The sequence below is a fragment of the Coregonus lavaretus genome (genome assembly GCF_964263955.1).
Source record: "Coregonus lavaretus genome assembly, chromosome: 13".
NCBI lineage: Eukaryota > Metazoa > Chordata > Actinopteri > Salmoniformes > Salmonidae > Coregonus > Coregonus lavaretus.
The window spans coordinates 1604696-1676784 of record NC_140000.1 but is presented as its reverse complement, the minus strand read 5'-3'; the positions used below and the strand labels follow the sequence as shown (position 1 = coordinate 1676784).

General features: G+C 43.6%; 4 protein-coding genes and 1 long non-coding RNA gene across 5 annotated transcripts in view; 4 read left to right on the top strand and 1 right to left on the bottom strand.

Annotated features, from left to right (window-relative positions):
- The first annotated feature begins 3427 nt into the window (after window positions 1-3427).
- LOC311139830 lies at window positions 3428-7516 on the top strand. Its single transcript, XR_014614107.1, has 4 exons — window positions 3428-3506; window positions 4534-4615; window positions 5076-5196; window positions 7074-7516. It is a non-coding gene; the product is annotated as an uncharacterized lncRNA (long non-coding RNA).
- A 9106-nt stretch (window positions 7517-16622) lies between these two features.
- On the top strand, window positions 16623-27205 carry LOC311139461 (beta-microseminoprotein-like). Its single transcript, XM_084174340.1, has 4 exons — window positions 16623-16701; window positions 17720-17801; window positions 24899-25019; window positions 26071-27205. The coding sequence occupies exons 1-4, from the start codon at window positions 16687-16689 to the stop codon at window positions 26198-26200; spliced, it is 348 nt and encodes a 115-aa protein (XP_084030466.1). The 5' UTR covers window positions 16623-16686; the 3' UTR covers window positions 26201-27205.
- Window positions 27206-31469: 4264 nt separating this feature from the next.
- LOC311139422 (ataxin-1-like) lies at window positions 31470-48170 on the top strand. The gene is made up of 6 exons (XM_084174298.1): window positions 31470-31683; window positions 43695-44137; window positions 44240-44632; window positions 45422-45733; window positions 45883-47001; window positions 47247-48170. The coding sequence occupies exons 2-6, from the start codon at window positions 44012-44014 to the stop codon at window positions 48162-48164; spliced, it is 2868 nt and encodes a 955-aa protein (XP_084030424.1). The 5' UTR covers window positions 31470-31683; window positions 43695-44011; the 3' UTR covers window positions 48165-48170.
- A 15617-nt stretch (window positions 48171-63787) lies between these two features.
- LOC311139278 (uncharacterized protein) lies at window positions 63788-69544 on the top strand (the record flags this gene model as incomplete). The annotated part of the gene is made up of 3 exons (XM_084174165.1): window positions 63788-63795; window positions 68032-68120; window positions 68171-69544. The coding sequence occupies 3 exons, from the start codon at window positions 63788-63790 to the stop codon at window positions 68989-68991; spliced, it is 918 nt and encodes a 305-aa protein (XP_084030291.1). The 3' UTR covers window positions 68992-69544.
- Window positions 69545-70916: 1372 nt separating this feature from the next.
- LOC311139682 (E3 ubiquitin-protein ligase MYLIP-A-like) overlaps window positions 70917-72089 on the bottom strand; it is a 33005-nt gene continuing 31832 nt past the window's right edge. The window contains exons 6-7 of the mRNA XM_084174601.1: window positions 71984-72089; window positions 70917-71321 (exon numbers count right to left, since the gene is read on the bottom strand). The exon at window positions 71984-72089 is cut by the window's right edge and continues 300 nt beyond it. Of these exons, the coding sequence (XP_084030727.1) occupies window positions 71145-71321; window positions 71984-72089 (283 nt within the window). The 3' untranslated portion in view covers window positions 70917-71144. The remainder of the gene's footprint in view (window positions 71322-71983) is intronic.

Here is a 72089-nt window from a genome sequence, read left to right as displayed (position 1 = left end):
TGATTGCATGAAGGAGTTTGACCAAAAGGCATGTAAATACAACGTGTTCAAGAAGAATGATAGCTCCATTTCTTGCCCTATCTACAGGAGTAAAGGGAAGTGATGTGTTTTCTTCACCTTGCTCTCAATAAACGGGAAATGAAAGAGGAGAGAGTAAAGTAATTGTTTTATAGATTGAATTGACAAAATTGTTAGCATAGCTCTGCTACACTGTCTGGTAACTTTCTGTAGCTATAATGATTGAAAAGCTGTACTGTAATGTGTCTATCACTGAAGCTCTGTTATCATCTGTGCTTACTGAATCGTGAGAATAACCTGGGTTAAATACTATCTGAAACTGGGAGCATTTGATTTGTCCTTCCTGGAGTGCCTGATGGGTGGGGTTTGCTGTTTTGGGACAATTCTATTGGTCCATTAAGCCAGTGTTCCCCAACCCTGGTCCTCCAGTACCCCCAACAGTACAAATGTTTATTGTAACCCTGGACAAGCACACCTGATTCAACTGGTCAACTAATCATCAAGCCCTCAATGAGTTGAATGAGGTGTGTTTGTCCAGGGTTACAATATAAATGTGTACTGTTGGGGGTACTGGAGGACCAGGGTTGGGAAACACTGCATTAAAAAGCCTTGCAAGCTCAATCAATCAAGATGAAGTATTTGCAATGATTTCAAATACTATTTGAACCCAGGTCTGGTGCAGACACACAAGCTGCATAATGTACACGAAGTGCTCATATATAACAGGGTTGCCCAACCCTGTTCCTGGAGAGCTACCCTCCTGTAGGTTTTCACTCCAACCCCAGGTGTTACTAACCTGATTCAGCTTATCAACCAGCTAATTATTAGAATCAGGTGTGCTAGATTAGGGTTGGAGCAAAAACTTACAGGACGGTAGCTCTCCAGGAACAGGGTTGGGCAGTCCTGATATATAACCATCAATAATAATCATAATAATAATGTCTGTTGTTAACGCTCTCTTTTCTTATTAGTCCATAGCCATAAAGGTGGACATTGATATGCTGTTTCTTCTATGGGTCCTAACCCACAATTCAGTTGCTTTGGATGCATTCTGTCATTTAATGTCAATAAATCTATACGATCAAGGTTGTCTTGTCCTTGGGGGTTATGTCCAGATGCTCTAAAACCCTGGTCACATGACATAGGAGCTGACTTCCTCTTCCTCTGTGGTGTTATATGGAGTAGTTCACTCTAAGCACATGATACATGGTGTTCCCCAATTACCACCTCTCATCTATCTGCTGTCACACCTTTCTGTAGGTAACGTGATACATGGTGTTCCCCAATTACCAGCTCTCATCTATCTGCTGTCACACCTTTCTGTAGGTAACGTGATACATGGTGTTCCCCAATTACCAGCTCTCATCTATCTGCTGTCACACCTTTCTGTAGGTAACGTGATACATGGTGTTCCCCAATTACCACCTCTCATCTATCTGCTGTCACACCTTTCTGTAGGTATCGTGATGTTGTTTCAGAACACTTCTGGATTGGATAAAAAGTCTTATTTCTTATTTTTATATATTGTGTGTTTTTGATCTACCTTGATATTTTTAGTACAACATTGATATTGATTACTGCATTGTTGGGATTAGAGCTTGCAAGAAAGGCATTTCACTGTACTTGTGCACGTGACATTGCAACTTGAAACTGACACAGTGGTCCTATGGGGCAAAGTGTCTGTTAAAATTAAGTGACCGTGCACAAGCAAAACAATACCTTGAACAGTTTTGCAATGCTGTCCCCTTCCTGGTATTATGATAATGTATTACATTTACATTTACGTCATTTAGCAGACGCTCTTATCCAGAGCGACTTACAAATTGGTTTATTCACCTTATAGCCAGTGGGATAACCACTTTACAATGTGTTTATTTTAAAAAAAAAATTGGGGGGGGGGGGGTTGGGGTAAGGGAGGGGTAGAAGGATTACTTTATCCTATCCCAGTTATTCCTTAAAGAGGTGGGGTTTCAAATGTCTCCGGAAGGTGGTGAGTGACTCCGCTGTCCTGGCGTCGTGAGGGAGCTTGTTCCCCCATTGGGGTGCCAGAGCAGCGAACAGTTTTGACTGGGCTGAGCGGGAACTATGCTTCCGCAGACGAAGGGGAGCCAGCAGGCCAGAGGTGGATGAACGCAATGCCCTCGTTTGGGTGTAGGGACTGATCAGAGCCTGAAGGTACGGAGGTGCCGTTCCACTCACAGCTCCATAGGCAAGCACCATGGTCTTGTAACAGATGCGAGCTTCAACTGGAAGCCAGTGGAGTGTGCGGAGGAGGGGGGTGACGTGAGAGAACTTGGGAAGGTTGAACACCAGACGGGCTGCGGCATTCTGGATGAGTTGTAGGGGTTTAATGGCACAGGCAGGGAGCCCAGCCAACAGCGAGTTGCAGTAATCCAGACGGGAGATGACAAGTGCCTGGATTAGAACCTGTGCCGCTTCCTGTGTAAGGCAGGGTCGTACTCTGCGAATGTTGTAGAGCATGAACCTACAGGATCGGGTCACCGCCTTGATGTTAGCGGAGAACGACAGGGTGTTGTCCAGGGTCACGCCAAGGCTCTTCGCACTCTGGGAGGAGGACACAACGGAGTTGTCAACCGTGATGGCGAGATCATGGAACAGGCAGTCCTTCCCCGGGAGGAAGAGCAGCTCTGTCTTGCCAAGGTTCAGCTTGAGGTGGTGATCCGTCATCCATACTGATATGTCTGCCAGACATGCAGAGATGCGATTCGCCACCTGGTTATCAGAAGGGGGAAAGGAGAAGATTAGTTGTGTGTCATCAGCGTAGCAATGATAGGAGAGGCCATGTGAGGATATGACAGAGCCAAGTGACTTGGTGTATAGCGAGAATAGGAGAGGGCCTAGAACTGAGCCCTGGGGGACACCAGTGGTGAGAGCACGTGGTGCGGAGACAGCTTCTCGCCACGCCACTTGGTAGGAGCGACCGGTCAGGTAGGACGCAATCCAAGAGTGAGCCGCGCCGGAGATGCCCAGCTCGGAGAGGGTGGAGAGGAGGATCTGATGGTTCACAGTATCAAAGGCAGCAGACAGGTCTAGAAGGACAAGAGAAGAGGATGTATGATGACATTGTACAAATGTCATTGAATTGCTGCCATTTTACAATGATTTGTTAAAAAATAATCATACAAAATCGTTATCGTCATTATACCAGGGAAGGAACAGCATTGCAAAACTGTTTATCAAAAGTGTGTTTCCTTTTGATAACAGCATGTTACACCACATCACACTTTACTATTGTCTATGTCCCCCTCTTCTTATTGGACGTAGCCATAGTGATCACAGATTTCACCATAATTACTAGAGCCATGCCCCTAGGTTGAGCAAACACATGGACTTGTGTTAAATCTAGTATAAAATGGTGAGTTGTTGGAGAGAAGACACAGACTTGACTCCTGATCACACAAACCAACTCCAGCATCTTGTCTTGACTACTGATCACACAGACCAACTCCAGCATGTTGTCACTGAAGGTAAGAGACTGATGGGGTTGCTTTCTGTTGTTGTGCTTATTGTCTGATGTTATGGGGGAGGATTCCTGAACGACACCTCGCTCTACAGCTCAACAGAACCTACAGAATATAACTGTGAATCCAGTCTACATTCCTGTGTCAATCATGGTAAATTCCTTCTAATTTTGCATGTTATGTATGAGTTATTTGGATCTGTCTAATTTACTGTAATTTACAGTAATGTCTCCAAATGGCACATAGGTAATGCGGTTTTCATTTCCATGTGTTACACATGTTGTTTACCATAACGTGGACATTATAAATACAGCAAAAATCACTATTTTTGAACTCCCCACATATTCGTTTTGAGCAAGAATGGATGGTGGCTTGAGCTACATAACAGAGAAAAGTCATTGGAAGAAATTACTTTACGTTATTTTATTACCTAGAGATCTAGTGTAGGGTTAATGACCTATCAGCTCAAAATGTTGAAATGTGTCAGTTCACTTTGCAAGTTCTTCATCTTTAATGTGTAGACGTTTCGATGGTAGGCCTATGTTTAATTCCCCTCTGTCTACATCTACAGTGGCTTGCAAAAGTATTCATCCCCCATGGCGTTTTTTCCTATTTTGTTGCATTACAACCTGTAATTAAAATTGATTTTTATTTGGATTTCATGTAATGGACATACACAAAATAGTCCAAATTGGTGAAGTGAATAAAAAAATATATATAACGTAAAAGTGGTGCGTGCATATGTATTCACCCCCTTTGGTATGAAGCCCATTAATAAGATCTGGTGCATCTTCAAGTGGTAGGTATGTTGTGTAAATCAAATTATACAAAACCCCCAAAAAATCAATTTTAATTCCAGGTTGGAAGGCAACAAAATGGGAAAAATGCCAAGGGGGGGTGAATACTTTCGCAAGCCATTGTATGCATTATGTCCATATATTCTGTTTGTTGTGGTCAGCAAGTAAATATAGCCTACTTGGAGAATAAAGGTGATTCTGATAACATATGTTTTTCCTTCTTTCTCCCTGGGAAGAGGTCCTTGGCTCTGGCTGTAATCCTGTGTTCACTGCTGCCACTGTGCCATGCTAGCTGCTGGTCTAAACGAGCTGAACCAGGTAAAGAGCAAAGATAACCAGCTGCTAACTAACTAAGTGCACTATACAGAGAATAGGGTGTCATTTGGGACGCATTCCAGAGCCAGCTCAGATCCATTGGAAAGGTGTCACTGATCCCACCCTACAACCTCTCCATCTGAGTTTCAAGCAGCTGAAACTAAAATTAATGTTGGTGTTGTACAGCACACACACACACACACACACACACACACACACACACACACACACACACACACACACACAACCCTGTACATTTATTAACCTAATAAAATAACCTCTTGTACCAAATCATTATGTGATTTTAGGGTTATTTCAGTGGTCCTCGACATGACCTGTAAAGAGCATCTCATTTCATATTGATATGCAACGATGTTTCTAATAGACTCGAATCATGAATCTCATTGAAAAAGACAAACATACACATTGATATGTTATATTGTTTATTGCATGTATTGTACAGGAATGAGGCAGTGTCTTTACGACAATGATGGGACGTGGCATGATATCGGGTCCAGCTGGAGGACCAGTGATTGTATGAGCTGCTATTGTCAAGCAAATGGGGTCATGTCATGCTGCCAGGCGTGAGTACCATACACAGCTTTATTCTAGCACCCACAAAATGTCTGGTCCTTTTAAGCCTTCCAAGCCTGTACCTACCACACTGGTCCATATAACCCTCAGTAGTCCCAGCCTGTACATACTACACTGGTCCATATAACCCTCAGCCGTCCCAGCCTGTACCTACCACACTGGTCCATATAACCCTCAGCCGTCCCAGCCTGTACCTTCCACACTGGTCCATATAACCCTCAGCCGTCCCAGCATGTACCTTCCACATTGGTCCATATAACCCTCAGCCGTCCCAGCCTGTACCTTCCACATTGGTCCATATAACCCTCAGCCGTCCCAGCCTGTACCTTCCACATTGGTTCATATAACCTTCAGTCTTCACATTCTGTACCTTCCACACTGGTCCATATAATCCTCAGACATCCCAGCCTGTACCTACCACACTGGTCCATATTTTTTTATTTTTTTTGTGTCATTTAGCAGACGCTCTTATCCAGAGCGACTTACAGGAGCAATTAGGGTTAAGTGCCTTGCTCAAGGGCACATCGACAGATTTTTCACCTAGTCGGCTCGGGGATATGAACCAGCGACCTTTCGGTTACTGGCACAACGCTCTTAACCACTAAGCTACCTGCCGCCCAACCTGTACCTACCACACTGGTCCATATAACCCTCAGCCGTCCCAACCTGTACCTACCACACTGGTCCATATAACCCTCAGCCGTCCCAACCTGTACCTACCACACTGGTCCATATAACCTTCAGCAGTCCCTGCATGTACCTACCACACTGGTCCATATAACCCTCAGCAGTCCCAGCCTGTACCTACCACACTGGTCCATATAACCCTCAGTAGTCCCAGCCTGTACCTACCACACTGGTCCATATAACCCTCAGCCGTCCCAACCTGTACCTACCACACTGGTCCATATAACCCTCAGTAGTCCCAGCCTGTACCTACCACACTGGTCCATATAACCCTCAGTAGTCCCAGCCTGTACCTACCACACTGGTCCATATAACCCTCAGTAGTCCCAGCCTGTACCTACCACACTGGTCCATATAACCCTCAGTAGTCCCAGCCTGTACCTACCACACTGGTCCATATAACCCTCAGTAGTCCCAGCCTGTACCTACCACACTGGTCCATATAACCCTCAGTAGTCCCAGCCTGTACCTACCACACTGGTCCATATAACCTTCAGCCTTCCCAGCCTGTACCTACCACACAGGTCCATATAACCCTCAGCCGTCCCAGCCTGTACCTTCCACACTGGTCCATATAACCTTCAGTCTTCACATTCTGTACCGTCCATATAACCCTCAGTCTCCACATTCTGTACCTTCCACCCAAGTCACAGACTGCTCTCTCTGCTACCGCACGGCAAGCGGTACCGGAGCGCCACGTCTAGGTCCAAAAGGCTCCTTAACAGCTTCTACCCCCAAGCCATATGACTGCTGAACAATCAATCAAATGGCTACCTGAACTATTAGCATTTTTTTTTTACACTGCTGCTACTCGCTGTTTATTATCTACGCATAGTCACTTTACCCCTACCTACATGTACATATTACCTCCATTACCTCGACTAACCTGTAACCCCACACATTGACTCGGTATCGGTACGCCCTGTATATAGCCTTGTTATTGTTATTTCATTGTGTTACTTTTTTAAACTTTAGTTTATTTAATAAATATTTTCTTAACCAACAATGCTGTTTTAAGAAAATAAGAGTTAAGGGCTTGTAAGTAATCATTTCCCTGTAAGGTCTACACCTGTTGTATTCGGCGCATGTGACAAATAACATTTGATTTGAGAATGAGTGAGTGTGAAAGTCCATACATTTTTTATCAAAGTAGTTGCTGATGTTGATTGTTTGATTGCAGGTATTTTGAGCCCACACGTTTTCCTGATGATTGCATGATGGAGTTTGACCAAAAGGCATGTAAATACAACGTGTTCAAGAAGAATGATCGCTCCATTCCTTGCCCTATCTACGGTGGTATATGGAAGTGATGTGTCTTCTTCACCTTGCTCTCAATAAACGGGAAATGAAAGAGGAGAGAGTAAAGTAATTGTTTTATAGATTGAATTGACAAAATTGTTAGCATAGCTCTGCTACACTGTCTGGTAACTTTCTGTAGCTATAATGATTGAAAAGCTGTACTGTAATGTGTCTATCACTGAAGCTCTGTTATCATCTGTGCTTACTGAATCGTGAGAATAACCTGGGTTAAATACTATCTGAAACTGGGAGCATTTGATTTGTCCTTCCTGGAGTGCCAGATGGATGGGGTTTGCTGTTTTGGGACAATTATATTGGTCCATTAAGCCAGTGTTCCCCAACCCTGGTCCTCCAGTACCCCCAACAGTACAAATGTTTATTGTAACCCTGGACAAGCACCCCTGATTCAACTTGTCAACTAATCATCAAGCCCTCAATGAGTTGAATGAGGTGTGTTTGTCCAGGGTTACAATATAAATGTGTACTGTTGGGGGTACTGGAGGACCAGGGTTGGGAAACACTGCATTAAAAAGCCTTGCAAGCTCAATCAATCAAGATGAAGTATTTGCAATGATTTCAAATACTATTTGAACCCAGGTCTGGTGCAGACACACAAGCTGCATAATGTACACGAAGTGCTCATATATAACAGGGTTGCCCAACCCTGTTCCTGGAGAGCTACCCTCCTGTAGGTTTTCACTCCAACCCCAGGTGTTACTAACCTGATTGATCTTATCAACCTGCTAATTATTAGAATCAGGTGTGCTAGATTAGGGTTGGAGCAAAAACCTACAGGACGGTAGCTCTCCAGGAACAGGGTTGGGCAGTCCTGATATATAACCATCAATAATAATAATAATAATCATAATAATCATAATAATAATGTCTGTTGTTAACGCTCTCTTTTCTTATTAGTCCATAGCCATAAAGGTGGACATTGATATGCTGTTTCTTCTATGGGTCCTAACCCACAATTCAGTTGCTTTGGATGCATTCTGTCATTTAATGTCAATAAATCTATATGATCAAGGTTGTCTTGTCCTTGGGGGTTATGTCCAGATGCTCTAAAACCCTGGTCACATGACATAGGAGCTGACTTCCTCTTCCTCTGTGGTGTTATATGGAGTAGTTCACTCTAAGCACATGATACATGGTGTTCCCCAATTACCACCTCTCATCTATCTGCTGTCACACCTTTCTGTAGGTAACGTGATGTTGTTTCAGAACACTTCTGGATTGGATAAAAAGTCTTATTTCTTATTTTTATATATTGTGTGTTTTTGATCTACCTTGATATTTTTAGTACAACATTGATATTGATTACTGCATTGTTGGGATTAGAGCTTGCAAGAAAGGCATTTCACTGTACTTGTGCACGTGACATTACAACTTGAAACTGACACAGTGGTCCTATGGGGCAAAGTGTCTGTTAAAATTAAGTGACCGTGCACAAGCAAAACAATACCTTGAACAGTTTTGCAATGCTGTCCCCTCCCTGGTATTATGATAATGTATTACATTTACATTTACATTTACGTCATTTAGCAGACGCTCTTATCCAGAGCGACTTACAAATTGGTGCATTCATCTTATAGCCAGTGGGATCACCACTTTACAATGTGTATTTTTATTTTTATTTTTTATTTTTTTTTGGGGGGGGGGGGTTGGGGTAAGGGAGGGGTAGAAGGATTACTTTATCCTATCCCAGGTATTCCTTAAAGAGGTGGGGTTTCAAATGTCTCCGGAAGGTGTTGAGTGACTCCGCTGTCCTGGCGTCGTGAGGGAGCTTGTTCCCTCATTGGGGTGCCAGAGCAGCGAACAGTTTTGACTGGGCTGAGCGGGAACTATGCTTCCGCAGAGGAAGGGGAGCCAGCAGGCCAGAGGTGGATGAACGCAATGCCCTCGTTTGGGTGTAGGGACTGATCAGAGCCTGAAGGTACGGAGGTGCCGTTCCCCTCACAGCTCCATAGGCAAGCACCATGGTCTTGTAACAGATGCGAGCTTCAACTGGAAGCCAGTGGAGTGTGCGGAGGAGGGGGGTGACGTGAGAGATCTTGGGAAGGTTGAACACCAGACGGGCTGCGGCATTCTGGATGAGTTGTAGGGTTTTAATGGCACAGGCAGGGAGCCCAGCCAACAGCGAGTTGCAGTAATCCAGACGGGAGATGACAAGTGCCTGGATTAGGACCTGTGCCGCTTCCTGTGTAAGGCAGGGTCGTACTCTCCGAATGTTGTAGAGCATGAACCTCAGGATCGGGTCACCGCCTTGATGTTAGCGGAGAACGACAGGGTGTTGTCCAGGGTCACGCCAAGGCTCTTCGCACTCTGGGAGGAGGACACAACGGAGTTGTCAACCGTGATGGCGAGATCATGGAACAGGCAGTCCTTCCCCGGGAGGAAGAGCAGCTCTGTCTTGCCAAGGTTCAGCTTGAGGTGGTGATCCGTCATCCATACTGATATGTCTGCCAGACATGCAGAGATGCGATTCGCCACCTGGTTATCAGAAGGGGGAAAGGAGAAGATTAGTTGTGTGTCATCAGCGTAGCAATGATAGGAGAGGCCATGTGAGGATATGACAGAGCCAAGTGACTTGGTGTATAGCGAGAATAGGAGAGGGCCTAGAACTGAGCCCTGGGGGACACCAGTGGTGAGAGCACGTGGTGCGGAGACAGCTTCTCGCCACGCCACTTGGTAGGAGCGACCGGTCAGGTAGGACGCAATCCAAGAGTGAGCCGCGCCGGAGATGCCCAGCTCGGAGAGGGTGGAGAGGAGGATCTGATGGTTCACAGTATCAAAGGCAGCAGACAGGTCTAGAAGGACAAGAGCAGAGGATGTATGATGACATTGTACAAATGTCATTGAATTGCTGCCATTTTACAATGATTTGTTAAAAAATAGTCATACAAAATCGTTGTCGTCATTATACCAGGGAAGGAACAGCATTGCAAAACTGTTTATCAAAAGTGTGTTTCCTTTTGATAACAGCATGTTACACCACATCACACTTAACTATTGTCTGTGTCCCCCTCTTCTTATTGGACGTAGCCATAGTGATCACAGATTTCACCATAATTACTAGAGCCATGCCCCTAGGTTGAGCAAACACATGGACTTGTGTTAAATCTAGTATAAAATGGTGAGTTGTTGGAGAGAAGACACAGACTTGACTCCTGATCACACAAACCAACTCCAGCATCTTGTCTTGACTACTGATCACACAGACCAACTCCAGCATGTTGTCACTGAAGGTAAGAGACCGATGGGGTTGCTTTCTGTTGTTGTGCTTATTGTCTGATGTTATGGGGGAGGATTCCTGAACGACACCTCGCTCTACAGCTCAACAGAACCTACATAATATAACTGTGAATCCAGTCTACATTCCTGTCAATCATGGTAAATTCCTTCTAATTTTGCATGTTATGTATGAGTTATTTGGATCTGTCTAATTTACTGTAATTTACAGTAATGTCTCCAAATGGCACATAGGTAATGCGGTTTTCATTTCCATGTGTTACACATGTTGTTTACCATAACGTGGACATTATAAATACAGCAAAAATCACTATTTTTGAACTCCCCACATATTCGTTTTGAGCAAGAATGGATGGTGGCTTGAGCTACATAACACAGAAAAGACATTGGAAGAAATTACTTTACGTTATTTTATTACCTAGAGATCTAGTGTAGGGTTAATGACCTATCAGCTCAAAATGTTGAAATGTGTCAGTTCACTTTGCAAGTTCTTCATCTTTAATGTTTAGACGTTTCGATGGTAGGCCTATGTTTAATTCCCCTCTGTCTACATCTACAGTGGCTTGCAAAAGTATTCATCCCCCATGGCGTTTTTCCTATTTTGTTGCATTACAACCTGTAATTAAAATGGATTTTTATTTGGATTTCATGTAATGGACATACACAAAATAGTCCAAATTGGTGAAGTGAATAAAAAAAAAAAAATAACGTAAAAGTGGTGTGTGCATATGTATTCACCCCCTTTGGTATGAAGCCCCTTAATAAGATCTGGTGCATCTTCAAGTGGTAGGTATGTTGTGTAAATCAAATGATACAAAACCCCCCCAAAAAATCCATTTTAATTCCAGGTTGGAAGGCAACAAAATGGGAATACTTTCGCAAGCCACTGTATGCATTATGTCCATATATTCTGTTTGTTGTGGTCAGCAAGTAAATGTAGCCTACTTGGAGAATAAAGGTGATTCTGATAAGATATGTTTTTCCTTCTTTCTCCCTGGGAAGAGGTCCTTGGCTCTGGCTGTAATCCTGTGTTCACTGCTGCCACTGTGCCATGCTGGCTGCTGGTTTAAACCAGCTGAACCAGGTAAAGAGCAAAGATAACCAGCTGCTAACTAACTAAGTGCACTATACAGAGAATAGGGTGTCATTTGGGACGCACTCCAGAGCCAGCTCAGATCCATTGGAAAGGTGTCACTGATCCCACCCTACAACCTCTCCATCTGAGTTTCAAGCAGCTGAAACTAAAATTAATGTTGGTGTTGTGCAGCGCACACACACACACACACACACACACACACACACACACACACAACCCTGTACATTTATTAACCTAATAAAATAACCTCTTGTACCAAATCATTATGTGATTTTAGGTTTATTTCAGTGGTCCTCGACATGACCTGTAAAGAGCATCTCATTTCATATTGATATGCAACGATGTTTCTAATAGACTTGAATCATGAATCTCATTGAAAAAGACAAACATACACATTGATATGTTATATTTTTTAGGCATGTATTGTACAGGCATGAGGCAGTGTCTTTACGACAAGGATGGGACGTGGCATGATATCGGGTCCCGCTGGAGGACCAGTGATTGTATGAGCTGCTATTGTGAAGCAAATGGGGACATGTCATGCTGCCAGGCGTGAGTACCACACACAGCTTTATTCTAGCACCCACAAAATGTCTGGTCCTTTTAAGCCTTCCAAGCCTGTACCTACCACACTGGTCCATATAACCCTCAGCAGTCCCAGCCTGTACCTACCACACTGGTCCATATAACCCTCAGCAGTCCCAGCCTGTACCTACCACACTGGTCCATATAACCCTCAGCCGTCCCAGCCTGTACCTACCACACTGGTCCATATAACCCTCAGCAGTCCCAGCCTGTACCTACCACACTGGTCCATATAACCCTCAGCAGTCCCAGCCTGTACCTACCACACTGGTCCATATAACCCTCAGCAGTCCCAGCCTGTACCTACCACACTGGTCCATATAACCCTCAGCAGTCCCAGCCTGTACCTACCACACTGGTCCATATAACCCTCAGCCGTCCCAGCCTGTACCTACCACACTGGTCCATATAACCCTCAGCAGTCCCAGCCTGTACCTACCACACTGGTCCATATAACCCTCAGCAGTCCCAGCCTGTACCTACCACACTGGTCCATATAACCCTCAGCCGTCCCAGCATGTACCTTCCACACTGGTCCATATAACCTTCAGTCTTCACATTCTGTACCTTCCACACTGGTCCATATAACCCTCAGCCGTCCCAGCCTGTACCTACCACACTGGTCCATTTTTTTTTTTTTTTTTGTGTCATTTAGCAGACGCTCTTATCCAGAGCGACTTACAGGAGCAATTAGGGTTAAGTGCCTTGCTCAAGGGCACATCGACAGATTTTTCACCTAGTCGGCTCGGGGATATGAACCAGCGACCTTTCGGTTACTGGCACAACGCTCTTAACCACTAAGCTACCTGCCGCCCAACCTGTACCTACCACACTGGTCCATATAACCCTCAGCCGTCCCAGCCTGTACCTTCCACACTGGTCCATATAACCCTCAGTCTCCACATTCTGTACCTTCCACCCAAGTCACAGACTGCTCTCTCTGCTACCGCACGGCAAGCGGTACCGGAGCGCCACGTCTAGGTCCAAAAGGCTCCTTAACAGCTTCTACCCCCAAGCCATATGACTGCTGAACAATTAATCAAATGGCTACCTGAACTATTAGATTATTTTTTTTACACTGCTGCTACTCGCTGTTTATTATCTACGCATAGTCACTTTACCCCTACCTACATGTACAAATTACCTCCATTACCTCGACTAACCTGTAACCCCACACATTGACTCGGTATCGGTACGCCCTGTATATAGCTTCGTTATTGTTATTTCATTGTGTTACTTTTTTAAACTTTAGTTTATTTAATAAATATTTTCTTAACCAACAATGCTGTTTTAAGAAAATAAGAGTTAAGGGGTTGTAATTAATCATTTCACTGTAAGGTCTACACCTGTTGTATTCGGCGCATGTGACAAATAACATTTGATTTGAGAATGAGTGAGTGTGAAAGTCCATACATTTTTTATCAAAGTAGTTGCTGATGTTGATTGTTTGATTGCAGGTATTCTGACCCCATAGGTATTCCTGATGATTGCATGAAGGAGTTTGACCAAAAGGCATGTAAATACAACGTGTTCAAGAAGAATGATAGCTCCATTTCTTGCCCTATCTACAGGAGTAAAGGGAAGTGATGTGTTTTCTTCACCTTGCTCTCAATAAACGGGAAATGAAAGAGGAGAGAGTAAAGTAATTGTTTTATAGATTGAATTGACAAAATTGTTAGCATAGCTCTGCTACACTGTCTGGTAACTTTCTGTAGCTATAATGATTGAAAAGCTGTACTGTAATGTGTCTATCACTGAAGCTCTGTTATCATCTGTGCTTACTGAATCGTGAGAATAACCTGGGTTAAATTCTATCTGAAACTGGGAGCATTTGATTTGTCCTTCCTGGAGTGCCAGATGGATGGGGTTTGCTGTTTTGGGACAATTCTATTGGTCCATTAAGCCAGTGTTCCCCAACCCTGGTCCTCCAGTACCCCCAACAGTACAAATGTTTATTGTAACCCTGGACAAGCACCCCTGATTCAACTTGTCAACTAATCATCAAGCCCTCAATGAGTTGAATGAGGTGTGTTTGTCCAGGGTTACAATATAAATGTGTACTGTTGGGGGTACTGGAGGACCAGGGTTGGGAAACACTGCATTAAAAAGCCTTGCAAGCTCAATCAATCAAGATGAAGTATTTGCAATGATTTCAAATACTATTTGAACCCAGGTCTGGTGCAGACACACAAGCTGCATAATGTACACGAAGTGCTCATATATAACAGGGTTGCCCAACCCTGTTCCTGGAGAGCTACCCTCCTGTAGGTTTTCACTCCAACCCCAGGTGTTACTAACCTGATTCAGCTCATCAACCTGCTAATTATTAGAATCAGGTGTGCTAGATTAGGGTTGGCGCAAAAACCTACAGGACGGTAGCTCTCCAGGAACAGGGTTGGGCAGTCCTGATATATAACCATCAATAATAATAATAATAATAATAATAATAATAATAATAATGTCTGTTGTTAACGCTCTCTTTTCTTATTAGTCCATAGCCATAAAGGTGGACATTGATATGCTGTTTCTTCTATGGGTCCTAACCCACAATTCAGTTGCTTTGGATGCATTCTGTCATTTAATGTCAATAAATCTATATGATCAAGGTTGTCTTGTCCTTGGGGGTTATGTCCAGATGCTCTAAAACCCTGGTCACATGACATAGGAGCTGACTTCCTCTTCCTCTGTGGTGTTATATGGAGTAGTTCACTCTAAGCACATGATACATGGTGTTCCCCAATTACCACCTCTCATCTATCTGCTGTCACACCTTTCTGTAGGTAACGTGATACATGGTGTTCCCCAATTACCACCTCTCATCTATCTGCTGTCACACCTTTCTGTAGGTATCGTGATGTTGTTTCAGAACACTTCTGGATTGGATAAAAAGTCTTATTTCTTATTTTTATATCTTGTGTGTTTTTGATCTACCTTGATATTTTTAGTACAACATTGATATTGATTACTGCATTGTTGGGATTAGAGCTTGCAAGAAAGGCATTTCACTGTACTTGTGCACGTGACATTGCAACTTGAAACTGACACAGTGGTCCTATGGGGCAAAGTGTCTGTTAAAATTAAGTGACCGTGCACAAGCAAAACAATACCTTGAACAGTTTTGCAATGCTGTCCCCTTCCTGGTATTATGATAATGTATTACATTTACATTTACGTCATTTAGCAGACGCTCTTATCCAGAGCGACTTACAAATTGGTGCATTCACCTTATAGCCAGTGGGATAACCACTTTACAATGTGTTTATTTTTATTATTTTTTTTGGGGGGGGGGTTGGGGTAAGGGAGGGTTAGAAGGATTACTTTATCCTATCCCAGTTATTCCTTAAAGAGGTGGGGTTTCAAATGTCTCCGGAAGGTGGTGAGTGACTCCACTGTCCTGGCGTCGTGAGGGAGCTTGTTCCCCCATTGGGGTGCCAGAGCAGCGAACAGTTTTCACTGGGCTGAGCGGGAACTATGCTTCCGCAGAGGAAGGGGAGCCAGCAGGCCAGAGGTGGATGAACGCAATGCCCTCGTTTGGGTGTAGGGACTGATCAGAGCCTGAAGGTACGGAGGTGCCGTTCCCCTCACAGCTCCATAGGCAAGCACCATGGTCTTGTAACAGATGCGAGCTTCAACTGGAAGCCAGTGGAGTGTGCGGAGGAGGGGGGTGACGTGAGAGAACTTGGGAAGGTTGAACACCAGACGGGCTGCGTCATTCTGGATGAGTTGTAGGGGTTTAATGGCACAGGCAGGGAGCCCAGCCAACAGCAAGTTGCAGTAATCCAGACGGGAGATGACAAGTGCCTGGATTAGGACCTGTGCCGCTTCCTGTGTAAGGCAGGGTCGTACTCTCCGAATGTTGTAGAGCATGAATCTACAGGATCGGGTCACCGCCTTGATGTTAGCGGAGAACGACAGGGTGTTGTCCAGGGTCACGCCAAGGCTCTTCGCACTCTGGGAGGAGGACACAACGGAGTTGTCAACCGTGATGGCGAGATCATGGAACAGGCAGTCCTTCCCCGGGAGGAAGAGCAGCTCTGGTAGGACGCAATCCAAGAGTGAGCCGCGCCGGAGATGCCCAGCTCGGAGAGGGTGGAGAGGAGGATCTGATGGTTCACAGTATCAAAGGCAGCAGACAGGTCTAGAAGGACAAGAGAAGAGGATGTATGATGACATTGTACAAATGTCATTGAATTGCTGCCATTTTACAATGATTTGTTAAAAAATAATTATACAAAATCGTTATCGTCATTATACCAGGGAAGGAACAGCATTGCAAAACTGTTTATCAAAAGTGTGTTTCCTTTTGATAACAGCATGTTACACCACATCACACTTTACTATTGTCTGTGTCCCCCTCTTCTTATTGGACGTAGCCATAGTGATCACAGATTTCACCATAATTACTAGAGCCATGCCCCTAGGTTGAGCAAACACATGGACTTGTGTTAAATCTAGTATAAAATGGTGAGTTGTTGGAGAGAAGACACAGACTTGACTCCTGATCACACAAACCAACTCCAGCATCTTGTCTTGACTACTGATCACACAGACCAACTCCAGCATGTTGTCACTGAAGGTAAGAGACTGATGGGGTTGCTTTCTGTTGTTGTGCTTATTGTCTGATGTTATGGGGAGGATTCCTGAACGACACCTCGCTCTACAGCTCAACAGAACCTACAGAATATAACTGTGAATCCATTCTACATTCCTGTGTCAATCATGGTAAATTCCTTCTAATTTTGCATGTTATGTATGAGTTATTTGGATCTGTCTAATTTACTGTAATTTACAGTAATGTCTCCAAATGGCACATAGGTAATGCGGTTTTCATTTCCATGTGTTACACATGTTGTTTACCATAACGTGGACATTATAAATACAGCAAAAATCACTATTTTTGAACTCCCCACATATTCGTTTTGAGCAAGAATGGATGGTGGCTTGAGCTACATAACAGAGAAAAGACATTGGAAGAAATTACTTTACGTTATTTTATTACCTAGAGATCTAGTGTAGGGTTAATGACCTATCAGCTCAAAATGTTGAAATGTGTCAGTTCACTTTGCAAGTTCTTCTTCTTTAATGTGTAGACGTTTCGATGGTAGGCCTATGTTTAATTCCCCTCTGTCTACATCTACAGTGGCTTGCAAAAGTATTCATCCCCCATGGCGTTTTTTCCTATTTTGTTGCATTACAACCTGTAATTAAAATGGATTTTTATTTGGATTTCATGTAATGGACATACACAAAATAGTGAAGTGAAATTTAAAAAAAAAATTACGTAAAAGTGGTGTGTGCATATGTATTCACCCCCTTTGGTATGAAGTCCTTAATAAGATCTGGTGCATCTTCAAGTGGTAGGTATGTTGTGTAAATCAAATGATACAAACCCCCCCCAAAAAATCCATTTTAATTCCAGGTTGGAAGGCAACAAAATGGGAAAAATGCCAAGGGGGGGGTGAATACTTTCGCAAGCTACTGTATCCATTATGTCCATATATTCTGTTTGTTGTGGTCAGCAAGTAAATATAGCCTACTTGGAGAATAAAGGTGATTCTGATAACATATGTTTTTCCTTCTTTCTCCCTGGGAAGAGGTCCTTGGCTCTGGCTGTAATCCTGTGTTCACTGCTGCCACTGTGCCATGCTAGCTGCTGGTTTAAACAAGCTGAACCAGGTAAAGAGCAAAGATAACCAGCTGCTAACTAACTAAGTGCACTATACAGAGAATAGGGTGTCATTTGGGACGCACTCCAGAGCCAGCTCAGATCCATTGGAAAGGTGTCACTGATCCCACCCTACAACCTCTCCATCTGAGTTTCAAGCAGCTGAAACTAAAATTAATGTTGGTGTTGTACAGCACACACACACACACACACACACACACACACACACACACACACACACACACACACACACACACACACACACACACACACACACACACACACACACACACACACACACACACACACACACACACACACACACACACACACACACACACACACACACACACACACACACACTGTACATGTATTAACCTAATAAAATAACCTCTTGTACCAAATCATTATGTGATTTTAGGTTTATTTCAGTGGTCCTCGACATGACCTGTAAAGAGCATCTCATTTCATATTGATGTGCAACGATGTTTCTAATAGACTTGAATCATGAATCTCATTGAAAAAGACAAACATACACATTGATATGTTATATTTTTTAGGCATGTATTGTACAGAATTGAGGCAGTGTCTTTACGACAAGGATGGGACGTGGCATGATATCGGGTCCCGCTGGAGGACCAGTGATTGTATGAGCTGCTATTGTGAAGCAAATGGGGACATGTCATGCTGCCAGGCGTGAGTACCATACACAGCTTTATTCTAGCACCCACAAAATGTCTGGTCCTTTTAAGCCTTCCAAGCCTGTACCTACCACACTGGTCCATATAACCCTCAGTAGTCCCAGCCTGTACCTACCACACTGGTCCATATAACCCTCAGCAGTCCAAGCCTGTACCTACCACACTGGTCCATATAACCCTCAGCAGTCCCAGCCTGTACCTACCACACTGGTCCATATAACCCTCAGCAGTCCCAGCCTGTACCTACCACACTGGTCCATATAACCCTCAGCAGTCCCAGCCTGTACCTACCACACTAGTCCATATAACCCTCAGCCGTCCCAGCCTGTACCTACCACACTGGTCCATATAACCCTCAGCAGTCCCAGCCTGTACCTTCCACACTGGTCCATATAACCCTCAGCAGTCCCAGCCTGTACCTACCACACTGGTCCATATAACCCTCAGCAGTCCCAGCCTGTACCTTCCACACTGGTCCATATAATCCTCAGACATCCCAGCCTGTACCTACCACACTGGTCCATTTTTTTTTTTTTTTTTGTGTCATTTAGCAGACGCTCTTATCCAGAACGACTTACAGGAGCAATTAGGGTTAAGTGCCTTGCTCAAGGGCACATCGACAGATTTTTCACCTAGTCGGCTCGGGGATATGAACCAGCGACCTTTCGGTTACTGGCACAACGCTCTTAACCACTAAGCTACCTGCCGCCCAACCTGTACCTACCACACTGGTCCATATAACCCTCAGCCGTCCCAGCCTGTACCTTCCACACTGGTCCATATAACCTTCAGTCTTCACATTCTGTACCGTCCATATAACCCTCAGTCTCCACATTCTGTACCTTCCACCCAAGTCACAGACTGCTCTCTCTGCTACCGCACGGCAAGCAGTACCGGAGCGCCACGTCTAGGTCCAAAAGGCTCCTTAACAGCTTCTACCCCCAAGCCATATGACTGCTGAACAATTAATCAAATGGCTACCTGAACTATTAGATTATTTTTTTTACACTGCTGCTACTCGCTGTTTATTATCTACGCATAGTCACTTTACCCCTACCTACATGTACAAATTACCTCCATTACCTCGACTAACCTGTAACCCCACACATTGACTCGGTATCGGTACGCCCTGTATATAGCCTCGTTATTGTTATTTCATTGTGTTACTTTTTTAAACTTTAGTTTATTTAATAAATATTTTCTTAACCAACAATGCTGTTTTAAGAAAATAAGAGTTAAGGGGTTGTAAGTAATCATTTCACTGTAAGGTCTACACCTGTTGTATTCGGCGCATGTGACAAATAACATTTGATTTGAGAATGAGTGAGTGTGAAAGTCCATACATTTTTTTATCAAAGTAGTTGCTGATGTTGATTGTTTGATTGCAGGTATTCTGACCCCATAGGTATTCCTGATGATTGCATGAAGGAGTTTGACCAAAAGGCATGTAAATACAACGTGTTCAAGAAGAATGATAGCTCCATTCCTTGCCCTATCTACAGGAGTAAAGGGAAGTGATGTGTCTTCTTCCCCTTGCTCTCAATAAACGGGAAATGAAAGAGGAGAGAGTAAAGTAATTGTTTTATAGATTGAATTGACAAAATTGTTAGCATAGCTCTGCTACACTGTCTGGTAACTTTCTGTAGCTATAATGATTGAAAAGCTGTACTGTAATGTGTCTATCACTGAAGCTCTGTTATCATCTGTGCTTACTGAATCGTGAGAATAACCTGGGTTAAATACTATCTGAAACTGTGAGCATTTGATTTGTCCTGCTTGGAGTGCCAGATGGATGGGGTTTGCTGTTTTGGGACAATTCTATTGGTCCATTAAGCCAGTGTTCCCCAACCCTGGTCCTCCAGTACCCCCAACAGTACAAATGTTTATTGTAACCCTGGACAAGCACACTTGATTCAACTTGTCAACTAATTATCAAGCCCTCAATGAGTTGAATGAGGTGTGTTTGTCCAGGGTTACAATATAAATGTGTACTGTTGGGGGTACTGGAGGACCAGGGTTGGGAAACACTGCATTAAAAGCCTTGCAAGCTCAATCAATCAAGATGAAGTATTTGCAATGATTTCAAATACTATTTGAACCCAGGTCTGGTGCAGACACACAAGCTGCATAATGTACACGAAGTGCTCATATATAACAGGGTTGCCCAACCCTGTTCCTGGAGAGCTACCCTCCTGTAGGTTTTCACTCCAACCCCAGGTGTTACTAACCTGATTGATCTTATCAACCAGCTAATTATTAGAATCAGGTGTGCTAGATTAGGGTTGGAGCAAAAACTTACAGGACGGTAGCTCTCCAGGAACAGGGTTGGGCAGTCCTGATATATAACCATCAATAATAATAATAATAATAATAATGTCTGTTGTTAACGCTCTCTTTTCTTATTAGTCCATAGCCATAAAGGTGGACATTGATATGCTGTTTCTTCTATGGGTCCTAACCCACAATTCAGTTGCTTTGGATGCATTCTGTCATTTAATGTCAATAAATCTATATGATCAAGGTTGTCTTGTCCTTGGGGGTTATGTCCAGATGCTCTAAAACCCTGGTCACATGACATAGGAGCTGACTTCCTCTTCCTCTGTGGTGTTATATGGAGTAGTTCACTCTAAGCACATGATACATGGTGTTCCCCAATTACCACCTCTCATCTATCTGCTGTCACACCTTTCTGTAGGTAACGTGATACATGGTGTTCCCCAATTACCACCTCTCATCTATCTGCTGTCACACCTTTCTGTAGGTAACGTGATACATGGTGTTCCCCAATTACCACCTCTCATCTATCTGCTGTCACACCTTTCTGTAGGTATCGTGATGTTGTTTCAGAACACTTCTGGATTGGATAAAAAGTCTTATTTCTTATTTTTATATCTTGTGTGTTTTTGATCTACCTTGATATTTTTAGTACAACATTGATATTGATTACTGCATTGTTGGGATTAGAGCTTGCAAGAAAGGCATTTCACTGTACTTGTGCACGTGACATTACAACTTGAAACTGACACAGTGGTCCTATGGGGCAAAGTGTCTGTTAAAATTAAGTGACCGTATACAAGCAAAACAATACCTTGAACAGTTTTGCAATACTGTCCCCTCCCTGGTATTATGATAATGTATTACATTTACATTTACATTTACGTCATTTAGCAGACGCTCTTATCCAGAGCGACTTACAAATTGGTGCATTCACCTTATAGCCAGTGGGATAACCACTTTACAATGTGTATTTTTTTTAATTTTATTATTATTATTTTTTGTGGGGGGGGGTTGGGGTAAGGGAGGGGTAGAAGGATTACTTTATCCTATCCCAGGTATTCCTTAAAGAGGTGGGGTTTCAAATGTCTCCGGAAGGTGGTGAGTGACTCCGCTGTCCTGGCGTCGTGAGGGAGCTTGTTCCCCCATTGGGGTGCCAGAGCAGCGAACAGTTTTGACTGGGCTGAGCGGGAACTATGCTTCCACAGAGGAAGGGGAGCCAGCAGGCCAGAGGTGGATGAACGCAATGCCCTCGTTTGGGTGTAGGGACTGATCAGAGCCTGAAGGTACAGAGGTGCCGTTCCCCTCACAGCTCCATAGGCAAGCACCATGGTCTTGTAACAGATGCGAGCTTCAACTGGAAGCCAGTGGAGTGTGCGGAGGAGGGGGGTGACGTGAGAGAACTTGGGAAGGTTGAACACCAGACGGGCTGCGGCATTCTGGATGAGTTGTAGGGGTTTAATGGCACAGGCAGGGAGCCCAGCCAACAGCGAGTTGCAGTAATCCAGACGGGAGATGACAAGTGCCTGGATTAGGACCTGTGCCGCTTCCTGTGTAAGGCAGGGTCGTACTCTCCGAATGTTGTAGAGCATGAACCTACAGGATCGGGTCACCGCCTTGATGTTAGCGGAGAACGACAGGGTGTTGTCCAGGGTCACGCCAAGGCTCTTCGCACTCTGGGAGGAGGACACAACGGAGTTGTCAACCGTGATGGCGAGATCATGGAACAGGCAGTCCTTCCCCGGGAGGAAGAGCAGCTCCGTCTTGCCAAGGTTCAGCTTGAGGTGGTGATCCGTCATCCATACTGATATGTCTGCCAGACATGCAGAGATGCGATTCGCCACCTGGTTATCAGAAGGGGGAAAGGAGAAGATTAGTTGTGTGTCATCAGCGTAGCAATGATAGGAGAGGCCATGTGAGGATATGACAGAGCCAAGTGACTTGGTGTATAGCGAGAATAGGAGAGGGCCTAGAACTGAGCCCTGGGGGACACCAGTGGTGAGAGCACGTGGTGCGGAGACAGCTTCTCGCCACGCCACTTGGTAGGAGCGACCGGTCAGGTAGGACGCAATCCAAGAGTGAGCCGCGCCGGAGATGCCCAGCTCGGAGAGGGTGGAGAGGAGGATCTGATGGTTCACAGTATCAAAGGCAGCAGACAGGTCTAGAAGGACAAGAGCAGAGGATGTATGATGACATTGTACAAATGTCATTGAATTGCTGCCATTTTACAATGATTTGTTAAAAAATAATCATACAAAATCGTTATCGTCATTATACCAGGGAAGGAACAGCATTGCAAAACTGTTTATCAAAAGTGTGTTTCCTTTTGATAACAGCATGTTACACCACATCACACTTTACTATTGTCTATGTCCCCCTCTTCTTATTGGACGTAGCCATAGTGATCACAGATTTCACCATAATTACTAGAGCCATGCCCCTAGGTTGAGCAAACACATGGACTTGTGTTAAATCTAGTATAAAATGGTGAGTTGTTGGAGAGAAGACACAGACTTGACTCCTGATCACACAAACCAACTCCAGCATCTTGTCTTGACTACTGATCACACAGACCAACTCCAGCATGTTGTCACTGAAGGTAAGAGACTGATGGGGTTGCTTTCTGTTGTTGTGCTTATTGTCTGATGTTATGGGGAGGATTCCTGAACGACACCTCGCTCTACAGCTCAACAGAACCTACAGAATATAACTGTGAATCCAGTCTACATTCCTGTGTCAATCATGGTAAATTCCTTCTAATTTTGCATGTTATGTATGAGTTATTTGGATCTGTCTAATTTACTGTAATTTACAGTAATGTCTCCAAATGGCACATAGGTAATGCGGTTTTCATTTCCATGTGTTACACATGTTGTTTACCATAACGTGGACATTATAAATACAGCAAAAATCACTATTTTTGAACTCCCCACATATTCGTTTTGAGCAAGAATGGATGGTGGCTTGAGCTACATAACAGAGAAAAGACATTGGAAGAAATTACTTTACGTTATTTTATTACCTAGAGATCTAGTGTAGGGTTAATGACCTATCAGCTCAAAATGTTGAAATGTGTCAGTTCACTTTGCAAGTTCTTCATCTTTAATGTTTAGACGTTTCGATGGTAGGCCTATGTTTAATTCCCCTCTGTCTACATCTACAGTGGCTTGCAAAAGTATTCATCCCCCATGGCGTTTTTCCTATTTTGTTGCATTACAACCTGTAATTAAAATGGATTTTTATTTGGATTTCATGTAATGGACATACACAAAATAGTGAAGTGAAATTAAAAAAATAAATAACGTAAAAGTGGTGTGTGCATATGTATTCACCCCCTTTGGTATGAAGTCCTTAATAAGATCTGGTGCATCTTCAAGTGGTAGGTATGTTGTGTAAATCAAATGATACAAACCCCCCCAAAAAATCCATTTTAATTCCAGGTTGGAAGGCAACAAAATGGGAAAAATGCCAAGGGGGGGGTGAATACTTTCGCAAGCTACTGTATCCATTATGTCCATATATTCTGTTTGTTGTGGTCAGCAAGTAAATATAGCCTACTTGGAGAATAAAGGTGATTCTGATAACATATGTTTTTCCTTCTTTCTCCCTGGGAAGAGGTCCTTGGCTCTGGCTGTAATCCTGTGTTCACTGCTGCCACTGTGCCATGCTAGCTGCTGGGTTAAACCAGCTGAACCAGGTAAAGAGCAAAGATAACCAGCTGCTACCTAACTAAGTGCACTATACAGAGAATAGGGTGTAATTTGGGACGCACTCCAGAGCCAGCTCAGATCCATTGGAAAGGTGTCACTGATCCCACCCTACAACCTCTCCATCTGAGTTTCAAGCAGCTGAAACTAAAATTAATGTTGGTGTTGTACAGCACACACACACACACACACACACACACACACACACAACCCTGTACATTTATTAACCTAATAAAATAACCTCTTGTACCAAATCATTATGTGATTTTAGGGTTATTTCAGTGGTCCTCGACATGACCTGTAAAGAGCATCTCATTTCATATTGATATGCAACAATGTTTCTAATAGACTTGAATCATGAATCTCATTGAAAAAGACAAACATACACATTGATATGTTATATTGTTTATTGCATGTATTGTACAGGCATGAGGCAGTGTCTTTACGACAATGATGGGACGTGGCATGATATCGGGTCCCGCTGGAGGACCAGTGATTGTATGAGCTGCTATTGTCAAGCAAATGGGGACATGTCATGCTGCCAGGCGTGAGTACCATACACAGCTTTTTTCTAGCACCCACAAAATGTCTGGTCCTTTTAAGCCTTCCAAGCCTGTACCTACCACACTGGTTCATATAATCCTCAGCAGTCCCAGCCTGTACCTTCCACACTGGTCCATATAACCCTCAGCCGTCCCAGCATGTACCTACCACACTGGTCCATATAACCCTCAGCCGTCCCAGCATGTACCTACCACACTGATCCATATTTTTCTATTTTTTTTATTTTTTTTGTGTCATTTAGCAGACGCTCTTATCCAGAGCGACTTACAGGAGCAATTAGGGTTAAGTGCCTTGCTCAAGGGCACATCGACAGATTTTTCACCTAGTCGGCTCGGGGGTATGAACCAGTGACCTTTCGGTTACTGGCACAACGCTCTTAACCACTAAGCTACCTGCCGCCCAACCTGTACCTACCACACTGGTCCTCAGCCGTCCCAGCCTGTACCTTCCACACTGGTCCATATAACCTTCAGTCTCCACATTCTGTACCTTCCACCCAAGTCACAGACTGCTCTCTCTGCTACCGCACGGCAAGCGGTACCGGAGCGCCACGTCTAGGTCCAAAAGGCTCCTTAACAGCTTCTACCCCCAAGCCATATGACTGCTGAACAATTAATCAAATGGCTACCTGAACTATGAGCATTTTTTTTTTACACTGCTGCTACTCGCTGTTTATTATCTACGCATAGTCACTTTACCCCTACCTACATGTACATATTACCTCCATTACCTCGACTAACCTGTAACCCCACACATTGACTCGGTATCGGTACGCCCTGTATATAGCCTTGTTATTGTTATTTCATTGTGTTACTTTTTTAAACTTTCGTTTATTTAATAAATATTTTCTTAACCAACAATGCTGTTTTAAGAAAATAAGAGTTAAGGGCTTGTAAGTAATCATTTCACTGTAAGGTCTACACCTGTTGTATTCGGCGCATGTGACAAATAACATTTGATTTGAGAATGAGTGAGTGTGAAAGTCCATACATTTTTTATCAAAGTAGTTGCTGATGTTGATTGTTTGATTGCAGGTATTCTGAGCCCATAGGTTTTCCTGATGATTGCATGAAGGAGTTTGACCAAAAGGCATGTAAATACAACGTGTTCAAGAAGAATGATCGCTCCATTCCTTGCCCTATCTACGGCGGTAAATGGAAGTGATGTGTCTTCTTCACCTTGCTCTCAATAAACGGGAAATGAAAGAGGAGAGAGTAAAGTAATTGTTTTATAGATTGAATTGACAAAATTGTTAGCATAGCTCTGCTACACTGTCTGGTAACTTTCTGTAGCTATAATGATTGAAAAGCTGTACTGTAATGTGTCTATCACTGAAGCTCTGTTATCATCTGTGCTTACTGAATCGTGAGAATAACCTGGGTTAAATACTATCTGAAACTGTGAGCATTTGATTTGTCCTGCCTGGAGTGCCAGATGGATGGGGTTTGCTGTTTTGGGACAATTCTATTGGTCCATTAAGCCAGTGTTCCCCAACCCTGGTCCTCCAGTACCCCCAACAGTACAAATGTTTATTGTAACCCTGGACAAGCACACCTCATTCAACTTGTCAACTAATCATCAAGCCCTCAATGAGTTGAATGAGGTGTGTTTGTCCTGGGTTACAATATAAATGTGTACTGTTGGGGGTACTGGAGGACCAGGGTTGGGAAACACTGCATTAAAAGCCTTGCAAGCTCAATCAATCAAGATGAAGTATTTGCAATGATTTCAAATACTATTTGAACCCAGGTCTGGTGCAGACACACAAGCTGCATAATGTACACGAAGTGCTCATATATAACAGGGTTGCCCAACCCTGTTCCTGGAGAGCTACCCTCCTGTAGGTTTTCACTCCAACCCCAGGTGTTACTAACCTGATTCAGCTCATCAACCTGCTAATTATTAGAATCAGGTGTGCTAGATTAGGGTTGGAGCAAAAACCTACAGGACGGTAGCTCTCCAGGAACAGGGTTGGGCAGTCCTGATATATAACCATCAATAATAATAGTAATAATACTAATAATAATAATGTCTGTTGTTAACGCTCTCTTTTCTTATTAGTCCATAGCCATAAAGGTGGACATTGATATGCTGTTTCTTCTATGGGTCCTAACCCACAATTCAGTTGCTTTGGATGCATTCTGTCATTTAATGTCAATAAATCTATATGATCAAGGTTGTCTTGTCCTTGGGGGTTATGTCCAGATGCTCTAAAACCCTGGTCACATGACATAGGAGCTGACTTCCTCTTCCTCTGTGGTGTTATATGGAGTAGTTCACTCTAAGCAGGTTTGGTGAAATATTGCAGTCTCAGTTTAAACTTTTCTGAATTAACTAAGGAGTCATTGTGGGGCTACCAATGGGGCCAACCACCAAGCACACTCCAGTTAGCTCTACTACATGAATTTGCATCACAGGGGGTTGGTGACACCTTAATTGGGGTGGACGAGCTCGTGGTAATGGCTGGAGCGGAATTAGTGGAATGGTATCAAATGCATCAAACACATGGTTCCCATGTGTTTGATGCGATTCCATGAGTTCCGTTCCAGACATTTATGAGCCGTCCTTCCCTCAGCAGCCTCCACTGATACACATGTCAGCCTGCCCCTGTGTCTCTGAATCTGTGCTACATGTCTGGACATGTCTACTACTGGGTTTAGGGATAATTAATGGTGCTGTCCTGCTAGGAGTAGAGTGTTAAGAGGAGACTTAGGACTGTGGAGATGACCTGACCGGACAATCTAGCACTTAAAGGTACGGTATCTTTATGCTTTGCCATGTATTTATGACTACTCCTGCTTGGCATGTGTGGATTGAGGAAGCTAAGCTATTCTGTTGACAGTAGAAGCAGGTGTATAGAAGAGAACGTGTTCAGACAGGACAGACAGTGTGGGGCATGTATTCAGACAGGATAGGCAGCGTGTTGCATGTATTCAGACAGGACAGACAGTGTGGGGCATGTATTCAGACAGGACATACAGTGTGGGGCATGTATTCAGACAGGACAGGCAGTGTGGGGCATGTATTCAGACAGGACAGGCAGTGTGGGGCATGTATTCAGACAGGACATGCAGTGTGGGGCATGTATTCAGACAGGACAGGCAGTGTGGGGCATGTATTCAGACAGGACAGACAGTGTGTTGCATGGTAAGTTCCTATATAATAGCACTTTTTATTCTATAGTACAGTATTTCAGGCCTGTAGTGTCCTTAAATCATCTCTGCTTCTCATGTCTCAATGCTGTTTTAACTTTAAAGGCTAAGGAGAAGACCCCACGCTGGATTTCCTTGGAGGAAACTGGAAACTTTGGAGCCACTGATCTGTACTCACAACTGTTCTCAACGTCGAGAAGACAAATATCACAGTTTTACGCACTTAAGGTGAGTCGAATACCTGAATGTGAGAGACCTTTGGGGACGTGTCCCAAATAGCACCCTATTCCCCATATAGTGCACTACTTTTGACCAGAGGCCCACCCTACAGGGTGCCATTTTGGGACACAACCCATCAATGTAACTGAAGGCCTGAGAGGTATCAACAAAGTGCGTGGATAAATTCCATTATTTTGTGACGGAGCTCTCTCAGTTCCGGGAGGAGGTGGGTCTAGATGCCCTATTAAAGGTAAGGTTGTGCTCAGTTCCGGGAGGAGGGGGGTCTAGATGCCCTATTAAAGGTAAGGTTGTGCTCAGTTCCGGGAGGAGGTGGGTCTAGATGCCCTATTAAAGGTAAGGTTGTGCTCAGTTCCGGGAGGAGGTGGGTCTAGATGCCCTATTAAAGGTAAGGTTGTGCTCAGTTCCGGGAGGAGTGGGGTCTAGATGCCCTATTAAAGGTAAGGTTGTGCTCAGTTCCGGGAGGAGGTGGGTCTGTCTATATGCCCTATTAAAAGGTAAGGTTGTGTAACATGCCACAACAAAACACCCGTGGTGAGTGAGTGAGTGAGAGAGAGAGAGAGAACTAGAAAGGCCTTGAAACAGAAGAATAACCCACGTCACAGAAAGTGTGTGGGAACAGGTAAGGAAATGTTTGTAGACAGACCTTTTTTCTTGTCTCCACAGTAACTGGATCAACTGTGCCTGTCCAACTTGAGTTGTTGGCTTTGGACATAGTCCCATGTTAGTTTAGAGCTGGAATGCCTTGAGGGAGCAGAGACCCGCTACAGTAGAACCAGGGACAGTTCGCCTCACGGTTACAATTATGAATATTATCCACAGACTGATCCAAGTCACCCTTATTCACACATGTTGCCTTGTGAAGTCAGTACATATGTAGTTTCACCCTTTAAAGCCATAGACGTTGTTATTGTAGCTGCTACAGTAGGCCTATAGTATGGCATCCCAAATGGCACCCTATTCCCTATATACTGTAGTGCACTACTTTTGACCAGAGCCCTATAGGCCTATGAAGGGAACGGCACCTTTTGGGACGCAGACTGTGTGTTTTAGTGAGAACATTCAACCTCATAACACTTGTGGCTGTGGGATGTAAGGAGTGTGTGTGTGTGTCCGTCCTGTTCACAGTATTGCATGCAGACACAGCTGACTCCCAGGGCTTGTTGAGCCGTATTATGGAGACTCCTTGGAACTCATCCTGAAACCTCACCGCCACGCCTCAGCACTGCTGTGGCTGAGTAACGCAGCGCTGTGGCTGAGTGATGCAGCGCTGTGGCTGAGTGATGCAGCGCTGTGGCTGAGTAATGCAGCGCTGTGGCTGAGTGATGCAGCGCTGTGGCTGAGTGATGCAGCGCTGTGGCTGAGTGATGCAGCGCTGTGGCTGAGTAATGCAGCGCTGTGGCTGAGTGATGCAGCGCTGTGGCTGAGTAATGCACTGCTGTGGCTGAGTAATGCAGCGCTGTGGCTGAGTATTGCAGCGCTGTGGCTGAGTAATGCAGCGCTGTGGCTGAGTATTGCAGCACTGTGGCTGAGTAATGCAGCGCTGTGGCTGAGTAATGCAGCGCTGTGGCTGAGTAATGCAGCGCTGTGGCTGAGTGATGCAGCGCTGTGGCTGAGTAATGCAGCGCTGTGGCTGAGTAATGCAGTGCAATACGTTTGACAGGGGATAGAGAGACATGTTACTAACGGTTACTAAAAGCCCTTTTTTAGATACACATGGATAACAATTGTACAACTATAAAACTGGTCAGCACTCTCTTGTTCCAGGCATGGGAAACACATCACACAGTGTGTGTGTGTGTGTGTGTGTGTGTGTGTGTGTACATACAGACATGGATGCAGGTGTGTGTGTCTGTACGACAATCCCCATGCATGTACATGACCTTCATCTGTCTATCTGCTGAACAGGTACACTGTGTCCTGGAGCCTGTGTGTGTGTGTGTGTGTGTGTGTGTGTGTGTGTGTGTGCACGCGCTCACAGGTGTGTCTGTCTGTACATATCAGTCTGTGTAAACCTTCAGTGAATCCCTGGCTGGAGAGAAGTCAGTCAGTAAAGCTGCAGTAGGTCTGCAGGCTCGATACACAGTGTTCTGCCCCTGTGTGTTGTGGATGAGGAGTCTGGGTGGGAGGAGGGCCCCAGACCCAGTAGGCAGGGTGTTTATCATCCCTGGGGGAGAGCTAGGGGAGGTCTGGGGGAGAGCTAGGGGAGGTCTGGGGATAGAGCTAGGGGAGGTCTGGGGATAGAGCTAGGGGAGGTCTGGTGATAGAGCTAGGGGAGGTCTGGGGATAGAGCTAGGGGAGGTCTGGGGATAGAGCTAGGGGAGGTCTGGGGATAGAGCTAGGGGAGGTCTGGGGGAGAGCTAGGGGAGGTCTGGGGATAGAGCCAGGGGAGGTCTGGGGGAGAGCTAGGGGAGGTCTGGGGATAGAGCCAGGGGAGGTCTGGGGGAGAGCTAGGGGAGGTCTGGGGGAGAGCTAGGGGAGGTCTGGGGATAGAGCTAGGGGAGGTCTGGGGATAGAGCTAGGGGAGGTCTGGGGGAGAGCTAGGGGAGGTCTGGGGATAGAGCTAGGGGAGGTCTGGGGATAGAGCTAGGGGAGGTCTGGGGGAGAGCTAGGGGAGGTCTGGGGATAGAGCTAGGGGAGGTCTGGGGATAGAGCTAGGGGAGGTCTCCCTCCTCCCTCCTCTGTGTGTGAGCGTAGTCTGGTGTTTGTATGTATGTACGTATGTATGTGTGTCTGTCTGTACAAGCTATTCACTTAGACTTCTATTTTCCACCCGTCCCTCTTTCCCCCTCCTCCCCCCTTCTCTCTCTCCTCTGTGTGTGAGCGTAGTCTGGGCGCTCAGCCAAGTAGAATGTGTTTTTGAATGAATATCTGATGCGGCTAGCTGTGGGAGGAGCTATGTTACTGGAGTACTGGGAGGGAGAGAGGGAGAGGGAGAGAGAGAGAGCTGGAGGTCTGACTTCCTTGCATAACACACGTTAGAGCAGCTTTGCACGCAGGACTTCATGTGATTCTTCAACCAGGGGGACTTCCTCTATCGCTGGCGGATCACAGAGCCTTACGGCTGGCTGTACATGTTCACCCGCTCTCCTGGAGGAAAACAGGACTGGAGCAGAAATATGACTGGCTCTGAAAAATAGACCTGCACAAAGGAGACGTAGAGAAAGAGGATTTCCCTACAGGAACACATAGTGTATAAACTACACAGGCAAGAGGAAGCCCGACAATGCTCTGCCAGCTGTGGCTATGTACAGACTGGTAAGCTTTTCCCCTCTCCCTCGGCAAAGGCAGTGTTCCTTCTTGTTTTGTGCTTGATTCGTGGCATAGTATTTTGGACCCCATTCCTCTCCACTCATGCGTTCATCCTGTCATTCCCTAATCCAGAAAATGTCCCTAGAGGCTACAGAACAAACACTGCATCTGTTTGGCTTTGGATCGCATGACAAGAAATAGATTTACAAAAGAGCAAGTCATACAGGTTTGTAGAGAGGGGTGTTTGCTTGTTTACAGGGGAATCCCTGCCTGTCTGTTTGTGTCTGTCTGTCTCTCTGTCTCCGTCTGACTGTCTGTCTGTAGCCTGACATTGTGCGAGATAGCTTAGTGAGGAGAGGAGCGATGCAGGATGCTGGAGTCATTGTGAAGAGAAGACAAGCAGCCAGCCAGCAACAGCTCTCTCTCTCACTAATACTGCGTTCATAACTAAGTGGGAATTTACCACATACGACTGGGGAAAATCCACTTGAACGGCCCTCCATCTGGTAATTACTAGTGGGAAACTCTCATTCTGAGCTCCCACTTCTCCCACATGGTGACCTCTGACCTCACCTACTAAGGAAATGACCTCTAACAGCTTTTTTGGCATTTAACTGCAACAACAAAACTTTTTTTTATAAAAAGCAATCTATTAATATGGTTTTTGAACACTATAATTTATTTACAAGCATGACAGCTGTACTTTTAGTTTATGGCTTACGCAGCTTCTTGGCCATTAGCCAATCAGCGTTTCTTAACTTCTTTAAAGTATGTGAATGCATCCAACTGGTATTTACGACTTCACAACTGGTAAATTCCCACCTCCCACTTGGTTATGAACACAGCATTAGAATCTCCTTCACACTCCTGGTCCGCCTTTTAAAGGGACAGGCACCTTATTCTATATAAGGAGAGTCAGTCTTTTAAAGGCACAGGCACCCTGTTCTGTATGAGGAGAGTCTGTATTTTAAAGCAACAGGCACCCTGTCAGGGAATGGAAGGGTTTATTTGGAGTGTTATAGCTAGTAGCCCATAGACACACACAGATGGTTAACCTTGTGTTTGGTACATTTATAGGAGATTTGTGGGGGAAAGATAATATCTGACGGAGAGTGTAGCCAGTCATTCAGCCAGCCAGCCAGCCAGCCAGCCAGCCATGCAGTTAGTCAGTCAGTCAGTCAGGCCAGCCAGTCATTCATTCAGCTAGCCAGTTGTTCAGTCAGTTAGTCAGCTAGCCAGTCATTTATTCAGTCAGTCAGCCAGTCATTCATTCAGTCAGTCAGTCAGTCAGCCAGCCAGCCAGTCATTCATTCAGTCAGTCAGCTAGCCAGTCATTCATTCAGTCAGTCAGTCAGTCAGCCAGTTATTCAGTCAGTCAGTCAGCCAGCCAGCCAGTTATTCAGTCAGTCAGCCAGTCATTCATTCAGTCAGTCAGTCAGCCAGCCAGCCAGTTATTCAGTCAGTCAGTCAGCCAGCCAGTCAGCCAGCCAGCCAGTCAGTCAGCCAGCCAGATGTAGTGTAGTCTCTGTGACAACAGAGTAAGGTGACAGAAACACAGCAAGGCAACATGTTGTTTCATAGTCAATGTTTTGTTGTTTTTGTTATTTGGTTGTCAAAGCTCATTTCTGGAAATAATGTACATAATGTGACTATGGCCCACAAGGTCAAGTGCACTATATAGGGAATAGGGTGACATACGGGATTGCATCCATTCCCTCTCCAGGCCTGCCTCCTAGCCAAGGGACCCAAAGAGCTTCCTGTATGTGGGGGACTGTGGGTTTAATGCATGAGTGTTCTCATCAGGGTTATCTTAATGGCCGTGTGTTTGTTGGTCTCAAGGTTCTAATGATAACTGTGGAAAATGAGGAAGGCTTCCTTGACTTCTATGCTGCTTGCTTTCCATGCCAGTGAGTGTCTGCATCCCAAATGGCATCATACAGATACACTACATTACCAAAAGTATGTGGACACCTGCTCGTCGATCATCTCATTCCACAATCATGGGCATTAATATGGAGTTGGTCCCCCCCCTAATAGTTTATCAACATTTTAAGCTAAACGTTCTGATCTGTTGCATCAGCCACATTGCATAAAAAAAAGTTGTTTTGATGCTAGTGGTTGTATTAATTTGGGATCTATGCATCCCACAACTGTCCCAGACTATGTTTGGAATATTTATTTCTGGCACAGAATAGGTCGACTTTTGTACTATGGGGGATAGTAGATTGACATAGGCTAGTGCTTTTGCTGTTAGGCCTACTCATCTTGTTGGCTGACGAAAAGTAAATGTGGACAGTTTTTCCCAATATCTTCAATATGCACCTCAGAATTGGATATGGAGGCGCACAGTTGCGTCCCGGATGTGTCTGTCTTAACCTGTAGTCCGTGAGAAAGACCCAATCACGTGACAGAAAGCACTGTGAGTGAGAGACGCGTCGGATTGAGCAGGGAGAAGGGCACAACGCAGCACTCCTGGCCGCAAAATGCATGGATTTTTTAGGGTGCATTACGGCCACAAAGGGGATGCCGCCGTGAAATGAGGCATTATCAAGTGCTTGTCAAAAATGTGAATGAGAGACTAGCAGAGCTCATGCCTTCAAGCAACTTTTTTAAAATCATCATTAGAGTCTCATCATTCAGCCTTACAATGTATTAAAAATCTAAACATATAGCCCAACGTTTGTAGAACAACTAAAGTTACATTAGTAACTCTACATTAAGCATATAGGCCTACCCATTTCTTTGTTAACCTCTTAAGGATCGGACCCTTTTTTCCAATTTTCGCCTAAAATGACATACCCAAATCTAACTACCTGTAGCTCAGGACCTGAAGCAAGGATATGCATATTCTTGATACCATTTGAAAGTAAACACTTTGAAGTTTGTGGAAATTTGAAATTAATGTAGGAGAATATAACACATTAGATCTGGTAAAAGATAATACAAACAAAAAAACATGCGTTTTCAAAAAAAGATTGTTCCTTCATCTTTGAAATGCAAGAGAAAGGCCACAATATTATTATTATAATTTTGCAGTTTAGGCGCAATTTAGATTTTGGCCACTAGATGGCATCAGTGTGTATGCAATGTTTCAGATTGATCCAGTCAAGCATTGCAATATTGGACTATTTTGTATCAAGTCTGCCCAAATTTGCCGAATTGGTCAATTGATACATTTTCAAGTACATAACTATAGAGAACATACAACAATGATATGGTAATACAAAATGTATCCCCCTATCAAAGAAAGGGACTTCAATGGTAGACAAGATGGCGTATTGAATAGAAATCGGTACAAAACACCTCAAGATAAAAACATAATATTCAAAATCAGTAAGTTAGACTAAATATTAGCATTTCATATATTCGCAGTTAATATAATTAAATCTGGATAATAACAGAAACAAGATCATAAGGCTAGAGAAATATATCGACAAATATTACAACAACAAGCAACACCCAAACATGACTGAAGACAAGCGTGGAGAGCCGTTCCCCAAAAGGAAACGCGACTCATCGACTGATACAGATGATATATGCTTTTCACCACTGGGTATGGTAAGTGTGGAAAGCGACCTGTTGAAGTCGATAAATGACAAATTGGGCATACTAGAATTGGTCAGTAAAGACGTAAAAGAGTTGAAAGCGAGTCTTCAAATGAGTGACGAAAAAGCTTTGGTAATGGAGAAAGAAACCAAATAAATAAAAGTGACAGTCTCTAAAATGGAAACGGACGTTAGGGAACTAAAAAAGGAGAACAATCTTCTGAGAGAAGCCTTACTAGACATCCAAACTAGATCGATGAGGGAAAATCTAGTATTTATGGGTATTCAGGAAAAGGAGGGAGAAATAACAGAGAATATTATGAAGGACTTCCTGCATACAGCGCTACAAATCCCACTCGAGGCTGTCGATAAAATCCAACTCGAACGTGTACCTCGTTTCGGAAAAAGAGGACAGAAATATGAGCGCCCAATCGTTGCCAAATTTGCTTTTTTTAAGGATAAAGCTATGGTGAAAAGCCTAGGAAAAAGACTTGCTGGCACGAAAATAGGCATGAATGATCAGTTCCCGAGGGAGATTGTAGAAAGGCGCAAACTTCTGTATCCAATCTTCAAGGAAAACAGATTAAAAGGGAAACGTGTTGCACTAGTGGTGGATAAATTATATATTGACAACCAAATGTTCAGAGACACAAAGACTACCCCATGGCTATTCTAAAAGTTGTAATAGAGGAGTCAAATATTGGAGCACCTGATACTAGCAATGATAGGGATTGTAATATTAAATAACATTTATAGAAAGTATAGTATTTTATAAAAGGATAAAACGATATAACAAGCAGAATAATACATCTTTAAATACAAATAATTAGAACATGGCTTTTTTGGCGGGAGGTTGTTGTTTTGGCGGATGGTTGTTGTGGTTGGTCCTGTGTTCTCTCTGGCGTCCTTTCCCCCTTGCCGCAGATGTGGATGCGGGTGCGTTTGCACACTCGGCCCATTTCTTCCGCAGTCAACCATGTGGTGTGCATTTTTGTGTTTGAAAAGGTGCGGCGTTAAGTGAGTGAGAGGGGAAATGGTTGCATATCCCAGAGCCGACCGGGGGTCTATGGGCAGGGGTAGTGAGAGAGAGAGCTTTCAATTTTGTGTAGATGAGGGATATACATTTTTAAATATAGTATACATCTAATCTAATTATTCATTGTCCTATCATGATGGAAAGATCCCTAACCCTATAACCTGGACACCCACCTGAGCGACCCATACACCAAAGAGAAGTTCCCATCTATTTTATGGACCTGCTGTGAATATGCAGCCTAAACAGAGAAATAAATGAGGTCAGAGACCTACTTGAGCAGCACCGCCCCCTCAAGATTCTGAGCCTGCCTGGCAGGGTTGGTCCTACAAAGCCAGAGCCCCCTGATGGGAGAGCATAATATACAAGGAAATTCTCAAAGCTGCTAATGAGAACCTTGACGACCTTTTACCTAGCCGGTGGGGATTCCGGTGGGGTACGCCCACCCAGGTAGTGGCAGTGCTGGCAACACTGGCTGCAGTAACCCATGGGGAGGGGGTCACACTCGGACAATCAGAGAGGGGGTTTATCATTGTGGCCCAGGTGGCACAAAATAATCAAAGGTCTGACCGCATGGAGATGCTTGGGAAAATGGTTACAACAGGGGATCAGAGTGTTTGTGTCTCAGGTGAAGAGGGTGGATCTGATCTCCATCACCTAGGACTTGACATAGATTAAGTAGATTAATTAAATCTCACATTGTTATCAATTTCTGCTCAATCTGCATGCTTTCTCAATCAGCTTTAACTGTATGTGCACTCGTAGATCAAGTTATTTCTCGAGTTGGGCTCTGGGATATAACAGCCGTTGAGTATCTGATTTGATGGTGGATTGTGGAGGAGGGGGGTTGAGTGTGTTGGAGTATGTGAGTATGTGTGTGTGTGCTTGTCTGGCATCTGTTGTGGGGGGGTGGGGATGTTGGGGGGGAGGGTATGGGATGGACCACGGGAATTATTTGCTAGGATAATAATTGCTTGTCAATGAATTAAATGTAATACAATGGCAATCAGGGTTATATGTTAGAATCCTATGCGTGAACTGCCGACATTATTACGCATATTAATTGATAATGATGGAAAATAGGATATGCATAATAAAAAAAAAAAGTTATAAATATATATATATATATAGAGAGAGAGAGGTGAAAGCATTGGAAATGCTTTTTGCGGTTAATCTGCTTCTGTTTTGTGGGTGGCACTGTGTGCTGTTTTCGATGGATGGGTCCTGGCCTCTCGGGGCCTTAGGGATACGGAGGGACGTGGGTGGGATGCTGATCACTGGGATGACGGCTCAACTTGGGATGGGGAGGGGCTTTAGCGGGGGAATTAGTGGAGAACAATTGAAGGGTTACTCCGTAGCAATGCAAATATCACGGTACAGCTATATGGACACTCAATCATTACGCTATTTTTTATTGGTAAATTTACAAACATATATATATATATATAATGATAAATAGACTTGAAACTTGTATCTCATTATGGTGTATGGTGAAATAAGTATAGCCAGTTATAATTGTAATGGCTTAGCTGATAATAACAAAAGAAGAACAATATTTACATGGCTCAAAGAGAAGGAATATAATATCTATTGTATACAGGAAACTCATTCAACAATTCGAGATGAAGTAGCGTGGAAAAAAGAATGGGGGGGGGGGAAATATACTTCTCCCATGGGCAAATAAATTCAAAAGGGGTGATGATATGAATTAATAGTAATTTCGATCCGAATGTGCAAATTGTCCAAATAGATACGCAAGGTAGATGGATTATTTTAAATATGTTATTGGACCATAAACAGATATGGCTCATTAACCTTTACGGACCAAATAATGATGATCCACAATTCTTTGACAATATATATAATAAATTATCAAGCCTGCAAGCAACTCAAGACAATATTATTATGGTGGGGGATTATAATACTGTTTTAAATAGCTCAATGGACCGAAAAGGAAATCACACCACAAACAATCACCCACATGCTCTTAAGGAAATGGTGAATGTCATGGATACATTAGAACTAGAAGATATATGGAGGCTTAAATATACTGATCTAGTGAGATATACATGGCGGAGACTGAATCAAGCTAGTCGTCTTGACTTCTTTCTTCTCATTCTCGTTGGCACCAAAAGTAAAAAAAGTGTTGATAGGGGACAGAATGCGGTCAGACCATCATATAATAGGCATATACATTACTCTTACTGAATTTCCATGTGGGCGAGGATATTGGAAATTTAATCAAAGCCTATTGGATGATAATTTATTTATAATTAGAACAAAGGAATTTATAACTGACTTTTTCCAACATAACATAGGTACAGCGAATCCCCTTATTGTATGGGACACCTTTAAATGTGCCTTTAGAGGCCATGCAATTCAGTACTCATCTCGAAAACAAAAGCAATTTAGGTCAAAAGAGTTTATACTAAGAAAGGAAATAGAAAGTCTAACAGAACAGATAGATGGCAATAAAAACTGTAACATAGAGGCTCAGAATAAATGAGAGGAAAAACAAAAAGAAATGGAGAAACTTATTCAAGAAAGATCAAGTGTAATATATTATAAAAATAAAGCAAACTGGATGGAATATGGGGAAAAATTCACAAAATTCTTGTTTAATCTTCAACATAGGAATGATACCAAAAAGAACTTAATGAAACTGGTTACAATTGACGGAGTCACCCATAATTCACCAAACAATATTTTGAAGGAAGAAACAAAGTACTTTAAGCATATGTTTTCTTTTCAGTCGCCTCCGTCTCCTCTAACTGAAGCTAATTGTAGAGATTTTTTTCTATTGATAATGTCAAATTAACAGCCACACAGAAAGACTCATGTGAAGGTGAAATTACAGAGGAGGAACTTCTGGATGCAATTAAAGACTTTAAGTCCGGGAAAACTCCAGGGTTGGATGGCATACCAGTCGAGGTATACCAAACCTTTTTTGATATACTAAGAGGACCGTTATTAGCATGTTTTAACCACTCCTATGTAAATGGTAGATTATCTGACACTCAAGAAGAAGGTCTGATCTCATTATTACTGAAACAGGATACAAGTGGAAAATATAAAGATCCAGTCCATTTACAAAATTGGAGGCCCCTTACACTTCAGTGTTGTGATGCAGAAATCCTAGCAAAATGTATAGCGCATAGAATTAAAAAAGGTATTGTCGGATATTATTCATTCTAATCAGACAGGTTTTTTACATGGAAGATACATTGGAGATAATATAAGGCAAGTATTGGAAACAATAGAACACTATGGAAAATATGGGAAACCAGGCCTGCTATTCATAGCAGACTTCGAAAAGGCATTTGATAAAGTACGACTGGGGTTTATATATAAATGCCTGGAGCATTTCAATTTTGGAGAATCTCTTATAAAATGGGTCAAAATCATGTATAGTAACCCTAGGTGTAAAATAGTAAATAATGGCTATTTCTCAGAAAGTTTTAAACTGTCAAGAGGAGTGAAACAAGGTTGTCCACTATCGGCATATCTATTTATTGTGGCCATCGAGATGTTAGCTATTAAAATCAGATCCAATAATAATAATATCAGAGGATTAGAAATACAGGGCTTAAAAACAAAGGTGTCATTGGACGCAGATTATTCATGTTTTCTTTTAGATCCACAACTAGAATCCCTCCACAGCCTCAGAGGATCTAGATACATTTTCTAACCTCTCTGGATTAAAACCAAATTATGACAAATGTACTATATTACGTATTGGATCACTACAAAATACAATTTTTACATTACCATGTAGTTTACCAATAAAATGGTCTGATGGTGATGTGGATATACTCGGAATACATATCCCAAAGGAAATAAATGATCTCACTTCAATACATTTTAATAGAAAGTTAGCAAAAATAGATAAGATCTTACTACCATGGAAAGGAAAATACCTGTCAATTTGTGGAAAAATCACCCTGATTAACTCTTTAGTATTATCCCAGTTTACCTATTTGCTTATGGTCTTGCCTACGCCTAGCAAACAGTTTTTTAAATTATATGAGAAAAAAATATTCAATTTTATTTGGAACGGCAAGCCAGACAAAATTAAAAGAGCATATTTATATAATGAATATGAATTCGGAGGACAGAAATTATTAAATATTAAAGCATTAGACCTATCACTAAAAGCTTCAGTCATACAAAAGTTATACTTAAATCCGAACTGGTTCTCAAGCAAATTAGTAAGATTGTCTCACCCAATGTTCAAGAAAGGCCTTTTTCCCTTTATTCAGATTACAACCTCTCACTTTCAGTTATTTGAAAAGGAAATAATCTCCCAAATGTCACTATTTCTAAAACAAGCCATAGAAAGTTGGTTGCAATTTCAATTTAATCCTCCAGAAACGACAGAACAAATAATGCAACAAATATTGTGGTTAAATTCAAATATACTAATTGACAAAAAACCTTTATTTTTTGACAGAATGTTTAAAAAAGGTATAATCTTCGTAAATGATATCATCGGTAGGACTGGTGGAGTTATGTCGCACATGCAGCTAACAAAAACATATGGAAATGTCTGCTCTACCCAAAATTACAACCAAATAATTGCAGCCTTACCGCAAAAGTGGAAGAGGAAAGTGGAAGGGGGAGAAAGTAAGGAACTTGTCTGTCGGCCTTGCATTAAAGAACAGAATTGGTTAAGGAAAACTGTGATAAATAAAAAAGTATATCAGTTTCACTTAAGGACCAAAGGATTGACAGCCGTCCCATATAGATTGCAAAATAGTTGGAAGAGATCTTTGACGTACCGATCCCATGGCATAGTGTTTATGAACTGACACGCAAAACGACACCGGATTCAAAAATTAGAATCTTTCAATTTAAATTATTATATAAAATTCTTGCTACCAATAGAATGTTATTTATATGGGGGATACAATCTTCCCAGCTCTGCAGATTTTGCTGTGAAGAGACAGAATCATTAGATCATTTGTTTTGGTTCTGTCCATTTGTAGCTTGTTTTTGGACACAGGTCCAGGAATGGCTAAAGGATTGCAATATTTACCTGGAACTAACCTTGCAGATAGCATTACTGGGTGATCTGAAAAGTCATAGTCAATCAATCAATAATATAATAATACTTTTAGCTAAAATGTTTATTATTAATTCACAATCTGTAGAAGCAATGAGAATAGAAAGGTTCAGAACTTTTGTAAAACATCACAGTACGGTTGAAATATATATGGCAAATAGAAATCCTATATGGATGGTGTTAAGAGATAGATGGGAGGTATTGAATAGAGTTGAAGGATGGGACTAATAACAAATAACAACAAATAATAACAAAGATAGCTAATAATGTAAGCATACTGTGTCCATAATAAGTATATAGGTTGTATGTTGGGAGCTTTTGGGAAAGAGCACAGTTAGAAAGATATGGCATATAGAAGCAAACCGGATGGACATCATGAAAATGATCGGAGAGGTTGAGAGTAGAAGAAGTTCAGGAGCAAAAAATAAATAAAAAATAAATAAAGTATATATATATATATATATAAATAATAGAATTATTGTAAAATTAACTCTGTCCATAAGGTGTAGATAGTAACTATAGACCGGAAGTAGAGGCCTGGGTATTGTTGTTCACTAATTTACTCCAAGTAGGGAAAGGGATGGTGGGGTTGAAAAGTAATAAAGGGGAATATATATATATATATAAAACATGGGGGATTGGAAGTGATGCAGACAATTACATTGATAGAAGATACAATCTATCTGCAATATTAATCTGATCCATTCCCCCCCAAAAAAAATACAACATTAAAAAATATACAAAATGTAAGTTTGCACTCTCCCTGGAATGTCATACATGATGGATCATTAGCTTATACACCAACTTTCACACATCTAGATGGCCTGATATTTTTAAACTGAAATAGCTACTGTAAATTGGACAATGCAGTTAGATTAACAAGAATTTAAGCTTTTTGCCCATATAAGACATGTCTATGTCCTGGAAAGTTTGCTGTTACTTACAACAGTCATGCTAATAACATTAGCGCATGTTAGCTCAACCATCCCGTATACGGGACACCGATCCCGTAGAGGTTAACCGCTCAACACAGAATAGCTGCATGTGCGCACTCCCTAAAATCGTTTGGAGAAAATTGTAAGGGTTGGTGTGAGGTGCAGGTTAGACAGTAGGCAGTAGGCAGAGATGGTGAAACAAGGAACTTTACTGATGGTCCTGAAGCCAGGATACAAAACAACGGACATTACACAAAAAAGAAAGGCAGAGCAAATAAGACTCCAAAAAACAGGCAGACAGCCAAAAAATACAAAATACTAACTGAAATAATAAAACTGAAATAATAAATAAACAGGGAGAACACTTCTCACGTACCTGTCCATACATACCGCGATCAGACACTGATTAGTACTGCTAGGCATAATGAAACTAGCAGAGAAAACTGAGCAAGGGAACACAGGGAAGTGAGGGCATAAATACACAGGTGAACCGATAGACACAGGTGACACCAATAGGAAGATGATTAGTCCTGACTGTGAGTGAGGAGGTGCCTAAGGTTGTCGGAGGATGACACCTAGTGGGTCGCTCCGGAACTGCGACCCACTCCTGTAACAGAAAATATTTATATTTTATTCAGCTTTGTTCAATTGTATTCTTCATACTATAAAATAATATAAAATATTGCCACGGAATTATAAGCAAATCTTGTCTGCTAAATGAACTACTGTAGCCAACAGCCATTTGGCATAGCCACATCAGGACCTAACATAAGGACAACTCAGAGTATGCTATTATTTTCTTCTGAAATAGACTAAATTTTCTTCATATCATGCTTCTTTAGACAGGAGATGCTAAATGTGTTTATGTTAATTAACGGTCAATTACCGTGAGACCGACAGTTATTTGCTGGACAGTCACCGGCTGACGAAATTTCGTGACCACCACAGTCCGATGTATTCCATCTTAATTTGATCACTCTGTTGTCGCAAACATGTAGGAAATGCAAACTTGTAGTGTATTCAAGGTTTAAAAAGGTTTCTAAAGTTTGTAATTTCCACTTTAAAATGTAAGACTTGTTTTGCCCCCTACAAAAATGTCCATTCATTCTAATCCACATAATAATTCAAAATATTCCTAATATCTAGTATATCATTCTGTAATTAAGTGAAGTTCTGATGCTAGTAATAGCCTAAACACATTCCAATTCACGTCATGCCATGATGTTTAGCGCTTCAAGCCAAGCCCCTTACATGTCCACCCCTCTTTCTCATTCTCGCGCCTGCAAGGGCGCATATTCAAATATGGAATGTGATGACTGCATATATTCTTTGACGTGTCATGCACAGAGAGTAAGCATGTTGGAAATGTACAGCCATGATTCTTCGCAAAATTTTTTTAACATGCTAGAACATAACAATTGTGTGTCTTCCTCTGTCTCCAGATTTGCAGCTGACGGACGTTGTGGAGGCCAGTGGTCGGTCAGTCAGAGATGATTCCTTATGAAGTCCATGGAGCCGTCCTCTCTGTCGCCTGGTGGGCGTTACTCTGCCCTCTCTAGACTGCTGAGTCCAGGACACACAGTCACACAGTGAAGACCTGTGAGAGACCTCAGAGAGAGAGACCTCAGAGAGAGAGACCTCAGAGAGAGAGACCTCAGAGAGAGAGACCTCAGAGAGAGAGAGAGAGAGAGAGAGAGAGAGAGAGAGAGAGATTTTCACAAAATCTACTGCAGAGACAAGCAAAGAGGGAAAACCAACCATGAAATCCAACCAGGAGAGGAGCCATGGCTGTCTACCTCCAAAGAAGCGTGAGATCCTGGCTCTGGAGCAGAGGCCTGTGGCGGCAGCAGCTGAGACCCTGGCTCTGGAGCAGAGGCCTGTGGTGGTAGCAGACACTACCCTACACACAGAGAACCTGGCTCTGGAGCAGAGGCCTGTGGTGGTAGCAGACACTACCCTACACACAGAGAACCTGGCTCTGGAGCAGAGGCCTGTGGTGGTAGCAGACACTACCCTACACACAGAGAACCTGGCTCGGCTGGCCAGTGTAGCCAGCGAACGCTGCAGATCCACGGAAACTCCCAGCCCCAGGTTTCATGTCTCCTCGTCCTCCTCTTCCTCCCCCTCTCCCTCTGCTACCTCTCTGTCTACGATCCCCTTGTCCTCCCTCTCCACTGTCTACCCCACTGGGGTGGGGCTCAGCCGATACGTCCAGCTGGCCCCTAACCTCCAGTTCATTAGCTCGGGGCCGTACACTGGCTACATCTCCTCTCAGATCATCCCGTCCACTGCCGCCGGTGTAGCTACCTCCACAGGGCAACAGCGCCACCATCTGGACGGCCACTGCTACACCACCGCCGTCATCTCCCAGGCCACCAAGGTGTGTGTGTCTATTGTGTGTGTACCAGTGTTGGGGAGTAGTGAACTACATGGAGTTCAACTAGTAATTAACTACATTTTGCAGTAGCTTGGTGGTAGTTGAACTAAATTCATTTTTTTTGTGTGTTTTCAGTAGTTAATTACTTTTTTGCCACGTAGCGGTGTAGCTAACTACTGGAACTTCACACCATTTTTTGGGGGCAAAAAGAAAATAACATAAGGGTGACAATAATAATCAGACCTGCCTAATTCTCACTTAAAACATCGTTTTTGTGGTTCTCCTGAGTGGCGCATTAGTCTAAGGCACTGCATCGCAGTCCTAGAGGAGTTACTACAGACCCGGGTTCATTCCCGGGGCTGTGCCACAACCAGCCGTGGCCGGGAGTCCCATAGGGCGGCGCACAATTGGCCCAGCGTCGTCCGGGTTAGGGGAGGGTTTGTTGAACGGTGTTGTTTTTGTGTTTTATAGGCTAAATTGTGATCTGTTTTTGCAATTTGTAGTCTATGACATTTCAGATGTCGATATGATAATGTATCATTAAGTAGTTTGAATGTGGTGAACTACTTTTTCAAGGTAACTTTAGGTTCAGTAAACTATATTTTTCTTAATGGTAGCTTTAGTGTAGCTTAACTTCTTCCAGAGTGAAGTAACTGTTAGCTTGGTAAACTATATTTTCAGAGTAGCTTCCCAAAACACTGGTATTTATTGTGTATTTCTTAGTGTTTTTTTTATGTATTGGTTGGTGCAAACAAATGAATGAAGTACTATGTTATGTTATGTTATGTTAAGGTTGGTGACCAGCAGCAGCAGCTCCAGATAGGGCTGCCGTCTGACCTGGCAGTGTCTGTTGGAGGGACCGCCGTCTCACTGCCCTCCTCCACACACTTCACCGGAACCCACCAGTACATCCAGCTGGACAGCAGCACCACTCTGACCGTCACCTCCCCTCCCCAGGGCCACCTCCAGCCTCTCCAGCTCCACACCCACCCTGGGGTGGGCCTCCTCCCCCACACCCACACCCTCACCCTCGCCCCCTCCCAGGTGCTGGTTCAGTATGCGGATGGGTCAGGGGTCAAGAAAGCTGAGGGCGGACACACCAAGGTATTTGTATATTTTTCCATATTTGATGTAAAAAAAAACATTTTGTATTGAATACATTTTTAATGTTGAACTGTTTGCGAGGAGAGCGTACAGTGTAGACTATGCTGTATCCTGTGCATATGACAAATAAAGGTTGATTTGATTTGAAGGTGGTGCAGCTAAATGGAGAACTGGAGAGGAGTTTCGGTAAACAGAGCTGTGCTGACATCAAAGGAGTCTCCTACTCTCACCAGAACAATCAGCAGGTTCACCATGGATACGAAGCTCGACACATCCTCATTCCCGCAGACTACACTACCCAGGATTCCACAGGACTACAAACCTCACTGGTGCTGGTAGCAAATGCCCACCCCCACCCTCACCCTCACCCTACAAGTGGTACTGAGCAGGACAAGGTCCAGGTCCACCCATCACTAATACACAGTGAGGGAGGAGGCATCTGTCTAGGGAAGCCTGTCTCCAGAACCTCCTCTTTCACCTCCCTCAACTCCTCTGAGGCTCTGAAGGTCTCTTCTGCCCCTCACACGGTTATCCAGACCACCCACCACTCTGACGAGCCTGTACACAGCCTGTACTCTACCACCCAGGCACCAATCATCGGCTACATCGCCAGCGCAGATAACCAGCACGGCATCAGCTATGCCACCCTGCCGCAGCACCTGGTCATCCCAGACGGCCAATCCCTCCAGTCTCTCCTGATACCCGTTAGCGGAGTGGGTGGAGTTACTACCACCACTGCGGACCTCGAGGCTCCCCGCTCGGTGACCGCCAGGACGGCCACCACCACTGCCAGCACCGCCGCCTCTCAGCTGGCTCCAGCTGCCTCATACCTCCCCCACCCCGCCTACCTCACCGCGGCCCAGTCCAAGTGTGAGATGCTGAGGTCGGACGGCCACCACCAGTCCCCTGCTGTACTCCAGGCCCAAGTACTACCCACCCAACACATCCAAATCCCGTCTAACACAGCCGCTACTGTGGTGGCGTCCCCCTCCCCAGCCCCAGCCCCAGCCCCAGCCCCTGTCCAGGCTTCCCCCTCTCCCTCCTCCTCTCCAGCCACGCTCCCTCCGTTCTTCATGCGTGGCTCCATCATCCAGCTGGCGGACGGGGAGCTGAAGCGCGTGGAGGACCTGAAGACGGAGGACTTTATCCAGAGTGCTGAGATCAGCAGTGAGCTGAAGATTGACTCCAGTACCGTGGAACGCATCGACACAGGCCAGACACCCAACGCCGTCGTCATACAGTTCGGTGTCGGGGAACTCAAAGCACAGGTAAGCTAGCTAAGCTTGTTGTTGTCTCCCTTCCCCTAGCTTCAGTGCCAGTCTGTTTGTACTATCCTGTCAACTCCTTGTCACTCATTCTCATGCTAAGCATGTTTGGCTTGACAATGACAGCAATGGTGTTGAAAAGAGCACAAACAGATCTGAGACCAGGCTACCATAACCCATCCTAATCTCAATGTTTATGCCAATAACAGTTTATTGTGTATCCTTTTGCGTGTTGTATTTCTCTGCAGGTGTGTGTGGAGGTGCTGCTGGAGTACCCATTCTTTGTGTTCGGCCAGGGCTGGTCTTCCTGCTCCCCTGACCGGACCACTCAGCTGCTGGAGCTGAGCTGTGCCAAGCTGTGTGTTGGGGACGTGTGTGTCTCCCTGACCCTCAGGAGCCTGAGGAGTGGTGGCGGCTCTGCGTCTGGGAGGAACAACAGCTGCCAGGGTCACGAGGTCAAGCTGAGGCACAGCACTGGGGACATCACACAGGGGTCTAACCGCCAGGGGAACAGTCAGGGGAATATTCAAAGTAATGGTCAGAGTAATGGTCAGAGTATTGATCAAATCAACAGTCTGATAAATAGTCGGAGTAATAGTCAGGGTAATAATCAGAGCAACAACAGTCAGAGAGACAGTCAGAGAGACAGTCAGAGAGACAGTCAGAGAGACAGTCAGAGCATGGACAAAGACTTGAACAGTATGAATGCTGCAGGCAGCAACAGTGTCTTCCTGGTGCAGGTGGCCAAAACAGACAGGTTGAATAATGAGGACAGGGGCGTCCCCCGCTGTGTGGACCAGGTGACAGGATCTGGACTAAGACCCGGATCTGGTTCTGGACCAGGGGTCTACGGAGCTGGAGTTGGACCCAGGGGCACCTCAGACCTGCAGGCTGTCTCAGGAAACGGAGAGATGAGAGATGGAGAAAATAGAGAGATGAGAGAGAGAGAACAGAATAGCCACATGCCCCCTCCTCCGCCCCTCAAGACAGAAGGGGGTGAGGCAGACAAAGAAAAACCCTTGGGTCGTAAGAGGAGGTGGTCTGCTCCAGAGAGAGATCAGACAGAGAGGGCGGACGAGGAACCCCCTTTGACTCTGCCCAAACCCTCTTTTATAACTCAGCAGGTCAAACTCTCCATTGAGGGCAGGTCAAATGTTAGTCGTTGAAATAGCTGGAGTGTTATGCGGGAAGGAGGGACATTTTTTTATATGTTTGTAACGTTGTTAGTCCTGTTCTCTATCTATCCAGATTAATGTAAAGGATTAGTTTACATCGTATTTACATACATGTATTATGATTCTATTTCTATGGAAGGAACATAGGTGTCTCTGTGTGTGGCCCACTGCCTGGGAGGCCAGTCTCTCTCCAGAAAACAGTTAGTGGCCCACTGCCTGTGAGGCCAGTCACTCTCCAGAAAACAGATTGTGGCCCACTGCCTGGGAGGCCAGTCTCTCTCCAGAAAACAGTTCGTGGCCCACTGCCTGGGAGGCCAGTCTCTCTCCAGAAAACAGTTTGTGGCCCACTGCCTGGGAGGCCAGTCTCTCTCCAGAAAACAGTTAGTGGCCCACTGCCTGGGAGGCCAGTCTCTCTCCAGAAAACAGTTAGTGGCCCACTGCCTGGGAGGCCAGTCTCTCTCCAGAAAACAGTTCGTGGCCCACTGCCTGGGAGGCCAGTCTCTCTCCAGAAAACAGTTCGTGGCCCACTGCCTGGGAGGCCAGTCTCTCTCCAGAGTAATCATGGTATTATCAAGTGAAAAAGCTAGAGTCAAGATCATCAGTGACTATGGACCAGTGCCATAGGTCCAGCAGTAGATGAACCTGTGGACATGCATATTGACATTTCTCTACATTCTGTAACTACCTGGCCTCACTACCCACTCACGTCTTTATTTAGACTGGACTGTCACAGGTATTTCTCTTTTTTTCTTTCAGTTGAAAATTATATTATTTATCATTTTTCTTATAGCCAAAATAAAGTATTTTACAGAACTCAGGAATGGTGTGGTGTGTGCGTGTGTGTATCTGATTATCATAAAACTGTTTATCATCAAGGATGTAGGAAAGCACTTGGATACATTCAAATTCATAGAGAGAGAGAGAGAGAGAGAGAGAGAGAGAGAGAGAGAGAGAGCGAGAGAGAGAGAGAGAGAGAGAGAGAGAGAGAGAGAGAGAGAGAGAGAGAGAGAGAGAGAGAGAGAGAGAGAGAGAGAGAGAGAGAGAGAGAGAGAGAGAGAGAGAGAGAGAGAGAGCTATGCTTATTGTTATTGTTCAATGGTTATTTTGACCCTTGATTATTTTTGTTACTGTTGTCCCGTTGACAATATTGATTATTATTATTTTAATTATGTTAATATTGTAAATCTCCAAAGTAAGCTTTGGCAATATGTACATTGTTACGTCATGCCAATAAAGCAAATGTAATTGAATTGAATTGAGAGAGAGTGAATGAATGTATGAGCTGCAGTGCTGAAATATAATAGTCATTTCCTTTTGGTTGAGGAATGAACCCAGATTATTGGACTAGACTGTTGTTTGCATCTTGTCAATATTCAGGTGAACTGGCAGAGAAACAGACACTGCCCACCGACTGTTTTTCCCTGTATGTGGTAAAATATAATCATTGTTGTAGATATTATCCAAAATTAGATCATTGATATTATTGTACAATCTGTAATTTAAAAAATGTTCATCCATTGGTCCGCAACCAAACAAAAAGCTTGTGAAATAACGTTTTTGTGTACCTCATATGTAAGATACATTTATGTACCCTTTTATTTTACATAGTGTGCAGCGATCTAAGGCACTGCATCTCAGTGCTTGAGGCGTCACTACAGACCCCCTGGTTCGATTCCAGGCTGTATCACAACCGGCCGTGATTGGGAGTCCCATAGGGCGGCGCACAATTGGCCCAGCGTCGTCCGGGTTTGGCCGGTGTAGGCCGTCATTGTAAATAAGAATTTGTTCTTAACCGACTTGCCTAGTTAAATACAGGTCAAATAAAAAACATAAACACGACAGGAAACAAGGGGGGATAGAATACTTCAATGTTGATTTTCTAACTGTAGTATTATTGTTTAATTTGTAAGATATACTCCGGTCTGTTCTGTGTGATCTATGGTCCCTTTCTTAGAGAGTGTTTTCAGGTTTATGGACCAAATATTTCAGTTGCCATTTTTTAACGTTTCATTTAGATTTGATTTTTTTTTTTAAATAATAATAATAATACAAAAGAACATGAACAAATGTATTGTCTCTGTATACTCAGAATAATAAATAACAGAGTCAACTGAAATTCTGTCTTTCAACTGTTTCATCCGTCTTTCATCTGTCTTTCAAGAGGAGCAACAGAGCAGCTTTTTACTCGAGCACTCTGTTTTTACAGCCTGGTCTCATAGACTACACATAACATAGTAAATGTAAATCTGGATTCCAGGACACTCAATTTAGTATGATATGTTACATTTGGTATGGTTACATAAGACAGAAGGTTACTTAAGGCAAAAACGAAAGTTGGGTGGTTGGTCAGGGTGGATGGGTAGGCATTAAACGTGAACATCAAGCAACCCAAAGGTTGTGTGTTCGAATAACATCACAGACAACTTTAGGATTTTAGCTAATTAGCAACTTTGCAACTACTTACCAAATTTTTGGCTACCTTGCAACTACTTAGCATGTTAGCTAACCCTTCCCCTAATCCTAACCTTAACCCTTTAACCTAACTCCTAACCCTAACCTTAACCCCTAACCCTAAACGGTAGCCTAGCTAAGGTTAGCCACCTAGCTAACGTTAGCGTTAGCCACCTAGAGACCTAGCTAACGTTAGCCACAACAAATTGGAAATCATAACGTATCATACGATTTGCAAATTCGTAACATATTGTACGAATTGCAATTTGCATTTTTTCGTAACATATCATACGAATTGTAATTCATAACATATCCAACGAAATGGAAGATGGACATCCACAAATTAATACCATACCAAACGTAACATATCATACTAATATGTTACGTCTACCCCTGAGTCCAGGTTGGTTTTTCTCTCCGTTTCTCCTCTTTCTGTCTACTGTGAACGGGCAAAGTAACACATGCATTCACATAACAAATTGTTGTAGATTCACACTTTCAAATTATACTTATTCATATTTTCAGCACAATTGAAATCAGGCATTAGGATGTGAAGCTCTAAACAGCCACAAGAAAGATCATATTGTCCGTCCGTCTGTCTATTTACTACTATGTGAACATGGTGCTGGCCTGCTGTGTGACTCTGATAAAGGTGGTCCTGCGACTGAGCTCCTTCAGTTTAGCAGCTCCTACATTAGGTACAGGTGGAGCGCAGGCCACCTAGAATGTCCCTGATGGTGTCCTCTACATCCCCCCCTGTACGGCACCTCCACCGTCCTGCGGAGAGGGGATGGAGGGATTGAGGAAGAGGGGAAAACTTGTCAATAAAGCTATGGTCTTCCATTGGGTTGATCAGGCACATTGACTTCTTAGTCTTCAACATCATCAACAGTTCTGCACTAAGGAGACTAGAGCTAACTACTAAATTGACATTTTGTGAAGAAAATGTGTGTGCTTGCTTGTAAGATATTATTAGAAAAACTGAAAGGATACTGTATTTATATACTGTGGGCGGAAGGTAGGCTAGCATAGGGGTTCCCAACCAGGGGTACAAGGACCCCTGGGGGTACTTGGCTTATCCACAGGGGGTACTTGATAAGACTCATGAGACCATTGGCTTACTGTTAAAATGCACATGAGGGGGTACTTCAGGAGTACTCCGGGCAGAGCAAAGTTCAGTTGGTGGTACAGTAACCAAAAAAGGTTGGGAACCACTGGCCTAGCGGTTAGATCATTGGGCCAGTAACCGTAAGGTTGCTAGTTTGAATCCCCGTGCCGGCAAGGTGAAAAAATCTGTTGAAGTGCCCTTGAGCAAGGCACTTGACACTAATTGCTCCAGGGTTGCTGTTGATAATGGTAGACCCTGGCTGTGACCCCACTCTCCGAGGTTGTCTCAGGGAGAGTGGGATATGAAAAAAACACATTTCCAATTCACATGTGTAAAACAGGACAGATATAAGCACCCACCAAATTATTATTATTGTACCTGTACTCTGCCACTCCCCCTACATATTTCTTCATGGCCGTGTCAGAGCTCATCCCATAGAACAGCTTGATCTTTTTGCCATTCTTCTTAATTACCTCTCCGGCACACTGGTCGTGGCCAGCCAGCGTGGCCCCCCAGCATCACAAAGTCAGCTCCCGCGCCTAGAATCACACAGACACAACCCTGTTCAGAGTGGGGCAGGCAAGGCAGTATCTTGGAGTGATACAGCACAACGTATGCTTCCCAAATGGCATCCTATTCCCAATATAGTGCACTACTTTGACCCGGGCCCTATAGGGAATAGGATACACACAATGTCAATTTGGGACACATACAATGTCACTATGATAGTATGATTTATCAAACCAGGACTCACCAAATGCGTTAGCCACATCGCCAGGACAGCTGCATCCGCCATCCTGGTGAGATAAGACAAAACGTATTGAGCAAACATTGTGGAACGTTCAGTGGTTCATTCTCTCAAAGGGAAAGCCAGGCGGAACCAAGAAGTGCATTCCTTGCTGAGGACGTGTGCCATCTCAAAGGTACCTGTGGTGTCCATGTTGGCAGCAATGATGGGGATGCCATGGTAACTCTGCTTGGAATTACGGAATGTGAACATCCTCTGTAGGTCCACCTGTGAGGAGGGGAGCACAGTAACAATATATAATCATACTGTGTCCCAAATGGCACCCTATTCCCTATATAGTGCACTACTTTTGACCAGAGCCCTATGAATCCTGGTCAAAAGTAGTGCGCTACGTAGGGAATAGGGTGCCATTTGGGACACAACCCAATAAATCACAAATTGTATTCATAAACGCCTATCAAAACATCAAAAGGCACAAATGCACATCATAAAAAGTAAGAATGAAAGAGGAAACTACACAGATATTGAGCACTAGGAGTTGTGGGTATACGGCCTAATGTCAGGACAGTTGACATAACATGACCGAATTGGAATGACCAGTTAAGTTGTGGTAATGCATAACATACAGGTTATGTTTGCTGGATTTGCCCCAGAGTGATGGCCTATATTGAAACTGGGTGTCACACCCTGGCTCTGGGACTCTATATGTTGAGCCAGGGTGTGTTCATTCTATGTGTTTATTTCTATGTTGGCTAGAGTGACTCCCAATCAGAGGCAACGAGTGTCAGCTGTCGTTGGTTGTCTCTGATTGGGAGCCATATTTATACTGTCTATTTTCCCTTTGTGTTTGTGGGTTCTTGTTCCGTGTTCGGTCATTGTTACCGTGGACTTCACGAGTCGTTTCTTGTTTTGTTGATTGTGTTCTATTATCACTAAAGATAATAAAGTTAAACATGTTCGTTCATCACGCTGCGCCTTGGTCTGTTCATTACGACGATCGTGACACTGGGATCATGTTTTAGGGTTTAAAGATGTTAGAACACTGGTATGGAAGTAGATTTATAAACAACAACATATGTTCTTATTTCTCCCCCAGACGTCTCTCCATCAGGGGTCAAATTAATGACAGTGGTGGCAACAAATAACCTATTCTCCATCCTTCAATCTAATTGAATCACTAATCAACGAACCAATGGCTGGTAGTGGGTTTATTATGAACGCATAATATTGTGTCAACTACAGTAAAACGACACATAAAAAAGGCATTGATCTCAATCCTCTGATGATGATGTCTCATTGTTTCCTCAGCCTGCCTGGGTTCATCATGAATCAGCCTGAATCAACCTGAGCCTCAGCCTGCCTGGGTTCATCATGAATCAGGTTGAGCCTCAGCCTGCCTGGATTCACCATGAATCAGCCTGAGCCTCAGCCTGCCTGGGTTCATCATGAATCAGCCTGAATCAACCTGAGCCTCAGCCTGCCTGGGTTCATCATGAGTCAGCCTGAATCAACCTGAGCCTCAGCCTGCCTGGGTTCATCATGAATCAGGTTGAGCCTCAGCCTGCCTGGATTCACCATGAATCAGCCTGAGCCTCAGCCTGCCTGGGTTCATCATGAGTCAGCCTGAGCCTCAGCCTGTCTGGGTTCAGCATGAATCAGCCTGAGCATCAGCCTGCCTGGGTACATAATGAACCAGCCTGAATCAGCCTGCCTGGGTTCATCATGAATCAGCCTGAGCCTCAGCCTGCCTGGGTTCATCATGAATCAGCCTGAGCCTCAGCCTGCCTGGGTTCATCATGAATCAGCCTGAGCCTCAGCCTGCCTGGGTTCATCATGAACCAGCCTGAATCAGCCTGCCTGGGTTCAACATGAATCAGCCTGAGTCTCAGCCTGCCTGGGTTCATCATGAGTCAGCCTGAGCCTCAGCCTGCCTGGGTTCATCATGAATCAGCCTGAGCCTCAGCCTGCCTGGGTTCATCATGAACCAGCCTGAATCAGCCTGCCTGGGTTCAACATGAATCAGCCTGAGTCTCAGCCTGCCTGGGTTCATCATGAGTCAGCCTGAGCCTCAGCCTGCCTGGGTTCATCATGAGTCAGCCTGAATCAACCTGAGCCTCAGCCTGCCTGGGTTCATCATGAATCAGGTTGAGCCTCAGCCTGCCTGGATTCACCATGAATCAGCCTGAGCCTCAGCCTGCCTGGGTTCATCATGAGTCAGCCTGAGCCTCAGCCTGTCTGGGTTCAGCATGAATCAGCCTGAGCATCAGCCTGCCTGGGTACATAATGAACCAGCCTGAATCAGCCTGCCTGGGTTCATCATGAATCAGCCTGAGCCTCAGCCTGCCTGGGTTCATCATGAATCAGCCTGAGCCTCAGCCTGCCTGGGTTCATCATGAATCAGCCTGAGCCTCAGCCTGCCTGGGTTCATCATGAACCAGCCTGAATCAGCCTGCCTGGGTTCAACATGAATCAGCCTGAGTCTCAGCCTGCCTGGGTTCATCATGAATCAGCCTGAGTCTCAGCCTGCCTGGGTTCATCATGAGTCAGCCTGAGCCTCAGCCTGCCTGGGTTCCCCATAAAAAAGATGCAAATAGAGCTTCAGATGTAGGACAGAATAGATTGTGTCTCTGTCTACGTCCCAAGTGACACCCTATTCCCTATATAGTACACTACTTTTGAGAGCCCTATGGTGCATTATATAGAGAATAGGGTGCCATTTGTGACGCCCACTCAGTGTCACACTCAGTGTCCCCTATGGGCCCTGGTCAAAAGTAGTGCACTATATAGGGAATTGGGTGCCATTTGGGAATATGGTGCAAGCCTGACTCTCTCATGTCATACACTGTAGAAAAAAATAAAAGCACCCACAAATCTAGTTGTTTCAACCAATCATTATTCAGTAACTGGTTCCACAGCCTTGTTTTAGTTTACTCAACTCATCGGTCAAAGTGTTACCTGAATTTAACATGTTTAGTTGGCCCAAACCTAGCTCCAATATGAGAAAACGTAGGCAAAATCTTCAGTCAACTTAAAATGATGGGTTTGCTCAATTTGTCTCATATGTTCATTCAACTATAAATTATGATTTTTGGCATCTTACCTGAAAAAAAGGCTGTGGAACTAGTTACACACACATACACACACACACACACACACACACACACACACACACACACAGAGAGACTGTGGATTGTTCTCAACAATGAGGCATATTCCATTTTGTTAGCGTTTAACAGTGTGTCATGTGTCATATCATGCCATTCATGTCTCATATCATGCCATTTCATGTGTCATATCATGCCATTTCATGTGTCATATCATGCCATTTCATGTGTCATATCATGCCATTTCGTGTGTCATATCATGCCATTTCGTGTGTCATATCATGCCATTTCATGTATCATATCATGCCATTTCGTGTGTCATATCATGCCATTTCATGTGTCATATCATGCCATTTCATGTCTCATATCATGCCATTTCATGTCTCATATCATGCCATTTCATGTCTCATATCATGCCATTTCATGTCTCATATCATGCCATGTCATGTCTCATATCTTGCCATTACATGTCTCATATCATGCCATTTCATGTGTCATATCATGCCATTTCATGTGTCATATCATGCCATTTCATGTCTCATATCATGCCATTTCATGTCTCATATCATGCCATTTCATGTCTCATATCATGCCATTTCGTGTCTCATATCATGACATTTCGTGTGTCATATCATGCCATTTAATGTCTCATATCATGCCATTTCGTGTGTCATATCATGCCATTTCATGTCTCATATCATGCTATTTCATGTCTCATATCATGCCATTTCATGTCTCATATCATGCCATTTCATGTCTCATATCATGCCACGTCATGTCTCTCATGACATCACATAGCGGTATAGGTGTTGACAGGTGCCAGCCAGACAGAAACATTGTGAACACCGTTATCATAATAAACCTCAAGTCTGTAGGGAGGGAAAGATGTCAGTGCCAGGCAGACAGTGGGAGAAGGCACAAACAGACACACACACGTTGACGTATGCACACACACACACACACACAGACCAGCATGCAGAGTCAAACACACACACAAGCATGCACGCACAGGCGCACGCACATACACACACACATACCAGCCCTGCTGTGGGAAGGTGACCTCCACATACACAGGGGAGGTTACTGTGTTCTGCTGTAGCAAGCTAAGGAACAATAAGAGTCCTTCCCACACAGAGATCCTCTATATCACCAGTTCTATGTGTAATCCTATGGTGTCCTGTCTCTTTCACCTCTTTTCACCACTGACCCTCCACAACTGACCAACCCAACACAGCTGTCATTTCTGACTCAACACACATTTGAACATTGTACATAAGACGTGATGCTCTTGGCCCCCTTGGGAGCATAGGGTGTCTGTCCACCATGACTCCACCTCTCTCTTTTCTGTGCTAACAAGACAAAGCTCATTAGACATCAGGACATCAGGACAGCAGAGTCACTGACCACCTTCCGGAGACACTTGAAACCCTACCTCTTTAAGGAATAAATCATGTCTCATATCATGCCTGGAATAGTATAAAAGTAATCCTCCTACCCACCCCCCCCATAATAAAAAAAATAAAAGTGGTTGTCCCACTGGTTATCATAAGTTGAATGCACCAATTTGTAAGTCGCTCTGGATAAGAGTGTCTGCTAAATGACGTAAATGTAAAATGTAACATCTACAACAACAGCAGCTGTAAAGGCTGGTTTATAATACCCCATCCTTTCCTTACCTCTAACCTGCTTCTCTCGGGTCTGAACAGGACATCTTTAAAGGCTGCTTCTCTCGGGTCTGAACAGGACATCTTTAAAGGCTGCTTCTCTCGGGTCTGAACAGGACATCTTTAAAGGCTGCTTCTCTCGGGTCTGAACAGGACATCTTTAAAGGCTGCTTCTCTCGGGTCTGAACAGGACATCTTTAAAGGCTGCTTCTCTCGGGTCTGAACAGGACATCTTTAAAGGCTGCTTCTCTCGGGTCTGAACAGGACATCTTTAAAGGCTGCTTCTCTCGGGTCTGAACAGGACATCTTTAAAGGCTGCTTCTCTCGGGTCTGAACAGGACATCTTTAAAGGCTGCTTCTCTCGGGTCTGAACAGGACATCTTTAAAGGCTGCTTCTCTCGGGTCTGAACAGGACATCTTTAAAGGCTGCTTCTCTCGGGTCTGAACAGGACATCTTTAAAGGCTGCTTCTCTCGGGTCTGAACAGGACATCTTTAAAGTCCAGCTTCACGTCCACCCTGGGCATGATGGCCTGTCACCTCAGGGATGTTCCAATCCCTGTCCCAGTCCAATAAATCACTAGATCAATATAGAGCCTGTGGTCTGGTCTGCTGAAACCCAGACATTAGCCTACCCTGAACCTATCCAGATGCACCAAGTATTTATAGCATGCTAACAGGCACTCCTCTCCCAGCAGCACCTATGGCTTTATTTGGTTTCTCTCACACACACACACACACACACACACACACACACACAACTGAGAGCTGTGCAGAAGGATAGGGAGGTAGCCACAGTTGCAGCACTAGTAGTAGCGGTATTGTCACTGGCCACCTGACACACATTCATGTCAGATGGACCTATCACTGCAGAGAACAGCAAAGCTGCTGACAGAACCAGGAAGTGCTGGAGTCAGTCAGCATCCTCAGAGGGGACGTGGTGAGGTTTATACACTAAACATTCACAAGGTGGGAAACAATACATTTTTGAGGGGGCAACTGAAGGCCAAATTCTGTGCATTACTTTGCATTAACTCTATGCGTTATTATCCTATGGATAGAATTATCATAATAATAATAATAATAATATGCCATTTAGCAGACGCTTTTATCCAAAGCGACTTACAGTCATGCGTGCATACATTTTTGTGTATGGGTGGTCCCGGGGATCGAACCCACTACCTTGGCGTTACAAGCGCCGTGCTCTACCAGCTGAGCTACAGAGGACCACAGGGGACCATCATCATCATAATCATCCTCCTCCTCTTCATTGTATCATTCTATTCATCATCCTCACCATGATCATCATCTATATAATCCAAAAGAATTTCTCAAATATTGAGAAAACAGCAAAGAACCTGAATCACACAATGAAATTGGGTTTATTACCCAACTCTACCACTAGGTGGGGTAAGAGCGTTTCTTTTCAAGAGGAACAGTTTGAGTACAAACTGCTCCAAAGTCCCACAAAGAAATGTCCTAATAACAGACTGTGGACTGTAATCAACAATGACACATATTCCATTTAGTTAGCGTTTAACACAAATTATCACCCCCCCACTTGAATGTATTGAATTGGTTATCTTTCAAAATCATCAAATTGGATCAAATTGTTGAAAATCCGAAACCTGGCCATAAGCCTTCCCGTTCACCATCTATTTCCTCAGGTCTCTACAGCAGCTGAGAAAGATAACCCAGACTACCATCATCTATAGGTTCACTGTACATTCTATCCTGACAATGATTGATTGGCACTGTACACTTTGGATCTAATCAATGAAAATCACAAATCTGGCCCCCACCATATCATGATGAAACCCTGTGGAAGGCAGCTTGCTGTCTAAATGTTGAACATCTGAAACCTGGCCCCCACCATATCATGATGAAACCCTGTGGAAGTTAGCTTGCTGTCTAAACATTGAAAATCAGGAACCTGGCCCCCACCATATCATGATGAAACCCTGTGGAAGGCAGCTTGCTGTCTAAACGTTGGTTATAACATGTATCATCAAAGCCATGAGCGTGCAGCTTTACCCTATTCCCATGGAAACTGAATACAACAGATCAGGAAGTCAGACAGTGAAGAGCATAATCTATAGGATATTCCTGGTAATGATCGATTGACACTGTACACGTGAGGGGAACGCAATCAATCCTTCACCTCTGAACCTGCTCTCTAGGCATCCGTCCCAAGTGGCACCCTATTCCCTACATAGTACACTACTTTTGACCAGATCCCCAATGGGCCCTGGTCAAAAGTAGTGCACTATAAACGGCATAGGGTGCTATTTGGGACGCAACCAGAGGTCGTCCCAGTGCCCTGGTGATTAGACAGCAGGGACAGGAGCAGTAAGATGGATAATTCCTCCTGACCCTAACACACCCGACCGTCAGCCAGACATCAGAGAATATCTTACAGAAGACTGGGATCGCTCAGCTAGCTCATTATGTTATGTTAACGCACACTGAGTGGACAAAACATTAAAGAACACCTGCTCTTTCCTTGACCTAGACTGACCAGGTGAATCCAGGTGAACGCTATGGTCCCTTTTGGATGTCACATGTTAACTCCACTTCAAATCAGTGTAGGTGAAGGGGAGGAGACAGGTTAAAGAAGGATTTTTAAGCCTTGAGACAACTGAGACATGGATTGTGTATGTGTGCCATTCAGAGGATGAAAGGGCCAGACTAAAGATGAAAGTTCCTTTGAACAGGGTATGGCAGTAGGTTTATGAAAAAAAAAAAATGTACAGTGGGGAAAAAAAGTATTTAGTCAGCCACCAATTGTGCAAGTTCTCCCACTTAAAAAGATGAGAGAGGCCTGTAATTTTCATCATAGGTACACGTCAACTATGACAGACAAATTGAGAAAAAAAATCCAGAAAATCACATTGTAGGATTTTTTATTTATTTATTTGCAAATTATGGTGGAAAATAAGTATTTGGTCACCTACAAACAAGCAAGATTTCTGGCTCTCACAGACCTGTAACTTCTTCTTTAAGAGGCTCCTCTGTCCTCCACTCGTTACCTGTATTAATGGCACCTGTTTGAACTTGTTATCAGTATAAAAGACACCTGTCCACAACCTCAAACAGTCACACTCCAAACTCCACTATGGCCAAGACCAAAGAGCTGTCAAAGGACACCAGAAACCAAATTGTAGACCTGCACCAGGCTGGGAAGACTGCATCTGCAATAGGTAAGCAGCTTGGTTTGAAGAAATCAACTGTGGGAGCAATTATTAGGAAATGGAAGACATACAAGACCACTGATAATCTCCCTCGATCTGGGGCTCCACGCAAGATCTCACCCCGTGGGGTCAAAATGATCACAAGAACGGTGAGCAAAAATCCCAGAACCACACGGGGGGACCTAGTGAATGACCTGCAGAGAGCTGGGACCAAAGTAACAAAGCCTACCATCAGTAACACACTACGCCGCCAGGGACTCAAATCCTGCAGTGCAAGACGTGTCCCCCTGCTTAAGCCAGTACATGTCCAGGCCCGTCTGAAGTTTGCTAGAGTGCATTTGGATGATCCAGAAGAGGATTGGGAGAATGTCATATTTGTCAGATGAAACCAAAATATAACTTTTTGGTAAAAACTCAACTCGTCGTGTTTGGAGGACAAAGAATGCTGAGTTGCATCCAAAGAACACCATACCTACTGTGAAGCATGGGGGTGGAAACATCATGCTTTGGGGCTGTTTTTCTGCAAAGGGACCAGGACGACTGATCCGTGTAAAGGAAAGAATGAATGGGGCCATGTATCGTGAGATTTTGATATATAACAAAATATTGAGAAACTTTTGTTATTGACCAAATACTTATTTTCCACCATAATTTGCAAATATATTCATAAAAAATCCTACAATGTGATTTTCTGGATTTTTTTTTCACATTTTGCCTGTCATAGTTGACGTGTACCTATGATGTAAATTACAGGCCTCTCTCATCTTTTTAAGTGGGAGAACTTGCACAATTGGTGGCTGACTAAATACTTTTTCCCCCCACTGTATGTACTCACTAACTGTAAGTCGCTCTGGATAAGAGCATCTGCTAAATGACTCAAATGTCCCACCACCCAAAGGACATCCAGCCAACTTGACACAACTGTGGGAAGCATTGGAGTCAACATGGGCTGTCCAACACCACAGAGTCCAACACCACAGAGTCCAACACCACAGAGTCCCAGTTATGTTGTTGTGTGGTGCATAAGAGGGTGACTTCATGGATACTGCCTGACTGCCTGGCTGGCTGGCTGGCTGGCTGGCTGGCTGGCTGGCTGGCTGGCTGGAGTGACCTTTGGGCTGTTGAGTTTTAGTTCAGGTGCCTCTATGACTGACTGATGGACTAAATGTATGGCTTCCATTCTCTAGAACATGTTGTACCCAGAGGTTTCTCTCTCTCTCTTTTTCCCTCTCCTCTTCCTCCTCCTCCTCCTCTCTTTCATTGGAGAACTCAGTGTACTGTCCCACTCCCAGCCCACAGCTGGCCTGGTGGAGTGTACTGTCCCACTCCCAGCCCACAGCTGGCCTGGTGGAGTGTACTGTCCCACTCCCAGCCCACAGCTGGCCTGGTGGAGTGTACTGTCCCACTCCCAGCCCACAGCTGGCCTGGTGGAGTGTACTGTCCCACTCCCAGCCCACAGTTGGCCTGGTGGAGTGTACTGTCCCACTCCCAGCCCACAGCTGGCCTGGTATCAGTTTACCACTCTAATAATTAGCATGTACATTTTACATTTTAGTCATTTAGCAGACGCTCTTATCCAGAGCGACTTACAGGAGCAATTAGGGTTAAGTGCCTTGCTCAAGGGCACATCCACAGATTTTTCACCTAGTCGGCTCGGGGATTAGAACCAGCGACCTTTCGGTTACTGGCACAACGCTCTTACCCACTAAGCTACCTGCCGCCGCTGTACAGTACATTGTTTTCCAACATTGAGAATCTCTCTCTACTCAAACTTCTATTGATGCCAGCAGTGGCTGTGGCAGTGTGTGTAAAACTTTGATGAAAAATGACAAACTTAACTGTAAATAGTTATACATATACAGTAGGTATATTATATAACCATTACCTACTCACATTGTCTGCTAAATGACATTTTTGTCATTTAGCAGACACTCTTATACAGAGCGACTTACAGTTAGTGAGTGCATACATTTCTCTATTATTTTTGTTCATACTGGCCACCTGTGGGAATCGAACCCACAACCCTGGCGTTGCAAGCGCCATGCTCTACCAACTGAGCTACACGAGGCCCCTGTCTCACTATTTGCTTGTTTAGGGGCAAATGAAAGTCGTTTTTGCACCGGCTGCATTTTTCTTATACTGTCCTGAGCATTACTGTCCAATAATTGGTTGGTTAAACAGTAGCTAGGTGTTAGATTAATTTGTATTTTAAGAATAATGACTAAAGGATTTCACCCCAAATACAGTTTAAAATGTGTGAACGGTGTTAAGAGTTATAATGTAGTGGCAACCCACTAACAGAGGGGGGCGGGACTAAACATTCCAGGGTGAAGGGGACTGAGAAAACGGGTTAAAAAAAGCCTCCTAAAGGTGGGCGGAGCAAAGTGCCTTTGTGTGTCAAGGGGTATAAAACAGTATGTATGGGTTTTTGGCGCCAGAGCTCTCCATGAATAAAAATACAGATCATTCTTGCTGGTTGTGGACCTTGAATCATTTATGATTAAAACCAGGGCCTTACAACCCCTGGTAATGATTCAAGCTTAGGTTGAATTAGAGATAAAAATTAGAGATAAAAAACAGTCATATAAACTGTTTAAAGAAAATAGATGCCTGCCTCCTGGTCTGCATCGCCTCCTGTGCCCCCTTTTTGGTTCCTGTGATTTTGGTTTAAATAAATTGTAATGGTTTCAAATGTGTTCCTGAGAATGGTCACTAACTATAAAGAGGAAAAGTACATTCTAAACCTAATGGAACCATGCCTTATACTTATTAAACTTTGAAAAATACCTTCTTTTTTTTTTAAATGGTCTCAACTACACTCAGCCTGCTCAACCCAGATCCAAAAGAACCTGTCACTTTTACACCATGTGACAGAAACGTGGTTATTGACATGGCACTATTGTAGTCTCTTGCTAGGCACATTGTCGTGGCTGCTGGGTTGGGGATAACCATAAAGCAGTGTTGCACGAGCCAAGCAGCCAAATGATAAAAACATGACTGGCCTAGTTCAAGGGGTCTTTGAGCAAAATACACGTTTACAATTGCCCCCAGTCTCCCCTACTCATTGATGGAAGTTGTCACTCAGATATCTGGTCTTTAGGTTATCAGTAACAGCATTGCTCAGTGCATACGCAATGCATTTAGGATCTCTATGATATCTTGAGACTAGTCCACAACTGATACAAAAAGCTCACAAATGAAACATTATGTACAAACAATTATTTTATTAATACTTGAAAATAAATATGAAAGCTTGGTTTAAATTTCAACTCACAAAACGTACATTTAGCTTCAAATACAGAACAGAACCTTAACTAAATAATTATCTTTGATCAACAAATTGAAATTCAATGTTCAGGTACGTAGTGTAAAACTCGTTTTTTTTAAATGAGGGTAGAGAATTCTTCTCCATTTTATTTAACCCTCATTTTACCAGTTAAGTTGACTGAGAACACATTCTCATTTACAGCAACGACCTGGGGAATAATTACAGGGGAGAGGGGAGTGAATGAATGAGCCAATTGGAAGCTGGGGATGATTAGGTGGCCATGATGGTATGAGGGCCAGATTGGGAATTTAGCCGGGACACCGGGGTTTACACCCCTTCTCTTACGATAAGTGCCACGGGATCTTTAGTGACCGCAGAGAGTCAGGACACCCGTTTAACGTCCCATCCGAAAGACAGCACCCTACACAGGCCATATGTCCCCAATCACTGGGATATTTCTTTTAGGCCACTTCCAGCAGCATCTGGTCTGTTATCCAGGGACCAACCTGGGTTAGCTTCAGAGACAAGCCAGCAGTGGGCTGCAGGGTGGTAGGAGAATCAATAATATGACTTCAGTAGATTGGTAACAGGCCTGGTATGCTAAAAAAAATTAACTCGCTGCGGGCCCGAAGATAATTGACAAGACAGTGGGAACATTCATACCAAATGACACCATATTCCTTATATAGTGCACTGCTTTTCATTACAGCCCTATGGGCCCTCAAAAGTAGGGCACTATATAGGGAATATGGTGCTATTTGGGACACAAACAGTGAGACTGATCAAATACGTCACAGCATCAATCAGTCATTTAAATCACTTCAAGGCAGCAATCAATCATATTCCAGTCTAAGAGAGCATCGAGTTAAGACGTTATACTGGTCTGGTACACTCTAGTCTAGTGTAATGACTATTTAACTGGTCTGCTGTACTCATCTAGTCTAACGTAATGACTATTTAACTGGTCTGCTGTACTCATCTAGTCTAACGTAATGACTATTTAACTGGTCTGCTGTACTCATCTAGTCTAACGTAATGACTATTTAACTGGTCTGCTGTACTCATCTAGTCTAACGTAATGACTATTTAACTGGTCTGCTGTACTCATCTAGTCTAACGTAATGACTATTTAACTGGTCTGCTGTACTCATCTAGTCTAACGTAATGACTATTTAACTGGTCTGCTGTACTCATCTAGTCTAACGTAATGACTATTTAACTGGTCTGCTGTACTCATCTAGTCTAATGTAATGACTATTTAACTGGTCTGCTGTACTCATCTAGTCTAACGTAATGACTATTTAACTGGTCTGCTGTACTCATCTAGTCTAACGTAATGACTATTTAACTGGTCTGCTGGACTCATCTAGTCTAATGTAATGACTATTTAACTGGTCTGCTGTACTCATCTAGTCTAATGTAATGACTATTTAACTGGTCTGTTGTACTCATCTAGTCTAATGTAATGACTATTTAACTGGTCTGCTGTACTCATCTAGTCTAATGTAATGACTATTTCAACACTATATGGTCAGAGACATTACATTTAGCTGATATACCGTTTGTATATGGCAGAGATAACAAATATATCAAAATACAATGGAGTGTAATTACAGTATACATACATTGAACAAAAACATAAACACAACATGTTGCTCCCATGTTTCATGAGTTGAAATAAAAGATCACAGACATTTTCTATAGGCACAAAAAGCTTATTTCTCTCAAATTTTGTGCACAAATTTGTTTACATCCCTGTTAATGAGCATTTCTCCTTTGCCAAATAATCCATCCACCTGACAGGTGTGGCATTTCAAGAAGCTGATTAAACAGCACGATCATTACACAGGTGCATCTTGTGTTGGGGACAATATAAGGCCACTCTAAAATGTGCAGTTTTGTCACACAACACAATGTCACAGATGTAATTGGCATGCTGACTGCAGGAATGTCCACCAGAGCTGTTGCCAGAGAAGTTAATGTTAATTTCTCTACCATAAGCCACCTCCAACGTCATTTTAGAGAATTTGGCAGTACGTTCAACCGGCCTCACAACCGCAGACCACGTGTAATCACACCAGCCCAGGACCTCCACATCCGGCTTCTTCACCTGCGGGTTCATCCGAGATGAGATACCCGGACAGATGATGAAACTGAGGAGTATTTCTGTCTGTAATAAACCTCTTTTGTTGGGAAAAACTCATTCTGATTGGCTGGGCCTTGCTCCACAGTGGGTGGGCCTATGCCCTTCCAGGCCCACCCATGGCTGTGCCCCTGCCCAGTCATGTGAAATGCATAGATTAGGGCCTAAGGAATTTATTTAAATTGACTGATTTCCTTATATTAACTGTAACTCAGTAAAATCCTTATTAATTAGTATAACAAAGTTAAAAGCCACTAGAGACAGACAATTACACAGTAGATGTTAATCAGATCAACTGAAACAAAACAAAATATATAGCTATATTTGGTAATAAATAAAAGGAATGGTAATATTGAGAAGAGGTTTATACTGTGTACTGAAGCAGTATATTAACAGTATAGGCTACCATAGCAATGCTGGCATTGATCCATCAGCTCTGTCAGAATGCTACTGTATGCAGTCATATATAGCACCTCATACAGTAGCACACTACAGCACTACTACTGGTATACTACTACAGCACTACTACTGGTATACTACTACAGCACTACTACTGGTATACTACTACAGCACTACTACTGGTATACTACTACAGCACTACTACTGGTATACTACTACAGCACTACTACTGGTATACTACTACAGCACTACTACTACATCACTACTACTACTGGTATACTACTAGAGCACTACTACTACAGCACTACTACTGGTATACTACTAGAGCACTACTACTACAGCACTACTACTGGTATACTACTAGAGCACTACTACTACAGCACTACTACTGGTATACTACTACAGCACTACCACTGGTATACTACTACTACAGCACTACTACTGGTATACTACTACAGCACTACTACTGGTATACTACTACAGCACTACTACTGGTATACTACTACATCACTACTACTGGTATACGACTACAGCACTACTACTGGTATACTACTACTGGTATACTACTACAGCACTACTACTGGTATACTACTACAGCACTACTACTGGTATACTACTACTACAGCACTACTACAGTGATCCTCTGTAGCTCAGCTGGTAGAGCACGGCGCTTGTAACGCCAAGGTAGTGGGTTCGAACCCCGGGACAACCCATACACAAAAAAATGTATGCACGCACGACTGTAAGTCGCTTTGGATAAAAGCGTCTGCTAAATGGCATATTATTATTATTATTATTATTACAGCACTACTACTACAGCACTACTACACTACTACTACTACATCACTACTACTGGTATACTACTATTGGTATACTACTACAGCACTACTACTGGTATACTACTACAGCACTACTACTGGTATACTACTACAGCACTACTACTGGTATACTACTACAGCACTACTACTGGTATACTACTACAGCACTACTACTGGTATAATACTACAGCACTACTACTGGTATACTACTACTCCAGCACTACTACTGGTATACTACTACTACAGCACTACCACTGGTATACTACTACAGCACTACTACATCACTACTACTGGTATACTACTATTGGTATACTACTACAGCACTACCACTGATATACTACTACTACAGCACTACTACTGGTATACTACTACAGCACTACCACTGGTATACTACTACTACTACTACTACAGCACTACTACTGGTATATTACTATTGGTATACTACTACAGCACTACCACTGATATACTACTACAGCACTACTACTGGTATACTACTACTGGTATACTACTACAGCACTACTACTGGTATACTGCTACTGGTATACTACTACAGCACTACTACTGGTATACTACTACTGGTATACTACTACTGGTATACTACTACAGCACTACTACAGCACTACTACTGGTATACTACTACTGGTATACTACTACAACAGCACTACTACAGCACTACTACTACAGCACTACTACTGGTATACTACTACTACAGCACTACTACAGCACTACTACTGGTATACTACTACTACAGCACTACTACTGGTATACTACTACAGCACTACCACTGGTATACTACTACTACAGCACTACTACATCACTACTACTGGTATACTACTATTGGTATACTACTACAGCACTACCACTGATATACTACTACTACAGCACTACTACTGGTATACTACTACTACAGCACTACCACTGATATACTACTACTACAGCACTACCACTGATATACTACTACTACAGCACTACTACTGGTATACTACTACAGCACTACTACTGGTATACTACTACTGGTATACTACTACAGCACTACTACTGGTATACTACTACTGGTATACTACTACAGCACTACCACAGCACTACTACTGGTATACTACTACAGCACTACTACTGGTATACTACTACTACAGCACTACTACAGCACTACTACTACAGCACTACTACTGGTATACTACTACAGCACTACTACTGCTACTACAGCACTACTACATCACTACTATTGGTATACTACTATTGGTATACTACTACAGCACTACTACTGGTATACTACTACTGGTATACTACTACAGCACTACCACTGGTATACTACTACTACTACTACTACAGCACTACTACATCACTACTACTGGTATACTACTATTGGTATACTACTACAGCACTACCACTGATATACTACTACTACAGCACTACAACTGGTATACTACTACAGCACTACCACTGGTATACTACTACTACTACTACAGCACTACTACTGGTATACTACTACAGCACTATTACATCACTACTACTGGTATACTACTACAGCACTACTATTGGTATACTACTACAGCACTACTACTGGTATACTACTACTACAGCACTACTACTGGTATACTACTACAGCACTACTACTGGTATACTACTACAGCACTTCTACTGGTATACTACTACAGCACTAATACTGGTATACTACTACTGGTATACTACTACAGCACTACTACTGGTATACTACTAATACAGCACCACTACTGGTATACTACTACAGCACTACTACTGGTATACTACTACTACAGCACTACCACTGGTATACTACTACTACAGCACTACTACTGGTATACTACTACAGCACTACTACTGGTATACTACTACAGCACTACTACATCACTACTACTGGTATACTACTACTGGTATACTACTACAGCACTACCACTGGTATACTACTAGAGCACTACTACTACAGCACTACTACTGGTATACTACTACTACTACTACTACTACAGCACTACCACTGGTATACTACTACTACAGCACTACTACTGGTATACTACTACAGCACTTCTACTGGTATACTACTACAGCAATACCACTGGTATTCATGGGTTGCACGTTGCGTCACAATATTGTTTTGAAGGTTCGTTTTAGGACTGATGCCCAACTGAGCATCCTACTCAATGCATCCTCGTTGAAAGCTGATGAAGATTTGGTCTAAAGTTTATTTCTATGGCTTGAAAACATGACATTTCTAAAGAAGGCAAATAATTGGTAGGAAAACCTTTTTGTCATCATTTTGATGTCGCCAGATTGACTTTAGATGCAGTATAACGTTAGCCAGCTAGCTAAGATTGAGGGTAGACTTCCATAGTACAGTATGCAGTCATATGTACAGTGAGGGAAAAAAGTATTTGATCCCCTGCTGATTTTGTATGTTTGCCCACTGACAAAGACATGATCAGTCTGTAATTTTAATGGTAGGTTTATTTGAACAGTGAGAGACAGAATAACAAAACAAAAATCCAGAAAAACGCATGTCAAAAATGTTAGAAATTGATTTGCATTTTAATGAGGGAAATAAGTATTTGACCCCCTCTGCAAAACATGACTTAGTACTTGGTGGCAAAACCCTTGTGGCAATCACAGAGGTCAGACGTTTCTTGTAGTTGGCCACCAGGTTTGCACACATCTCAGGAGGGATTTTGTCCCACTCCTCTTTGCAGATCTTCTCCAAGTCATTAAGGTTTCGAGGCTGACGTTTGGCAACTCGAACCTTCAGCTCCCTCCACAGATTTTCTATGGGATTAAGGTCTGGAGACTGGCTAGGCCACTCCAGGACCTTAATAAGCTTATTCTTGAGGCACTCCTTTGTTGCCTTGGCCGTGTGTTTTGGGTCATTGTCATGCTGGAATACCCATCCACGACCCATTTTCAATGCCCTGGCTGAGGGAAGGAGGTTCTCACCCAAGATTTGACGGTACATGGCCCCGTCCATCGTCCCTTTGATGCGGTGAAGTTGTCCTGTCCCCTTAGCAGAAAAACACCCCCACAGCATAATGTTTCCACCTCCATGTTTGACGGTGGGGATGGTGTTCTTGCGGTCATAGGCAGCATTCCTCCTCCTCCAAACACGGCGAGTTGAGTTGATGCCAAAGAGCTCGATTTTGGTCTCATCTGACCACAACACTTTCACCCAGTTCTCCTCGGAATCATTCAGATGTTCATTGGCAAACTTCAGACGGGCCTGTATATATGCTTTCTTGAGCAGGGGGACCTTGCGGGCGCTGCAGGATTTCAGTCCTTCATGGCGTAGTGTGTTACCAATTGTTTTCTTGGTGACTATGGTCCCAGCTGCCTTGAGATCATTGACAAGATCCTCCCGTGTAGTTCTGGGCTGATTCCTCACCGTTCTCATGATCATTGCAACTCCACGAGGTGAGATCTTGCATGGAGCCCCAGGCTGAGGGAGATTGACAGTTCTTTTGTGTTTCTTCCATTTGCAAATAATCGCACCAACTGTTGTCACCTTCTCACCAAGCTGCTTGGCGATGGTCTTGTAGCCCATTCCAGCCTTGTGTAGGTCTACAATCTTGTCCCTGACATCCTTGGAGAGCTCTTTGGTCTTGGCCATGGTGGAAAGTTTGGAATCTGATTGATTGATTGCTTCTGTGGACAGGTGTCTTTTATACAGGTAACAAACTGAGATTAGGAGCACTCCATTTAAGAGTGTGCTCCTAATCTCAGCTCATTACCTGTATAAAAGACACCTGGGAGACAGAAATCTTTCTGATTGAGAGGGGGTCAAATACTTATTTCCCTAATTAAAATGCAAATCAATTTATAACATTTTTGACATGCGTTTTTCTGGATTTTTTTGTTGTTATTCTGTCTCTCACTGTTCAAATAAACCTACCATTAAAATTATAGACTGATCATGTCTTTGTCAGTGGGCAAACGTACAAAATCAGCAGGGGATCAAATACTTTTTTCCCTCACTGTAGCACCTCGGAAGCAGGAGGGAATAAACAGGAAATCCAAAACATTTAGGAAAACCTGGGAATTTGGGGAAGTTAAGCCAAATTTTGCAACCCTAACTGGAAGTAAATCTATTTGTGACAGATCTTGTCTGTGCTGGTGTAGAACTCTCTGGAGGAACAGAGGTGAGCGGCCAGGTCTCTGGGAATGTTGAAGGGGGCAGCACTGCTCACCGCCAGAAGGTTGGCGCAGGTGGGCAGGTAGACGTGCTGGACATGGTCCACCTCTGACCGACACACCGGGCACACCTGAAAGGAAGAGATCAAAAGAGATTTGATTAGAATATAATATGCTAATTTAACATAAAAACACTGTAATTAATATATGTGACTTGTGGGGAATCAAACAGACTATTGTTCAAATACAGTCCTGTAGATGGGGCTGAACTAGTCCATATAATCCTTGATTAACGGTGTCCACAGAGTAGCTGACAGTACTGCCCTACAGGCATTTAACCTACGACCTACAGGTTACTGAAGGTTCAGGACAGCCAATAAACAATGGGAAAAGGGTAACTATAGATTCTGCAAACATTCCTCCTGTCTACCACACCCCTCCTCACCAAATAGTTCACTTCATTTGCTTAAAAGGGAATAACAGTACCAGCTCATTTCATTAACTCCCAACCACCCTGAGTTCAAAGTTCATTCAGCACAGTAAATCACTTGAACATGGCGTTATTGTGTAACATGGTCTAATGGTAGTGCTGCCACCCCTGGACCACATTAAACCCATGGAGGCAGCGGTTCAAACCCAGACTGAGTAACTTTCCATTCTATGTCCCTCTCCTCTATCTCCCCATTTCAATCACTTCTTCACTGTATCTATCAAATAAAGACCACAAAATACCTAAACAATTATATACTGTACATATATATACTTTTTTTTAAAACCGTGGCGTCAGGGTTACCTCTAGCTGGGCGGCACAGTTGTGGCAGCACACCATGTGTCCACAGGGGCAAAAGGCAGCATCCATCTCCTCTTCACAGCACAGGATACACAGCAGAGCATCCTGG

What these genes read in the sequence shown, in the direction of transcription:
- LOC311139422 (XM_084174298.1), top strand. Translation starts at nt 44,012, where the DNA reads ATGAAATCCAACCAGGAGAGGAGCCATGGCTGTCTACCTCCAAAGAAG. An exon ending in CTGAGGGCGGACACACCAAG is followed by an intron (nt 45,734 to 45,882) that starts GTATTTGTATAT and finishes TTTGATTTGAAG; the next exon opens with GTGGTGCAGCTAAATGGAGA. An exon ending in TCGGGGAACTCAAAGCACAG is followed by an intron (nt 47,002 to 47,246) that starts GTAAGCTAGCTA and finishes ATTTCTCTGCAG; the next exon opens with GTGTGTGTGGAGGTGCTGCT.
- LOC311139461 (XM_084174340.1), top strand. An exon ending in GTTTAAACAAGCTGAACCAG is followed by an intron (nt 17,802 to 24,898) that starts GTAAAGAGCAAA and finishes TGTATTGTACAG; the next exon opens with GCATGAGGCAGTGTCTTTAC. An exon ending in GACATGTCATGCTGCCAGGC is followed by an intron (nt 25,020 to 26,070) that starts GTGAGTACCATA and finishes GTTTGATTGCAG; the next exon opens with GTATTCTGAGCCCATAGGTT.